The 68,883-nt window shown below is 40.7% G+C and overlaps 1 protein-coding gene and 1 pseudogene across 4 annotated transcripts; one reads left to right on the top strand and one right to left on the bottom strand.

Annotated features, from left to right (window-relative positions):
• Positions 1-8,865: 8,865 nt before the first annotated feature.
• On the top strand, positions 8,866-9,425 carry LOC106726922 (annotated as a pseudogene).
• Positions 9,426-16,997: 7,572 nt separating this feature from the next.
• On the bottom strand, positions 16,998-54,400 carry TTC8 (tetratricopeptide repeat domain 8). Of its 4 annotated transcripts, none has more exons than XM_014543668.1 (15): positions 48,184-48,408; positions 46,510-46,539; positions 39,965-40,085; positions 39,530-39,593; positions 39,263-39,422; positions 38,974-39,063; positions 36,809-36,853; positions 32,601-32,686; positions 28,390-28,477; positions 26,097-26,207; positions 22,575-22,714; positions 20,482-20,656; positions 20,079-20,201; positions 18,135-18,218; positions 16,998-17,604 (listed from the first exon to the last, which is right to left on the bottom strand). In XM_014543668.1, exons 1-15 carry the CDS (start codon positions 48,349-48,351, stop codon positions 17,488-17,490), a joined length of 1,602 nt encoding a protein of 533 aa, XP_014399154.1. In that variant the 5' UTR covers positions 48,352-48,408; the 3' UTR covers positions 16,998-17,487. The 4 variants fall into 4 exon arrangements, with proteins under 4 accessions (XP_014399154.1, XP_005871235.1, XP_005871236.1 ...); XM_005871173.2 differs by lacking the exon at positions 48,184-48,408 and adding an exon at positions 54,165-54,400 and having other exon boundaries at positions 17,001-17,604; XM_005871174.2 differs by lacking the exons at positions 46,510-46,539; positions 48,184-48,408 and adding an exon at positions 54,165-54,400 and having other exon boundaries at positions 17,001-17,604.
• Between the last annotated feature and the right edge of the window lie 14,483 nt (positions 54,401-68,883).

Below are 68,883 nucleotides of genomic sequence, written 5' to 3'. Positions count from 1 at the left end.
CCCTAACCACCTCTGCCTCAGCCCTGCCACCATGGCTTTGTCCGGTAGGTCTCCTGGAAGGTCTCCTGGTCTAATTAGCATATTACCCTTTTATTACTATAGATGGGAGCATGATGTAGGTAGACTAACCTGGGGAGCTAAAGATGATGATAGTAGGAGTGCTTAACATCAGGGTGAAGACCTGGCATTGAATCTGCTAGCTACAGGCACTTTTTAAAAGCCAGGTCATTAGATGGGTTTGGCAAACACTGTGTAAGATGAACTGGAGTATAAAGAAACTAGAGCCAGGGAGACTAATTAGGAGTTTTAAATATCCCAGATGTCACCAGGGTCTAAACAAAGACAGCATAATTAGCAATGACAAATGAGGGGCCAAGAGACATTGTAAAGAATCAAAAGGATTTCCCCCAGATTGACTATTGGGGGGGGGGGGGGGGGGTCAAAGAAATTGGTCAGTTTCCGCTGAGAGCCTTCTTCCAGATTGCAGACTGCTAACTTCTGGTTGTACCATCACAGGGCAGAAAGAGGATGGGAGAGCCCTGTGAGGCCTCCTTTATCCAATTCATCAAGGCTCCACCCTCACCCCCTAATCTTCTCTCAAAGACACCCTCCCAATACCATTACATTGGAGTTAGGTTTTGAACCTATGAACTGGGGGGACACAGACATTCTGTCCATTGCACTGGCCTTGACCTTCCCTTCCTCCCCTGGCTCCCACCTGTCCTTGGAGCCTAGTTCTTTAGCCATCTCACCCTTTCTGTGGTCTCATTCCCATCCTTCTGGCCAGACTTGATTTCTATTGTGCTCAACCAACAATCCTATTGGCTAAATAAACTAAAGAGACTTACAAAACAAGATTAAAAACAAAGATATTGGACTACTACTTGAAGCAGTGGAAATAAAGAGATAAACTTTCTTTCAAGTGTAGAGGAGCTTCAACCACACTTCCAATGGCTCCCCAGCAGAAATCTCTGTATTCGGAAGGAATGTGAAAAGAAAACAGCTGGAATGATAGTAAGATGCCAGCCCACCCCCAGCCCATCCTGCTCCAATAATCCCAATATGCCTGTGGTTTAAACCAGAGCAACACTCTCCAAATCATTGTGTAGAGTGGATATGGACATATGCCCAGGAAATCGCTGAGATTTAATTCAAAAGTCTTCGGAGGCCCCCGGAGATCAAGGTTGGGCTGTTACATAGCAGTTACAGGAGACAAATTGCTACAGAACACAGAGCAAAAACAATTTAAGGTCTTCATTGGTGCAGTCGGCCATGGAACATGTCCTTCAGGATTTAATAAATTTAGATTATCCAAATCAAATGGCGAGGACATTTGCAAAATCAAGTTACTAGATAGCACTTTTAAATGACTCATGTTACCAGGAAGCTCTATAGACCTAACGGTGACCTGCATTATCCCTGAAGGGTGTTCCGCCGGTCGGGAGGCTAAGCTCCTGGAAAACCGATCACACATTAAATATAAAATTTCGGTTTGTGGTGGCACCTCTGGGTGCGGGGGATGGTGGGGTAGAGGGAAGAAATTGCGTGAACATAATAAAAAAGCAGGTGGAGGTGGAAGAGGGCTATAACCTTTTGCCCTAGAATCTGACCACTTCTCCTCACCTCCTGGTCTCGGTTTCTGCAATGTTTCTCTAACTTGTCTCCTTATTTTCACTCTTATCCCTTACGGTCTATTCTCATCACAGCAGCCAGAATGATCCTTTTAGAACTTAAGGCCGATTATGCTCCTAATCCAAACTCTCCAATGATTCCTTGCCTCACTCAGATCAAAGCGGTCCTTGCAAGGCTTCCACTCAGACACACAGACACACACACCCTCCCGCCCCCACACACCTCTCCTGTGTACTCTCCCCCTCCTTCAACTCCAGCCATACTGGTCTGCATGCTGCTCTTTGCACAAGTCCTAGCGTGTTCTCACTTAGGGCCTTTGCTTGAGCTCTCCCCTCAGCAGGAACGCTCTCCCCCAAGACGCACACTTAGCTTACTCCCTTGACCTTGCCCAAGTCTGTGCTCAGATGTCACCTTCTCCATAAGACCCACCCCATCCTCTCTATTTAAAATTGCTGCTCCCCCTCCACTTCCCTGACCCCTCTTCTCATGTTGTATTTTCCCCTAGCATCTGTCTTTTCCTAGCACACTATATACAGAGTGGGGCAAAAGAGGTTTACAATTGTGAGAACATGAAACACTGAGTTCATTCTTACACACTATTTATTAATTATTGTATTATTTCTCTATGTTTGCTTACCTCTTGTTACATTTATTGACTATTGTCTGTCTCCCTGCTAGAACATAAGCCCCATAATCTCAAGGATATTTGTGTATTTTTTCACTACCATATCCCCACAGCCTAGAAGAGGACTTAGCATTTAGTAGATGCTCAGTAAGTTTCAAGTTTCTAAAATTCTAAGCCCCTGAGCAATACAAAGGTTTGGGTGCAGACAAAAATGTATGGAAGGAACTTGAAAGGCAGGATTCCTCCCTACCCGCAAACTATAAAAATACTTGAGGGGATTGAAGGATGATGATGAAAGCAGAGTCTGGTGGGTTCTGGAGAGTGAAATCTATGCCTTACCTCACAGACAGAGCCTCGGGGAGCCTCAGGACCCCCGAGAGAGGCTGCCTGCCTGCCGTACCCATGTAAAGAGGACCCACCCCTAGAGATAACACCCCGAGAGGGAACAGAGCAACGGAGAGAAGGGCAGGACCAAACACGGCCACATGGACAGAAAGGAGAGAAGTCTCAGTGTGGGCCCAGATATCCCCTCCCCACACTTGGCAGTATGTGGCCAACCCTCCCCCCAAAACCTTCACACAACCCCGGGGGAAGTGGAGTGATTCCTAAAAACTGTTTAATTCTTCCCACAACCCCACTGAGATAAAGGTAGAAATTATAACTAAGTTATGTAAAAATGAAATTCTACTTCCTGTATGCCAAAGTTCCAACCTGCCTCCTTTTATTTTATGTCAAAACAACCACTAACATTTTAAGAAACAGAATGAATTTTAAAGACATTTTGGTCAGGTGCTAGGCAGAGATGAACTTGGTCTCCAGGAGTCTGGGACAGGCACTTTGTATCCTCGGCTGACCTTGTGTTCGCTTCTGTAGGGAAATTAGAGGAGCCTCAGGCGACTGCACACAGCTAGTGATTGCCATGGCAACCAAAGGCCCAATCACCCAAGCTTTATTCCAAACTGCCTTATCAGGAGTGAACTGCAGACAGTCTCAGAAAATGAAAGATGAAAAATTCATATTCTCTCTCCTTCTCCTCCTTTCTCTTGTTTTGAAAGTGGCCCATCCTTTCTCTCCCTAAAATTATTCTGGATGCCTTTTCTTTCTTTCTCTGATTTGTGGTCTGATTCATGGATCCTCCTGCTTGATGATTGAGGGTTTGGATAGAATTAGCACAGAGCGGTTCCCTCGGGGGTCACCCCCCATGTCACACATTGGCAAGGCTGGCAGAATGGCGGTGTGTCCCAGAAGAGGCCACCCTGGGGCAGGCACATCTCTGGTCTGTTGAAGGGGATCCACGACCCTGTCAGTCTACTGTTGGGAGGGGACCTACACCAAGATAGAAAAGTTGTCATGTCAGGCTGTTTGTGGACTTAGAGCTGTGTTAATAAATAAATGATGGCTTCCTAACCTGATCTTTGTCAGGGTTTTTTTGTTGTTGTTGTTGTTGTTGCTGTTGTTTTTTCTCTGATCTATCACTTAAAGTAGAAGACAGTAAACATAAAATTATGTGGCATACAGTTCAGGTGATGGGTTCTCTGGTTGCTATGGCGATTATTCTGCTAGAGGTCAATATTTCCTCTAAACACACTTGTACCACCTAATTCCCTCCCAAAGGCCTTACCTCCAAATACCACCACGTCGGAGATTAGGTCTTCAACAAATGAATTGGAGGAGGGGGGGGGGGCGGGGAGCACAAACATTCAGTCCACAATGAAGGCCTTGCAGAACGGGCATTGGATGTGGCTCCCAACAGCTGTTTCCCCTGACTAGGGGGGAGGTAGGACCAGGCATTTCAGCATCCTGGGCAAGTTCCTCCTCTGAGACACTAAAGGGAAGGACTGAACACTGTGCTTAAAAATGTGGCTTAAAAATGCTGTGACTCCACCATCAGCTACTGCCTGGCTCCCGTGGGCGCTCCCAAACGGTGGCCCAATGAATGAATGAATATATGGGTTGGGTGCCTATGAAGAGAAAGAAATCCCCTGGCCTCTATGTGCTTCCTAGACCCTTTATCAAAGACACACTTTTGAAATGAAAGAAATCATCCAGGTGAGAAGCACAGCTATAGGCATCAAATTGTTTGAGTGGAAGATATTTCAATGTTTTTCCTTTTAGCAATTGTTTTTCACATAAGCCCAAAGGCAATACCATTTCCTGAATATCTGGTAAGGCTTATTGTTTCTTTTCTCTTGACCTTTCTACAGCGCCTACTGTGACCTGTGACTCTGGCTAGCAGCGGTTCTCAACCTGTGGGTCACGACCCCTTTGGTGGTCGAACGACCCTCTCACAAGGGGCGCCTAAGACCATCCTGCCTATCAGATATTTACATTACGATTCATAACAGTAGCAACATTTCAGTTATGAAGTAGCAACGAAAATAATTTTATGGTTGGGTCACAACATGAGGAACTGTATTTAAAGGGCCAGAAGGTTGAGAACCACTGGGCTAAGGAATCATCTTAGGTTAGTAGAGTTGAGTGTCATCTTCCCTGTACTTCATGATGATCTTGTCTGACACTCTGAGCATCATACAAACCCTGACATTTTTAACTCTGAGCCCCATGCCTAGTTATCTTATATCAACACTCCATGCTTTAGTTCACCCAGCTTGAAGCAATGCTATGTTATTTTCAGGTGCTTCCCCACATTTTTGGAGAAAATAACCATAAGGAATATGCCTAGATGTGGTATTTGAGTTATACTGATGGAGAGACACACAAGCTAACACAGTGCCTGGTACAGAGCCTGCCTTCTGTGAGGGTTTGTTGAGTGAATAAACAACTGCCGTCTAAATATTCTTCCCAAGACAAACCTTTCCCTCTGCCTGCTAACGTCCCTTCGCTTGCCAGTCACCCTGCCCTAGATTCTCGAGTCCATGTGTTCACCACAGACAAAGGCGTGGGCCCCGATTCTACACGAATTCTGCCATGAACATCACGGCCCTTATTCCTCCCCGCAGGCTGTTACTCCCAGGTGCACTTCAACACAAACAAGGTCCCTGGCTGGCAGTGTAGTCTTCCTCTGAGTCAGAGCTCTTTAACAAGAATACAAAACAGACGGGGAGGAGGAGGTTCATTTTTCCGGGCCCTGCAGGGTGTGCAGGCGGGGTTTTTTCTGATTGGCAGGCAACGTCAGACCCTTTTTTATAAGAACATCTGCCTTGTCATGGCCCACTTTGCCTACAGCAGCATTCTACCCTACACAGCCGACCAAGACTTTTACTCCCAAGATTACCTTAAAATCTTCTTTCAGGGAGTGCTGGTCCCAGTCAAGGGGACGGAAAGCGACAGACTTCATTCAGAAAATTAGTTCATTATCATTCATACTGTGGCAGTGGGTTGAATAGTGTCCTCCAAATAATCATGTCCACCTAGAACAGTGATGGCGAACCTTTTGAGCTCGGCATGTCAGCATTTTGAAAAACCCTAACGTAACTCTGGTGCCATGTCACATATAGAAATTTTTTGATCTTTGCAACCATAGTAAAACAAAGATTTATATTTTTGATATTTATTTTATATATTTAAATGCCATTTAACAAAGAAAAATCAACCAAAAAAATGAGTTCGCGTGTCACCTCTGACACACATATCATAGGTTTGCCATCACTGACCTAGAACCTCAGAATATGACCTTATTTGGAAATCGGGTCTTTGTGGGTGTAATCAATTAAAATGAGGTCATATTATTTGAGAGTGAGGTCATATCGTATTAGCCCAATGAATGGTGTTCTTAGAAGAAGACAAACACACCGGGAAGGAGGCCATATGACGACGAAGACAGAGACTGGAGGGATGCAGCTACAGGTCAAGGGATGCCAAGGATTGCCAGCCACCTAGGGAGAGAAAGGCCTTGAGAGGGAGCATAGCCCTGATGAGAGCTTGATTCTGGACCTTTCAACACTGCAGGACCCACCCTACCCCCGATTATATTAAGGTATGACAATATTGACTGGATTTTATACCATGATGTCATCGGTCATCAAAGGCTTAGATCATTATTAGGGGAAGGGGAAGAGAAGAGATCAAGCTCACACAGGCTCAATAGTAAAGCACTGAGCTAGATGTTTGATGTGTATACATCCAGAATTTTATGTAATACCCAAATCAAAACTCTGTGAGATGGTCTGTTAGTTAGGATGTTTTCAGGAATCTGACAAATTCAATAGATTAGAAAGGCAGTGAGGACACAGACAAATTGAATAATAAAATAAACAAAGTTGTTTGTACACTGGAGAGAAAGAGAAATCTGATATCTCATATAGAGAATATACATTTTATGTCCACAGAACACATACCAATCATTGTAAGGTAAGTCCCTCTGAGATTCTATAACTAGATGTCACTAGTCTCAAGAAGGACGGTGAAGAAAGAAATTGGTGACCACATAGGGAAATCTAAACAAGTGATAAAAGTAACAGAGGAGTATATTGAGAGATATAGAGACGAGGTGAGATTAAAGTTCTGGACATATAACATGTAAGATTGGAGGGTTTTGATTATGCAGGAAAAGGGTGGAAATATCAAATTAAATACAGACTTAAATTGTGTATGCCTCTTAATGTGAAGAATAACTACCAAAAGGACACAGGAAGAGGTTGTAACACTTCCAAATCAGTAGAGAGAAGCTAAGGGGAATGTTCTCTGAGTCTTCTCCAAGTCACCCGACTCCTCTGTACCCTTCAGCCCTAGTGCACATCACCAGGAAAGAACCTGGTTAGGGCTGCCCAGCCAAGGAATTTGCTACCCCTGGTTCCACTTGGCAGGAGGTGGGGGGAGGAAGGGGAGGAAGATGTTTAAACAGTGTCTGTGGTTAGGGAGCGGATACTTCCAAGAGAGATGATGTCTATTCCAAGTGGTACACTGATGCAGCTAATCTGAGACCGCATAGCTGTATAGATTATCTCTATATTCAAAACAAATACTAGAAGATTTTTTATTTCCCAAATGGTATCTATATAACAACTTTCAGGATCAAATTAACTTGCAATTTTAAAAAAAGCATATGATGTCCTCCACCATATATACACCTACACCCACCCACCCCCACACACACAGATACACAAAGTACACACCCCACAGAACCCCTAAGGTGCAATCTGTATGGCACCATGTGGGCAGAAATGGATGTGTGAGCAACACCAGCACAAAAAGTGTCTCCAAACACTTATTCTTCCCTCCCACAACCTCTCCAATACCATTGTGTTGAGTTTACAGCTTTGAAAATGTAATTACCACTTCTACTCATGGGAGAGTAGGTCCTGAGAATTTTAACAGGACATACTAGAAACAGATTGGGACCTCAATGAGCGGTGGATAAAATAAGCACAGCCACCATCTCTTGTCTCCTAGGAACCTAGAGACCAACCTGGGCTTAGGTCAACCTTTCCGTGAATCCCACTGTCATTGTCACATCCCTCCATCGGATTTAAAAATTAAACCGCGCCGAGTACAGCTCCAAGCAAGACCATAGTGAGAGCCCAGAAAAGCTATTTGAATAAACAAGATCTAGAATGTTCCCGTGTCGCTTCCCCAGCCACGCTCATGCCTTTGGGATTTCAGGAGCAGCCTCCCTGCCAAGGCGGCTGCTGTCATGATATGAGCTAGGGGTGCTGAGACGCTCCTCTTGTCCCCAGATATCTGCCTTGTACGTCTGCCATGATGCCTGCAAACCCATGTGAAATGACACGTATTTTATTAGAAGGAAGAAACATAAAACTGTCCACATTGGACAATGACTTGGTGGGATCTTGAGGGAAGAAGACCCAGAACCGGCAACTTTTGGAGAAGGGACCCCAAGGTCCAGGCAGGAGATGCCGCTGAGCCAGGCGGGGGAAGGCCTCTGAGCCTGAGCCCGGGGAAAGATGAGGGAGGAGGGGAGAGGAAGGCGCTAAACAAGGCAAACTTCACCCACTTAATTCTCCCACCTGGAGCTGAGGAATGGAAGGAGAGATGTGGACATTGCTGGGGAAACCACAGGACTTATACAGACCTTCGTCCCAGAACAGCTGCTTTTTGTAAAGATGTGAGGAATATACTACTTTTCTATGAAAACAATACAGACTTTAGGGGAGGGGAGGAGGGTACGAAGGGCTGGGGGGTACTAGATGGTGATGACGGAGACTTGACTTGGGGTGGTGAACACACAGTACAGTGTACAGATGATGTGTTGTTGTAGAATTGTGCACCTGAAACCTGTATAATTCTGTTAATCAGTGCCACCCCAGTAAATTCAATAAAAATAAGACAACAAATACAGATTTGCTTTGAGGTTCATTGCAAGATCCACATGGCTATTTTAAAAGGAGGAAAACCAGGAGACTTCACCATCAAATGTCGCGCTTACAGTGGACCTCTTGAACCGGACTCAGATTTTTTTGGCTCACTCCCCTCACCAGCCCTGGCTAGTGACGTCACTGTGCGCCTGGGAAAGCTGCTTGCTCATGAACCTCATGGATAAGAAGTGAAGAATCCGACCCAGGGACGCCCCTTCTTCCAGCCTCTGGCCACTCTCCTGTGTCTTATCCAGTCACCACCTTAAGCATCTTTGGGACCAGCCAACACACGGTTTGTTTGTTTTCTGCCTTAACTCCTTATTGCTGAACATCATGAGCTCCTAAATTCATCAGAATTATGCCCCCGACGTGGAGGCTCTGGTCAACCCCCTGGCCAACCTGCCTCTGTGGGCCTCCCACACCTACCTCTCTCTCTCGGCTTCTATTTCGACCTGGACGATGTGGCTCTGGAAGGGGGCGGGCACTGCTTCCACGAGTTGGTGGAGAAGAGCGAGGGCACTGAGCATCTCTTAAAGTTGCAAAACAAGTGCGGTGGCCACATTCTCTTCCCAAGATGAGTGGGCAAAACAGGATGCCATGGAAGCCGCCCTGGCCTTGGAGAGGAACCCGAACCAGGCCCCTTTGGAGCTGCATGCTCTGGGTTCTACCCGCACAGACACTCAGTTCTGTGACTTCCTGCAGAACCACTTCCGGGGCGAGGAGGTGAAACTCATCAAGAAGATGGGCTACACCGGACACCTCCGCAGGCTGGCCGGGCTGGGGGAGTATCTCCTCGAAAGGCTCACCCTCAAGCACGACTAGGAGCTTTTGGAGCCCAGAGGCATTTCAGAGGCCCCTGTGCATTCCCCAGGTGCCTGGCTTTCATCTGAGCCTCTTCTCTCTGAAACCCTCTCCCATGCATTGGACCAAATGAAACAATAGAGCTTTTTCAGCAAAAAAAGAAGGAGGAGGAGGAGGAGGAGGAGGAGGAGGAGGAGGAGGAGAAGCAGCAGCAGCCCTGTTCTGAGAAGTCAGTATTAAGAACATGTGTTCTTTCCTATCAAAGTTCTTCAGAATTTGTTTTCTGTTTAAAATCCTATCATGAGCTATGCAACCAAAATAGATCCTCTGGCCTGGCCGGTGTGGCTCAGCATTTGAGTGTCAACCCAGGAACCAAGAGGTGGCCAGTTCGATTCCTGGTCAGGGCACATGCTCACAAGTTGCGGCTCAATCCCCAGTGTGGGGCGTGCAGGAAGCAGCCGATCAATGATTCTTTCTCATCATTGATGTTTCTATCTCTCTTTCCCTCCCTCTTCCTCTCTGAAGTCAATAAAAATATATTTTTAAAAAATAAACCCTCTGTACACTTGTAAGTTTAGATAGGTCAGAATTCAGGATTCAGGGCACGTAACACAGCCGGTTCAGGTCAGAGCCGGTGGGGATCTTCTGCTTCCTTTGGAACCAGAACATCCTCCACGTTACCCAGTGAAATGTACCTGGGACAGGCTTGGTACTGCTTGAAGTGACTGTGTTTCCAATCACACTTCTCCCTCACCTGGAAAGTTTAAGACATTTAGTTTGGCCTTTCATTTAGTCTCTGTATCATTGACAGGCTGCCTGGTCGGGTAAGTGGAGATGTACTGCTGTCATGGGGAACAGAAGATGTGTTTACCTCCCCAATCTGTCTCTCACCAGCTGTGTGGCTGTGATGGATCCTGTTATCGCCCTGAATTTTGCTTTTCTCGTCTGTAAGGTGGGGATACAGATTGCTAGACTGCTGGGCCCACAGGGCTGCTGAGAGAATGAATCAGAGGAGATCAGGGAAGCACCTTGTGACCAGTACAAGTCATGGAACTAACTGTCAGGACCCTTCTGATGGGGCACATAGCATCATTTGTGAACCACTTGTTCTCTGTGGCATTTCAGTGTTTATCTAACCTGTGAGTAGCAACCACCTCATCTACTTTTGCTAGTTTATCTGTTCTTACGTACCTGGAAAAAGATAGCACACCAAGATGCAGATTTTACTACCTGGGTAACCTTGTGCAGGTGATGTAATCTTTCTGAGGTCATCACCAGAACAGTGGGAATCCTAATAGTTAACTTGTGGGGTTTCAAAGATTACAAGCAGTAGGCGCTTGATACATCATAATTACTTATTATTACACTGTTCTCACTCCCCACCTCTTGTTCTTCAGTTTTTCATAAGGGCCTCAAAAGATGGCCTGGATCCTTCACTTTAAAGCCCTCTGTCTTGAGGAACCTGGGACACTTCCCACTGGCACTGTACTGTTCACCTCCACTCAAGCTGTAAAGGTAGCCGCTTTAGCACAGTGGTTCTCCACCTTCTGGCCCTTTGAATACAGTTCCTCATGTTATGACCCAACCATAAAATTATTTTTGTTGCTACTTCATAACTGTAATGTTGCTACTGTTATGAATCGTAATGTAAATATCTGATAGGCAGGATGGTCTTAGGCGACCCCTGTGAAAGGGTCGTTCGACCGCCAAAGGGGTCACGACCCACAGGTTGAGCAGATATGGGCTATTTAGGTTACCTATTGCTTTTGAGGGAGCTTCAATAGTTGGTGCCTTTTGAGGACTTCAGAGGTGAAAGTGCTCTTAGAAACCATCTAGCAAAGTGGTTCTCATCACAGCTTCCCCTTAGACATGAATTCCAATGCAACAAATCTTAACGTGGAGAAAACTGTGTAAGTATTCATGTTCTTCTTTCCCCCAAATTCCTGTGAAATAGAGAAATATTACATAATGAGTAGCCCTGCATTTGTAAAAAGACAACAATCTTGTTAAGAAAACTATTTGTTGCAAACCATAATTAACGAGGCACCATCTGTGACATCCAGTGTTCTTTGCATGAGCTGTGACAATCCAGGCACATTTTCGGCTTTTTTTAGCGCAGATGGGAAAGAGAAAAGGGTGTAACCAAGCAGAAGCGTGGCCTGAACTATCTGATCGGATGCATATGCTATGCTGTTGAGAAATTATTATTTATTATCTAGTGTAAATACACTCATTTTCCTAGAAAACTTTACTTGCAAACTATATTCAACTTTATATTCTCCCACTGACCCTAAACATTGCCTTCAGAATGATTCTTACAAAATACCTGCTTCCTCTTCCGTCCTCAGGGAAAGCTTAAACTCCTGAACTTGGGATTCAAAACCTACATTTCAGTCCTTCCTGAGCCTCCAGATTTAGCTGTCATGGCCAGCCCTCTCTAGCTGCTGTTGTCCAGTGCCCATCCCGCCAAATTCATACTCTAAAGGCCCCCAAATATGTTGACCCAGGAGCCTTGCCTGGAATGCCTCTCCATAGCCCATCTCTCCTCGCAGGTTGTCAAAATCACACTGCTCTTCCAAGGTAAGACACTTCACCCGGTAATTTCTCTCATCCGCTCTCAATGCTTTTTCTTTAAACATCTGTCGCGCTCCTACACTTTTATAGCACTTAAACAGTGTCTGTAAAAATAGCATGGCGCTTCAGTTACCTGGGATATTTGTATTTGCTTAAATCAAGTCTATAAACCTGTAGTTTATACTCTACATACAGTGAAACTGACTTTTTTGTAAGAATGTAGGATTCTATGAGATTTTTGTTTAAAAAAAGTGTCATTGAAGTATAATTGACATACAATAAACTGAATATATTTCAAGTGTAAAATGGGATAAGATTGGCATATGTATACACTGATGCGGCCACTACCATAACTGAGATAACGAACATATCCGTCACCCCAAAGTTTCCCCATGCACCTTTGTGAGTCTTCCCTCCCACTCCTCTCTGAGGCCTCCTGTTCCCAGGCAACCACTGGTCTGCTTTCTGTCAATACAGATTAGTTTGCATTTTCTAGAAATTTATGTAAATGGAATAATACCGCATGTACTTTTTGTTTGGCTACTTTCATTCAGCGTGATTCTTTTAATATTCACTCATGTTGTGCATATGTCAATAGTTCATTCCTTTTTGTTGTTTTGTATGTATGGAAATGCTGCAGCTTATGTAGTAGTATTCCTTCACCTATTGATATGGATATCTGGATTGTTTCCACTTGGGAGCTATTACAAATAAAGTTGCTATACATATTCAGGCCCAAGTCTTTTTATGAATGTATGCTTTTATTTCTCTTGGGTACATACACAGGAATGGCATGGCTGGATCAAATGGGAGGTGTAGAGTTTAATGTTTTAAGAAACTGCAAACCATCTTCCAATGTGGTTGTACCAATTTACATTCCCACCACCAGTATGGTATATAGTTCTACTTGCTCCACGTGCTAACCAACAGTTGATATGGTATATCTTTTTAAATGTAGCCATTCTAACTTGATTTTAATTTGCATTTCCTTAATGACTAATTTTGTTGAGAATCTTTTCATGTGCTTATTTGCCATCGATATAGCTTCTTTAGTGAAGTGTCAAAATTTGTTATTTGCCCATTTTTATTTTTCCTTATTGAGTTTTGGGAGTTCTTTATATATTCTGAATGTAAATTCTTTATCAGATATAAGATTTGCAAGTATTTTCTCCCAGCCTATGGTTTGTCTTTCCATTCTCCTAACAAGGTCTTTCAAGTTGTAAAAGTTTTGAATTTTCATGAAGTCCAATTGTTTAATCTTTCTTTCTTTTCTTTTTAGTATGCTTTTGGTGCTACATCTAAAAAAAAAACATGTAACCCAAACTGACAAAGAATTTCTCTTATGTTTTCTTCTAAAAGTTTGTACTTACAAGTTATACATTGAGGTCTGTCATACATTTAAGTTAACTTTTGTATACAGTGCAAGGTCTGATCAGATTTGGAGAGGCTGCTGATGAATACTTTTACTTTGAATTTAAAATGGCTCTGAAATATTCAAGTGACAATTTCAGTTGGAAATCAATATCTGGAGTCAAAAGATGGGACCCAAAACACAGACTGGGGACCCTTAGCCTGTGTGTGGTAGTTGAAGGTTGTTTGAGAGAATGAGCATACTGAGGAATAAGAGAAAAAGTGAGAATTTAAAAGGGTGGAAAATGGAACCCTAACAACAAAATTTAAAGAACAAGCAAAAGAAAAGGAATTAAGCTATTGGGCAATTTGGAGTCTTTCATGAGATTGAGGGGTGCTCTGAAAAGTGGGAGAACCCAGAAAAGTGATGGCACTAAAGAAGTCAAAGGAGAAGAAAACTTCAAGAGAGTGAACCATGCAAATGCTGAGAAAGGTCAAGTGAGAGAAAGACTAAAAATGAACCACTGAGACATCCCATGTTCATGAACACACTTAATATTAAGATGGCAAAATTCCCCCAATAGATCTACACATTCAATAGAATCTGCTAATGGGTATGAGGCTTCTTTGGGGATGGTGAAATGGTTTTAAATTAATTATAGTGATGGCTGCTCAGCTGCGAATATATTAAGAATCACTGAATGGTACTAAAGAGAATGGTATGGTATATAAATAATATATTTTAAAAGGGGGTATTTTTTTAAAAAGCACCGCTGGATTTGCTCAATGGGAGTTATTAGTGACCTTAATGAGAGCAGTTTCCATAATGATGGGAGTACTAGAAAGGGGGAAGCTTTAGAAGGCCTGTTAGTCAGAGAGAGGGAGGGAGAGAGAGAATCTCATAGAGCAGGTGTGGGTCAGGTGTTTGGGGGGGGGGGGAGCAGTGACAGTGTGAAGTTCTAGAGCCCACTGAACTTGAGTTTCAAACACTGGGTGAGGGTCTATCTTGTCTCTGATTTAAAAAGGGAAAAAATTGCCCTAGCTGGTTTGGCTCAGTGAATAGAGTGTTAGCCTGGGGACTGAAGGGTCTCAGGTTCGATTCCGTCCAAGGGCACATGCCCAGGTTGCTGGTTTGATCCCCAGTAGGGGGCGTGCAGGTCTCCCTTTCTCTTCCTCTCTGAAATCAATAAAAATATATTGTTTAAAAAAAGGGGAAAAGTTTCTTCCTAAAATCTGTCTAGGTGTGGCCTTTTCTTCCCTAAGATAATGTGGTTGCTTTCTCCAGGAGTTTCCATCATTGACATCTTACCAACCAATTACTCCTGATTAGTCAGGATTCAGGTAAGGGAAAGGATCACACTGCAAAGAATGTTATAGTCCCGTGATTATAAATTAATCTTTATTTAATCTTTATTCTTTAATCTCAAGAATATGGCTTTAATATCAAGGAAGCAAAATGCCAGCATCTCTGAAAAATGTTGTATTTGCCAGCCAAAAAATAGGACTAATGCCATCTACATGGAAGAATATAAAACTGCAGTTATTTTCAAATTACTAAATAAATCTCCCCCACACCCCACTTATATCTGAGCCTAGATAACCATTTTGGAACTCTAGAACATATCCAAGGACCATTCCAATTAACCTATTTCCTAGAATTTATAACCATTTAGTTATGGCCTTTTACCTGAACTCAATTTCTGGGTTCATTATAGTCCAAGGTTTGAGTCCACAGTATTTCTAAAATCTTTGTGTGTGTTTTTTCTGAATGCTTAAACTCAGTCCCAACTGAAATCTCTTGATAAGAAATCCTTCATGTTAATAAAGAATTGGTGGTGGAAACTACATTAAAAGGATAGTGACGTGTCATCTTTATCAATTTTCCTATCTCTGAGCCATACATTATATCCTGATGGGTGCTCTGATCCTGGGATCGGAAATGTAACAACAATTAGTACCAGAGGGGACTGGTTCAGATGTGATACATTTGCAAAGGAAGAACTTCTAACCTCAGCAATTATTCAGTGTGGGCAGCCTTCTTGCCATATCTCATTATCATCAGTCGGAAGCTCAATGATGTTAATTTTGGTTGAACAGTTTGCATATGGATTGAATACCTTTTTAGCCATGACTGAAGACAATTGTTAACCTTCCTTCTACAGGAATGTTGGCACAGAAGCCAGAAATGACGCAGTTCAGAAATAATTTTGTTACAGAGATGTATATAGCTCCTGACGCAGTGTTATGTCACCATTCTGCCCTCAGCCACCCTGACTCACCCTTTGCATTGGTGTTCACATTGAATTAACATAAAGCCAGGACAAAAATATCTCTATGTCACCTTAGGACAGTGGTTCTCAACCTTCCTAATGCCACGACCCTTTAATACAGTTCCTCATGTTGTGGTGACCCCCAATTTCATTGTTACAAATTGAACATAATTAAAGCATAGTGATTAATCACAAAAACAATATGTAATTATATATGTGTTTTCCGATGGTCTTAGGCGACCCCTGTGAAAGGGTCATTTGACCCCCAAAGGGGTCGAGACCCACAGGTTGAGAACCGCTGCCTTAGGAATACTGACTCATTTACTTTTTGTTGTGTGACTATTCCCTTATTATTCACTTTTACTAATGCATATAACATTCATTTTAAATGATCGTAGCTTTATTTACAAGAGAAACACTGTGAAGTGATTTAACAGAGTGGGTAGGAGCAGACACTCGGGGGCCACCATGCCTGTATTTACATCTCAGCTCTGCCACTGGTAACTGTTTAACCTTGGGCAAGTGGCCTGACTTCTCTGTGCCTCATTTTTCTCACAAGTAAAATGGGAATAGCAGCACCTCACAGGACTGCAGTGGGAATCAGATGAATTAATCACATCAAGTGCTTAGAACAGTGCTGAGCGCACACACATCCTTAGTGTTAGCCACTGTGATTAGCTCTTATCTTACATTAACTGAGAAAACGGTTCACATTATAAAATGTCAATCTAAATACTAAGTGCAGTACTAGGGCTGGAGGAAATTCCTATGAGCTAAAGCAGCACTTGCATGCCCTGCAGAAGGAAAGGTTAAAGCCTAAAGCTCAGGGTCAGGACCGTGGGTCTGTCATGGCTGTACCACCGGTCACTGGGCAACTCCAGACCCTAGGACATACCTTCCTTTATCTGCACCTCGAAGACACTCTCCACGTATTCTCGGAGGTTACTTCCAGCCTCTGACAATCTAGAATGCCTTAAATTCACATGGTTTTGTTCTGTCAGCTAAGTTGTACTATTTACACAAATCTGAAGAGAAACGAATAGGCATCTGTAAAATAGTGTTCATGAAGTTAAGAAGTGAAAAATAACATGGACAGATTCCAAAGTCCAAAATGCAGATTTGAGTGTCCCTGTCCCCTTGACACACGACCTTGAACAAACACCTTAAGGAGAGTTCCTCTAATACAGTTCGGGGCCTGTCCAGGATTTACAACACACAGAACTGGGACCTGGCCTGACCTTCCCGGGGCTGAGCACAGGTGGACTCCTGGCCTGTGACCCCATTCCTAATCCTGAGGTTCTGACACTAACAATGTGATAGCCCAAAATAGCTTCTCAGGAACAAAACCGACTTGGTGGTGCATCATTTCAAATAAAATTAAAATGATGACTTGATTTCTAAGATTACGGACTTCTGAAAGACGTTTTTATCTGAGCTCCCTGAAATAAAATCTCATGAAAAATAACAGAATGATGGTGTTTTACACACTGATTTATTTTAAAGCATAATACATAGGAAAATGTAGAGTCTCTCACAACGTATCTGATAAATACTTTAAATATATCTCTAATTAGAGTAAATATACACATTTTTAGCCATAAAAGTGCAAGTTTCAGACCTCTTTAGCTACATGATAGCTAATGGCAAGCTTAAGAACAGTAAAAATGTGCATTTATAAAACTTTGAGGAAATTCATGAAAATGGTTTATAAACATTATAAATAAACATCAACTATATAATGTGGGAGAAGGCTTCATGATCTACTTACAAATGCTGAAATCCTGTCTTTTGTAATATTACAAAGTTATTATAAAAGTTTTAATTTACATTCTTGTTTAAACTCCCTCATGTCATCCTCACTAATATCAAGCACAGGTTTGTATCACATATGTAAATAAACACACCTCTTTTTCCCTCATACAATGCCCCATCATAAAAATACACTTGGTCTAAGGAGCAATCAGAGCATAGCAAAGTGCTGCTTTAACTGTTTAATTAAGTGCTGGGTGTCCACATGATCCGGAAATGCGGCCTCAGACTTCCGAGCAGCAACATAGCTTCTCTGTAGATCTCCAATCTGCAAGAAAGACCAGAATAAGACCACAGAATAAAACTCCCAACAAATGAGCAAGGGAGTCAAAACAAGACATACTATCTGCACACTGTCCAAACTCAAATGGTTCCCAAGGGTAAACTGCTTGATTATGCTATTTGGAATTTAGAATTCTTTCACCTAGATAACAATTCTGACTTGAAAAAATATGAGAAAAAGAAAATAACCAATTATATAAATAATTTCCTTGCTGTAAATGCCAATTACTGAATCCTTCCCAAACCCAGCAGCTCCTTAATGAGTATATTTTTAATGACTAAATGTCATATCTTAAAACGTAAAATAATTCTTCTGCAATCCATAATGGTATTAAGTTTAGGCAATATTCGGTGATAACGTTCTTTAAAGTTTATTACACGGTCCCTTAAAGGAAGACATATGTGTATATAATAATTGTGTTTAAAAAATCATTTCTTTCCGGAAGTTATGGTTAGAATGCCCTTATTTATCTGTATGATTTTTTTAAAAACCAAATTGCTATAGAAAGAGAATACCTTATCAGAGATTGTTGCAAAATTAAAATGCGGCTCATACATGTGGGGTGCTAAAGATGACGCAGTTTGCAACAGCGCTCTTGCCTGTGTAAAGAAAAGAAAAGAAAAACCAAAGGTATCTGAGCAGATGTCAGCACTATATTTGTGGGGTTTTTTTGGTAAAGAATCCTTTACCCAAGATAGGACCTTTAATAAACATGATGTGATAAATACAGATGACATTCCTCATGTAATACAACTTACTAATATACTAACTATGTATATTTTCCAAAACTAGATTAATACTAAAATGTTTCAAAATATGGTGAAAATAAGGGAACTGAAAACTTAAGTAGATTTAGTTATTTGAGAACCGCTGTTCCTGTAAAGTTTATATTTCAATATGACAACTCAAAATATAATCCTCTCAATGCTAAAAAAAAAAAAAAAGTCTTGTTAATCCAGTGTGTGTTGCTGTTGACTGGTTTAGTGGGCTCTTAATGATCTGTTCTCTAATACAACAAACACAACCAAATGCCACAGCAAATTTCAAAGCTCCACGCTCTGTGCTGGGTGGCAGTGAGCATGCCTTTCCTATTCTGCTGCCAGTGCCTGAGGGTCTCCTTGACACCAAGTGTGAGACGGCCCTTCTAAGGAGGGGATGAAGCTGAGACCTCAGTGACAAAAAGAAAAGTCACTGCAGGATCTGCAAGAACTTTCCGAAGGTCCTAAAGTAAGGACAGTCCCTGCGTGTCTGCAGAGCAGCAGGCAGCTAACGTGTCCAGAAGTCAGTACGAAAGGTGTACAGCAGTCCTCCCTCATCCACGGGGAAACGCTCCAAGACCCCAGCGAATGCCTGAAACCAGGGATGGTACCAAACCCTGTACATTCTATGTTTTTCTTACACATACACACCGATGATAAAGTTTAATTTGTAAATTAGGCACAATAAGAGGTTAACAACAATAGTAAAATAGAACAATTATGACAATATACGTGATATAAATGTTCTCTCTCTCTCTCTCTCTCTCTCTCTCCCCCCCCCCCCCTTCCTCTCTCTCTCATAACCAATCTGATAACTGAGACAGCTACTAAGTGGCTGATGTGCAGCGCGGATGCACTGGACAGAGGGATGATTCCCGTCCTGGACAGGATGGAGAGGGTTCGCACTCAGGATAATGCTCTATTTAAAACTCCTAAGTTGTTATTCCTGGAATTTCCCATGTAACATTTTAGGACCATGGCTGAGCGTGAGTAACTGAAACCGAAGAAAGCGAAACCATGGGAAAGGGGGGACTGCGGCAGCGGCAAAAGGTGTCGTCTGAGAGGGAGCCAGAGGCCACAAGCCACGGGGCCTCCTAGGCCAAGGGTTGAAGTCCAGGTTTTACTTCAAGTGAAAAGAGAAAGCCTCTGCAGGATGCTAAGCGAAGTAGTAATAAAATAGTCTTGTTTGTTTCTTCAAAATCCCCGAGGCTGTCCTGAGGAGGATGTCTTAGAGGGCACACTTACTTGCTGACTTGGAAACAAAAAGACCAGCAAGGAGACTCTTGCATTGGTCCAGGCAGGAGGTGAGAGCAGGTGGGAGAGGGTGGTAGGGGGAGGAAGGTGGCCGGGTTCAGGACGGGACTTGGAGGTAGGCCTGACAAGGGCTTGTCGACCACGCTGGGGACATGGGGTGGCAGGAGAGGCAGTCCGAACAGGAGGTTTCCAGGTACCTCCTAGGATTCTGGCTTAAGCAGCTCCCTGGTGGGTGGGGATTGTGAATGGTGCAACATTTCCCTACAACAGGGAAGACTGGGGGGTGCAGGTCTGTCCTGATAAACCAGGTGCTCTGTTTCGGAGACAAGTGACTCATGCCAGGTCACATCACTAACGCGTGACAGGCTAGGATTCAAACCCAGGCTCCCTGTTAAGTTACAGCCTGTGGAGACAGCAGCCTGTCCACTGTGCACGCAGGGCGCTGACCTGTTCCACGTGGCCCTTCCGCATCTCCAGCACGGCCAGGTTGTTGTAGGCCTCGGCGTGGTGGTTGTTGTTGACCAGAGCCAGCCTGAGGCACTGGTGGGCCAGATTCGTGTCTCCTACTCCCTGCAAAAGAAACACACATTTCCGCACACGCCGATCCACACGCTTCCTCCTGCCACCTCCTCCTGTCCGGGCAGCAAGTGCCAATCATGGGAGTCAAGTGGGGAATTGTATGTGAGAGGATTTATCCCGGGAATACAAAATGAGTATGGTGACCCTTAGAAACCTCTACATTGCTACCTAAGACTGTTGCCAAGCCTGGATTCACAATTCCTGAAAATGCCTTCAGACTGACTTGCACTACCTTTTCTATGACAGAAGTGATGTGAGAGGAACAACATACCACAGCTATATGTCCCAGGTTGTACCAGACATCAGCTGCCTCTTCTTCGTTTTCAGCCAGAGAAAGGGCACGTTCGAATGAGGTCAGCGTCATGTCGTACTGCTGGGCATAGAAGCAGCAGAGCCCCAGGTTGTTGAAGAGCTGGCAGTTATAAACGCCCATCTGCAGGAGGCGCCTTTTTGAGAAGAGAAGACATATTTGGGTGTCAGACCAACTTTACAAATGTTCAGACACATGTATTTTTTACAAAGTTAGAAATGAATTTATTTTATAATTTTAACACCCCCAAATAGAAATAGAAAGTATTGCAGTTGATGAAAAAAATGTTAAAGCAAATACAAAAGCATGCCTTTTTTAATAGTACCAGTTATGGGAAAGGTGTCCAGAGGCAAGGTCAGACACAACTTATGTAAGTTTTTTCCCTCCAAAAAGCTTGGTCAGAGAATCAAAATAAGACATAAATAGTCACGAAAAGTAAAACCCACACATTTTGCTTCAAAACGCTTTCGTACCCGTAGCTAAGCTCCTAAACCTCCTGATCTAATTTGAGGATGTTTAGCATTTACTTCCACGTTTTCAGCTGAGTGGGTCCTGTTTTTGGTGATAAGTATTTTGTGGTTTAGCTGCATCTACCGACCTCCAATGGGCTCCCACCAAGGAAGACAGACCGCTACAGCTCAAGAAGCCCATTTGCTTCTACGCATCATTAATCCCACAGGACAAAGGACAAGAGTTCAGATAAGCAAATGAAATCCAGCCCAGCTGCCCTGAGGAACCCATGACCCGCTTGGGGGCAGGGGAACAGTCAGCTGCGTGACTCAAGACAGCATTGACATGATCACTTATATGTATCTGGGAAGAACTCTTGTCAGGTGCCAGCTACCTCCTTGTATTACCTAAGGGCTGAAGAGGAAATCAAAATTTAAAAATTAATCCAGAAACAAGCTGTAGGATAAAATAAGTCTGTACTCAAAAGAGAACCAGAGAACAGAATTCATTTAGACTGAAAAATTTGTTGGACAAAAGTTGACAATACTTCACAAAACACGGGATGCTGTTTCAGGTCCCCATTGGGGCTCAGAACCTGGGGCCTGCTTCTCTTTGCAAATATCACCCCCATCTCAGCTTCAAGGTCATTATAGTACACACTAGAGGCCCGGTGCATAAAATTCATCGGGGGGGGGGGGGTCCCTCAGCCCGGCCTGCACCCTCTCCAATCTGGGACCCCCTCAGGGAATGTCCAACTGCCGGTTGGGATCGGGCCTAAACCGGCAGTCGGATATCCCTCTAGCAATCTGGGACTGCTGGCTCCTAACCGCTTATGTGCCTGCCTCCTTGATCAGCCCTAACCACTCTGCCTGCCTGCCTGCCTGATGCCCCTAACTGCTCCCCTGCCTGCCTGATCACCCCTAATCACTCTGCCTGCCTGCCTGCTGCCCCAACTGCTCCCCTGCCTGCCTGATCACCCCTAACCACTCTGCCTGCCTGCCTGATCACCCTAATCGCCTCTGCCTGCCTGCCTGATCGGCCCTAACTGCCCTCCCCTGCCATCCTGTTCACCCATAACTTCCCTCCCCTGCCGGCCTGGTCACCCCTAACTGCCCTCCCCTGCCAGCCTGATCGCCCCTAATGGCCTCTGCCTCTGCCTCAGCCCCCGCCACCGTGGCTTTGTCTGGAAGTACGTCCGAAAGGATGTCCAGAAGATGTCCCATCTAATTAGCGTGTTACCTTTTTATTAGTACAGATTAGTATAGATAATGGCATTAATGAAGGCAGAGATGGTGAGAGGGAGGTGCTTCCAGCAGCCATTAAACTGTTACTGGTCAATGACAAAATGGCTAATTCGAACAATGCCATAGGGTTAAACACTCAAGTGATTATTGGGGTGTGTTTCTACAAGGTGCCAAATATCTGTGCATTTCCAAATTTTTAGAGGTCACTTTTAATGCTCATAAAACACCTGGGTGTTTGAGTTTCTAGTCTCATACAGACATGGCTTATACACTATTTCTTTACATTTGCATTCCCTCTTTATTTCTGTCTCGCCAATATTCCACAGGAAAGGAGTGTCACGAACTGAAGGCAAAGCTCACCTGTAGAAGCGGAGGGCGACTTCTGGTTGATCGGAATAAAAGTGGTTGCTCCCAATGCATGCAATGGCCTCCATGTGAGTGTTGTCCTGTTTCAAAACTTCTTTGTAGTATTCGGAGGCCGATGAGATATTGTTCATTTCCTATTCTCCAGCAAGACAGAAGAGCAATAATTGACTGATATTGCCAAGATGTTACTTTCTGACTGGTTTACATTTTCTCATTCAGTAAGTATTTATTAAGAACCTACCAGACTGTTCTAGGCCCTGGGAACACAATATAAACCAAAATGATAAAGTTACTATCCTCAAGGAGACTGCATCTGGTAGGGAAGACCAACAAATGAACACACATGTGATGTGATGTTGGGCAAGGACCGGGATGGAGAGAAAGACAGAGCAGGGTGAGGAGACGGAGGCTGCTGCTTCAGAAGGGGCCGCGGAGGGGTGCCGTGTGCACAGGCCTGGGTGAAGTGAGGGCTGAGACCTGAGCACATCTGCTGTACATACAAAACATCTCCACCGGCACGTGCAGTGTAGGCTGCGATGCTAGGACAAACTTCACTAGTGAACGCTAAAGCCATTGTCACATAAGAGAAAAAGGACACGCTGGAAATCTTTGTGCAGTAAACTGTGCACCCAGGGAAACGAACTGTAAATCCAAAGGGAACGCTGCATCCGACCAGCTCACGTCTGTGCTTAGTCCTGATCACCCTACGGGGCATGGCACTGTCCCCACGAGGACGCTTTCCTCTCGACATCTTCCTTCCTCTGAGTGCGAAGTGAAACTCTCCCTTCCTCACAAAGCCCTCCCCTGTGCACCCATAACAGGATATGTTCCTCCAACTCCTGGCCAACGCGAAGCAGGGCAAGGAAGAAGGTAGCTCGTTAAAGGATCTGTGCCCTATCGCAGCCATGGCAACAGTGACTACCACAGAGGCGTGGAGGGAACTCTGATCAGCAACCACAGGCTAGAGGTGCCAATGTTCTCTCGGTTTCTCTGCCAGCACTTCCTGCCTAAGGAAGACCGGCAGAAGGACTGGGATGTGAGAAGACAGAGCATGAAGGTGCAAGAGCATCGGACAGTCAACCCTATATATGAATGCCACTGGGTTCACAGCCCAATTTATTACCCTTCCTTCCCAAGCTTCTTGGTCAAAATTCTGTTCAATGTGGAGTCACACACGTAAAGATACAGAGATAAGAATTTTTATTGAGTGATCAAAGTTCTCTATTTACACTAGAGGCCCGGTGCACAAAATTCATGCATGGGGGAGTGGGGTGTAGATCCCTCAGCCCAGCCTGCACCCTCTCGCAATCCGGGATCCCTCAGAGGATGTCTGACTGCTGGTTTAGGCCTGACCCCGCAGGCCTGCTGGCTCCTAACTGCTCACCTGCCTGCCTGCCTGATCGCCCCTAACCACTCGCCTGCCTGCCTGATCACCCCTAACCACTCTGCCTGCCTGCATGACTGCCCCTAACTGCTCACCTGCCTGCCTGATCGCCCCTAACCACCTCTGCCTCAGCCCCCTGAGACTTCATCTGGAAGGACGTCCAGAATGATGTCTGGAAGTTCGTTTGGCTGTCCGGTCTAATTAGCATATTATGCTTTTATTATTATAGATGTTTATCAAAACTATATTTCAAAAAGAAAAACAACCTTCCCAGACAATTCAAAAATACTACTGTTTTTCTTTTTTAAAGTGATGCATGTTCATTACAGAAAATCTGGAAAATATTGAAATTGTAAAACCAAAAATGAAAATCATTCATATACTACTACCCAGATATAGAAACTATTACTATTTTTCCACTCTTTTTCTAATAAAATAATTTTTAAAATATCATAACTAGCATTTCAAGGCATTTAAAAGAGAACAGAGATGCTTCTATTAAATACTATATTGGAAGTCCTAAACAATAAGATATTTTTTAGTTTGATAAAATAATTGAAATAAGAAATGAAACCATTTGTAGCTGATGATTATTTTATTACTTAGAAATTTTAAGAGAACCTGTGGATAAGGAATTAAAATTTAAAGAGTATTTAGCCAGGTTGCTAGTATCAAATCTACTTTTAAAAATTAATGCATTCCTACTAACCAGAAATAATCAAACAGAAAATACAATCGAAAAGAGGATTCCATTCATAGTTATATGCAGGAATTCATCTGTGCAGAAAAAGTTAACATAGCAGGTCTGAAACTGTTATTCCTAGAAAGATCGGTTTACAAAGTTGACCCCTGGGTGGCATCTCAGAACTTTGCTAGTTCCCTAGACTGATATAAAACTTTCCCAAATGATAAGAATGGCTCACCTCACCTACACTGTACAAACAATATCGTTTTTGCTGAACACGTGTTTGACTTTTGGGAGTCTGGGATTTGGGTACGTGATAGGCAGAGGGTGCCTATATGACCCACCCCTTGAAATAACCTTGTATACCAAGTCTCCAATGTGCTTCCATGATAGACACCGCTTGGCACACGTGGTCATAGCCTGTGGCTGAAAGAACAGGTGTGTCCTGTGTGAGTCCACGGGGGGTAGGGGGGTGGGGGGGGACTCTTGGAAGCTCGTGCCTGCTGTCCTCTGAACTCTGCCCCAGGTGCCTCTTCCCTTTGCTTCAGATCTTTCTAATAAATCACCCAACTTCAGGGTGGTTTTGGAGATCCCCCAACAAAACATTTTTATGAGATAATTACAAAATATGTTGCAAAAAAAAGAGAGATCAAAATAAAAGGAGACATATTGAGAGTGGGAGGAGAGGCAGCCCACCCCACCCCCTCATTCTTGTATTCAACTCAAGTCCAATCACTATCCCTGCACAGTTATTTTTAATGGTTCTTGACAAGTCAGTCCTAAAATCAATATGGGAGAGCAAAGGGCCAAGAATAACTAACTGTGAAGAAGAACAGGTACAGGGAGTTATTGTAAAGCTAAAGTAATTAGGCAGTAGGGAGGATACCTCAATGGGGCTTTTCATGGAATTTGTCAACATGATGCTAAAATTTATAAAAAATAAGCCAAGTCCAAAATAGCCAAAACATTCCTGATAATGATGAATAAAGTGCCCTACGAAATAGCAAGTTTTATAAAACCACAGTAATTAAGATGGTATAATATTGGCATAAGGTTAGACAAACAGACCAATAGGACAGAACAGAAGGCCCCAAATCATGTCTACCATATATAGAAAAAAAATTATACTTGACATTATAGGCCTTAGGAAAAGGTCCATAAATGTACAATAAATGTACTGGGACCACTAGCAATCTATAGAAACTAACTTAAATCCCTATTTCATACTATTCTCTATACATTTATGTATGTTTGAAATACTGCTTAAGAAAAAGTCAGCTTTACTAAATGCATACACTAAAATCTCTTACTCTGTTGGTAAACTACAGGCCAGCAGTCCTAGTTTTATAAATTGTTCTCCTTGCTAGGCCCCCACAGGACAATGGGCTTACTTAAGAAGCATATAACCTCAATTTTACATCAACTTTTTGAATACTATGAACCTCACCTCATAGATCCTGGCAATTCCACAAAGTAGGGTTACTTCTCCTGGAAACTTATCTAAGCCTTGTTTGAAAAGGTTTAAAGCAGTCACAGGTTGATCCAATGAGGTGTAAACCTAAAACCAAGACACAGTTCAGTAAAAGTACTGGTTCTTAAAATAATATAGTATTTGTTATGACAAATGGTTACATAATTGCTTAGTAACAAATTATCTCCTAGAGATTACAGTAAAAATTGTGTAGGATTTCCAATAATGATGTTATCATTTTATCTCCACATGCTGTATATGAAGCATTCATTCATTTATTCCTTCAACAAATGCTTATTGTGAGCTTATTATTGTCACAAAGACGGAGCAGTGAGTAGACAAAGATCAGCGGAAACTCTTTTTAGGATAGAAGACATGAATATGTCTACAGGTTGGCCAAAAGAATCAATTATGAGACTGAAGTTGAAGACACTGGAGAAAGAAGGGAACAGGCACTGAGAAAGAGCAGCAGGGGAGACCTTGTGGAGACGGTGGTTTTGGAAAAGGACCCTCAGAAATAGAGGGGAAACAAATTTGTGAGGAGTGTGGTCAGGACGTTGAGAGAGTTGGCACTTGATGGCTTTCATTTAATTAGCAATCAGGATATTAGCATGAATAACCCACATAGAGAATTTAAAAGGAATCTCTAAATTAGAGAATTATTTTATGTATAGAAACATAAGATTATGGCTTTTTTCCTTCATGAGCATGGGTCCTCTATTTCTTCCTCCACAGCTAGTTTGTGCTTTGAAGAGGCCCAAATAGATACACAGGAAACTGTTTACAGTGTTTATTACCAAAATATAAGACTAGCGAGAAAGTATGGGTGAAAAATTTTTCAACTTTACCTTATATATTTTTTGACTTCTTTTTAAAATATAATAAATTATATAATTTAATATGCTAAGTAATATAAAATATTGACTAATTATTTTTAAATTAACCATCTAGGATTGTAAGAAATAATTCTGTTCCTAAAATCTGCTGATCCCTATTACTTAACAATCATTCCTTCATATATTAAAAAAATAAGTAAATTTTACCTGTATACTGTCATGCAGACAATGGATTTAAACAAATTAATTTATGGAAAAATAAGTCAAACCATATAGTTAACATAGTTAAAATTAAAAGTACATTTTTTAACCATGTGGCAAGTGGTTATCAACAAGAAAGTAGTCAAATAGTATGACCTGAATTTTAATTTCAAGCTGTCAGAAAAGTTTAAGTCTACTGTAATTCTTAGTAACTTCTTTAAGAGTTGAAGTTTAATATATAAGGTGCAGTAGATTTAGGTACCAGACAGTTCAATCGTGTTTGGAACCACTGTACACGCACTAAGATTAGCACACTAAGTTCATAACACAGCTTTCATTTGTTTTCTTTCAATATGCTAACGTTTAATACCTATTTACGACGTAGTAGCACTTCCATGTATATCTCATCCTCTTTTCAACCTCCTTCACCACACTTTTCAATTGAAAAAACACTTAGAGGTACGGCACGATGACATCATAGCCACCAATTCATCAAATGTTTCATTTAAAGTAGCCTTGGTGAGGGTCAAGAAGTAACTTTACCCCAATACTGAAAATTCTAGGTGTGCCCTCACTTCGGCTGTGGCTGTGGGTGGCACGATGAGGCAGGGAGTAGGCTCCGGAATCACAAAGTCCTGGGCCTGAATACTAGCTCTCAACAGCCAGGTGACCCTGAAATCTCACTGACCCTCCCCGATCTCCTTTTCCTTAAGAGCAGAAAGGAAATATTGAAACCTACCTTGTGGAGTTGCTCTAGGGGTTAAATTAAATGTGTATGGAACAGACCTGATACAATTCCTTACACTGAGTAGGTGGTCCATACAGGGAAAATATTGTTTTTGTTATTACGGCAGAGCCAAGAAGTAAAGGACCTATATAAGAACAACCCCTGTTTTGCACAGTCTGCTTAGGTGGGAGACAGTGTGTTGTAAATAAAAAGGTGGGGGGGGGCCCTCTATGGAGCCTGCACCCATAGGAGTGGTAAGCCCGTGATATTTTCTTGTGCTCTAATGGGCAATCTTTCAAATCTTTTTTATGGCCATCAATTTCTCCCAAAATGGTTCTTCTCTATATGGTCTCACACTTTCCCTTGCTAAAAAGAAAAATAAGTTAAGTCTGAACATATTAGCTTGCCAAAATATTCCTGAAGAACCTAGCAACTCTCCCCATGTGCTGGCCAGAATTTACACAGTTCTGAGGAGGCAGATTCCACTCAGATTAGGAATACTTACCTTTGCCAAGTAGAGAAATGTATCTACCATTTCCTGCTGCTTCAGAGCTGATTTAAATTGCTTTTCTGCTTCACGATACATTCCTAACCTAAGAAAAGCCATTAAAAAATTAGGCATGCATCTTAAAAATAAATACTCTAATATGCATTCATATCCTAAGGTTTTGGATAGAGACAAATTACATCTATAAGAGTAAGCACGTAAAAAGAAGGTAATGCCCCCCCACATACATTAACATTAACATGTAGTTTGTATAGTTTAGTAAAACATTGTCTAGTTCCCATATTCACTGTCTATCTAACCCTCAAATGCTGTGTAGTCTGCTGCAGTCTAGTCACAGCAGGACCAAGAGCTGCTGGTGAGCCAGGTCATACGGGTTCACCGCCCAGAGAGCTTATGATCAGCGGGACATATGGCAAGTGACCTGGATAAATGCTTAGAGTCTCTATTTTACTGGAAGAGCTAAAGGATGCCCTTTCTTAGAAAACATCATTTGCTCTGAGACAAAAATCCAAATTTTAAAACCATTTTTAAACAATGTTGATGTAAGTAGTAAATGCCACTTGAGTTGATAGCTATACCATTTTGTCATTCTAGAAACATTTTCTTTTCCTCTTTTGGTGTCTGGTGTCGACTGTCCTAGCCTACCACTGTGAGATTTGTTCCTTGTTTAACTGTAACTGTCCTGGTGTCAGCACCCACCCCTTCTGCCCGGGGAACATTTCGTTACCACTAACTCAATCATTACAGCATACTCAGCCTGTCTTTAATAGGTTTGTTGGGCTTTCTTATAACTACTCCCCCCATACCCCGAGCCTTCTAGGAGCTACTTAGGCACTTTAATATTGCTTTTATTTTGTGAAATAAAGTCAGGACTACACACAGTATGTTCCACTGTGCTGCTTTCACTTAAAGGCTAGAAAAGATAGCTTTGATCTCTTTCCTAACCTAAGCCTCAAGCATTGGTGTGGCTATACCCTAATAGCTATTAGAAGACACAGGATTAAAGGGGTTAAAAGTGACCCCCCCCCCAAAAAAAAAACTGGCCTAAAGTTAGAGAATATATGATACAACAGAAGCCCCCACCTCTTCAGAGATCTCACAACTTTTACAAGGAGTAGTTATTAAAATTTTACCAAAGACGCTAAAAGTTCTGGCAAACAGCATACTTATATACATAACTTGAACTAAACGTGCAAGTCTGAAACATGTGGCTGAAGTTCATCACTGACTTCCATGAACACCTCATTATCCACAAGAGTCTGTATATTTTTATCTAGTAAGTTGTCTCTTTCCAAAAATGATTGAAAAGGGATTACAGCAAAAAGACACATATAAACAAAAATAAGAAAACAGAAATAGCTTTTTAAAAAAAAAAAAAAGCAAGGAGATGGAAGCATAAAACAATTTTTTAAAAAAAAGCAATCAGAGACATTGAGATACCCAGAAACCAAAGAAAAAGAAGTCTTTTATTACTGCATCCTTAAGAGCTCATTTCTTCCAGTACTATCAAAAGGAATGTACCACCTGGGTTCTTGTGCAAAGGAAATGGCGTGGGCCATGTACACAGCAAGTGTAATGAAAACATCAGTCAGATTCATGAACACAGGCCAATATCAGAGTCAGAGTCCAGAGATAATCCCCACCAACTGCCAACGTTTTCTCAGCAATTTAATTCAATAATCATCAAGCACTGACTGCATGCACATTTCATGATGGTAAGGAGACGCAAAGGTGAAGGTAACAACCATGTCCCAAAGGCACCAATAAAGACTGAAATAAAACACGCTCACAGGTAAACTTAGTTAGTATCATGGCAATGAGAACAAAAGGTGCTTGGAGAGCTCAGAGGAGGAGCGAACCAATGTAGTTTCAGGGAGGAAGCAACAGACAAGATTTTGACCGATAGGGTGAAGTAAGGGTGAGGGGACATTTCAGACAGAAGCAAATTACCAGAATAAGCACACAGGCAGGAGAGTGCAGAGCATGGTGCGGAGATGCCAAGTTGTCCTGGCTTAGCTGAAAAGGACGACACAATAAGGAATAGGAGAGGCGGGCAAACGTGCAGCCTGAGACAAGACCTTGGATACCACCCCTAAAACCCAGACTTCATTCTAAAGGTAACGAAAGTTAGCCAGAGAAGCCAACAAGAGCTGTGCTTTCACAACATTACATGGACAGTTGGAAAGACTGATGGAGGCCAAAAAAAATACACACACACACACACACACACACACTGAGTGGCCAGATTATTATGACCACCCCATCAGTACAATGAAGTGAATTAGTTATGCAAATAATAATAAAACCTTGAGAGTATTTGCTTAGGAAGTTTTCAATATTCAGTATTTTTGCAAGTGTCAATGAAGTACTGATGGGGTGGTCATAATAATCTGGCTGGTCATAATAATCTGGCCACTCAGTGAGTGTGTGTGTGTGTGTGTGTGTGTGTGTGTGTGTGTGTGTGTATACAGACAATTCAGGTAAGAAGCTAATGTAATAATTCAAGCAAATGCACTAAATGCCAGAATGAGGGCAGGGGTGGGACTGGATAGTAAGGGAGCAACTGTGAAAGCTACTGCAGAGAAAGGACCAGAAGAACTAACTGGTCAGGAGTAAAAAGACGGAAGTCAGTTTGGGGCTACATGGCCTGGTAATCCATCCATCCTTGGCCTCCCCAGTTGAAATTAGGAGATTTCTCTAGGTTCCCACTGCACCTGCGCCTGCTTCTATCACAGTGGGATCCGGGCTTACTGTTGTTTACTGTCCTCTCTCCCCACTGGCCTGTAAGAAACTATCATTTAAAGGAAGAAACTATCTAACGGGAGAGTAAATGAATGAGTGAATGTTACAGCCATAATAAAGATAAGAACCTATTAAGGAACAGAGAACGATAATATGAAAAAGTACACTCATTTAAATGCCATCCTAAATGGATGGCAGAAGGAATCTGAGTTGTGCTTATCTTTAATTATTAAAGATTTCTAAAGGTCTTGCTCAGAAGCTCAAGATTTCAAGTTTGTCTTCAGGAAATATATTCCTAAGTTTAATGTTACAATGATCTAAAATTACCTTTTAACAGAAAATACTTCCTCAGTCTAACAACAGGAAAAAATACTTTAGAGTTCTATGTGAACTATCTAAACAGAAAGCAGTTTTAAAAGAAAAAGTAGCCCTTGGGTTCCATTTATGTAGTTCCTTTTCCTCACAGTATCTGCCTGAAAACTAAAGAATTGAAGGATGGTCACAGTAACCAGTTTACCTTGTTTCATTTTGTTTTTTAAAAAAATATATATAGATATAGATATAGATATAGATATAGATATAGATATAGATATTATATATATATATCTATATATCTATATATATAGATAGATAGATAGATAGATAGATAGATATACACACACACACATTAGAGGCCTAGTACACGAAATTCGTGCACTGGGGTGGGGGGGTGGGGCGGGATGGTCCCTCAGCCCGGCCTGCACCCTTTTGCAGTCCGGGAGCCCTCAGGGGATGTCCAACTGACGGCTTAGGCCCGCTCCCCACCACGGGGAGCGGGTCTAAGCCGTCAGTCGGACATCCTTAGTGCTGCCGCAGAGGCGGGAGAGGCTCCCGCCACCACCACTGCACTCGCCAGCAGTGAGCCTGACTTCAGGGCTTCTGGCTGAGTGGTGCTCCCCCTGTGGGAGCACACTGACCACCAGGGGGCAGCTCCTGCTTTGAGCATCTGCCCCCTGGTGGTCAGTGCGCATCATAGCGACCAGTTGTTCCGCTGTTTGGTCGATTTGCATATTAGCCTTTTATTATATAGGATGTTTATTTCAGGGAGGAAAGGAGAGGGAAAGAGAGATAAAAACATCAATGATGAGAGAGAATCATCAATCAGCTGCCTCCTGCATGCCCCACACCAGGGATCGAGCCGCAACCCAGGCATGTGCTCTGACCAGGAATAGAATGGGTGACCTCTTGGTTCATAGGTTCATGCTCAACCACTGAGCCATCCTTGCTGGGCTAAAATTATATTATTCTAAAGGTGTCAGTTCTTTGTGCCACCCTGTGATTGCTCAGTAAGTGCTTTCTCAAGTAAGCCAAAGATATTTCTTCATGAGAAAAATCTATCTATCATCCCCAACCCCCAAAATTAGCAGGTTTGAGACTCTAAAATATGTTGCCACTTCTAAGCCCTTCCCAAATAATCCAAATTTTACCTGTAGTAACATTTTCCAATCTGCACTTTCCACCACCAGTCTTTGTACTGAGAATGCTCTGTGGAAAGGGCAGCCAGATCCAAGGCCTTGGAAAACAAGTCATTTTAGGTTAGGATTTTTCTCTTCTAACAATAAACAGAAACAATAAATAATGAAATCAACCATATAATTTGCATCAATCAAAGCATGCATTAGAAATCAGACAGCAACTCAAGTTGCTCATGTTTCCAGATGGCCCCAGGAATTTTCCCCAAATAATCAGTTCCAGACCAGAGGGCTGACAGCAGATGACAAGTAAACACTGCTTAAAGGGAAGCAGATGTACAACATATTTGAATACAATTTTAATATACAAGGCACAAAAGTGGTATTTCAAAAATCCATACGTTTCCACCCTCTCCCCACCATTTATTGACTGTCTAATGATCCAAAATGCCTCCCAATTCAGTGTCAGTGAGGCCTTCAGGGTGTTAGCCCAGTCCAACTGCAGACTCTACTTTAATAGAGACACCGAGAAACAGAAAAAGATAAAGGAAGCAGGTAGAAAGGGGTTTGGAAAACAGGATCATGGAGAAGCTGGGGTACTGGGGTAATGACCATCTTCAAAAACCTCCATTCCATTATTCTGACATCACTTCACATTCCAATAACTCCAAAGGTCAGACTTCCCTTTGCTGCAGACTGAAAAAAATCCTCCTAGTTGCTTTCATATTTTACATGTGTTTCTCCCATCTCTCTTGTGTATTCTAGCTTGTTCCTTCTCGTGTTTATTCAAGATTTGGCAAAGAATGACTAAACAGGAATGAGAATTTTATGTAGAGGAAGTGGAAACCATTTGGATAAGAGAAAAGCAAATCAATCTTTACACAGATTTGAAGCTCATAGAAATTTGAAGCTCATGCAAAGATTTGGTGAATAAAAACTCAGGTTATTAGTTAAAAGAGAATTCTGATTTTTTTAAAGTAATACTTATTATTCTTTCTCTCAAGGTTGAAAAACTTTTATTCTTTAAACAGTGTTAGTGTAATGATGGCCAACACTTCAGTTAAAGGAACTTGGGTTTTCAGTTCTGTTATCTCAGAATATATCCCTTATTATTGTCCATTTCTTAATATTAACCTTTTTCTGAAATAAATGTCAGAAATATTCCTTGGCTCTCCTACTGCAAAACTAAGAACATTTCTTTGTGTTTCCCATCTTCTCTTGCTCCAGGGGAAACTTTTAAATATGCAAACTATTTTTTTTTAAAGTGGTGTCCCCATGCTGGGGTTCTAATAGACTTGAAAAATCAACACCTCTACTTGAAAGCCATAGATATTCAAAAACAAGACACATATAACTTTCATATGCTTATTTTTCTTTTTTCCCCAAGTCAGAAATAAAAATGGAAGCAAAAAAATGATGGGAAAAGTGTAACTTCAATTAGCATTATCCCTGGAAATACTAGAAAAACATGTTTTCAATCAGCTAAATTCAGGGGTGTACTGTAAATATCTGCATATATTAATTTTAACAATCTTTATAAGATCTCTTCCAGCAAATAGATCAGATTCACTCTCATGTTTAATCTAATGACTTCTGTTTTCAGAAAAATGTCCTTCTAACTTTTTTACATTTTCTAACTTTCCAAGACAGGATTCGGTGCTTATTCCAGGCGACTGATTTACTCTCACATACGGCCCTGAAACAAGTCCTCCTAAGTAGGATCTCCATGTTTGTGCTCACCCAATTAAGGAAATTAATATGAATTATTGATATAGACTAAAATAATAAAGATATACATTTAAATTATCATTCTTCATATGAAGACGGAGGCTGCACTAGACAAAACCATTGGTGACCATTTCAAAAGGGCCCCAAGTCCCCTGAGGACAGGCACCCCTTCTTACACATCTCTCTTGCTGTGCTAAGAGGCCCTGAAGAATTATTTAACTAATTCTATTCTTTATTTCTAATTTATGTTGAAAATAACTTAAGCACCAAACAAATTACAGTAATAAGATTCATATTAACAATTTTAAATTTTAAAGTGGTGACAGAAAATCTATAGTATTTCTTTAAAGTCCCAATTATTTATTTATTTTTAATTACAGTTTATATTCAATATTTTTTTGTCTTAGTTTCAAGTTTATAGCATAGTGGTTAGACAATCACATATACTTTACAAAGTGCTCCTCCCATATTTCTAGTACCCACCTGGCACCATATATAGTTATTGCAATATCACTGACTATATTCCCTATGCTGCACTTTACATCCCCATGACTATTTTGTAATACCAATTTGTACTTCTCAAATCCTTCCAACTTTTTCACCCAGTCCCCTAAACCCCCTCCCCTCTGGCAATCATCAGTCTAATGTTCCAATTTTTAAAAATAAATGACTATATATATTTAAGGATCTTTGAATAATTTAACCACTACAGAATCTCAATATCAAAGGCTTAGAAGATCATAAATAAAAGCCATAAATGTACAGAAGTCCATATGCAGAGTCTTCAGCAGAGCTACACATCCTAATGGTTGTTGAAATGTCCAACTGAGCACCCCAATTGATTTCCTAATAATGCCCCAACCACTAATGTTAAAAAAAAAAAAAAGCCAAAGCCGGTTTGGCTCAGTGGATAGAGCGTCGGCCTGCGGACTGGAAGGTCCCAGGTTCAATTCTGGTCAAGGGCATGTACCTGGGTTGCGGGCACATCCCCAGTGGGGGATGTGCAGGAGGCAGCTGATCGATGTTTCTCTCTCATCGATGTTTCTAACTCTCTATCTCTCTCCCTTCCTCTCTGTAAAAAATCAATAAAATATATTAAAAAATAAAAAAATAAAAAAGAGTCATCCTTTCACTATTGTTACAGTTGTGACAACTTCAGGATGATGAAATTAAAGAGCATTTGGAAATAAAGATTCCTGAATCACCAACTTTATTTTGTCAATGCTGTCAAATTGCCCCAAAAAGGAAGGGGAGGTAGGGGAGATGTTAAGAACTCCAAGGCAGAAAAACAGTTTCCATAGGACAACTTTACTTTTCCTTAACACTGAAATACCACTTCATAATATTCTCTAAAGTTATCTACAGTATTCTCCATATCTGTCTATAGACAAATACAGAATCACCAACCCACATGCCATTCTAGATTTGTTAATATTGGCTTCCCCGACAAATGGAAAAAGTATTAAGAATTCAAAGACAGAAATACAGTTTTCCATAGAAGATCAACTTGATTTTTCTTGACATTTAAATACCATTTTACAGTATTTATCTAATATTCTCTAAATTTGTGTGAAATAATTTATTTACAAAGAAATCTGGAGGCCACCCAAGTAACCAGTATAAAAGCACCTCTGATTTCTTCAGCATGTTGAAAAACAGAATTCCCTTTTTTCCCCAGCTAAGTTGCAAAACATTCATTAAAAAAAAAAAAAAAAGAATGCTTCTGGTTCATTATTTAAATTCTTCTTCCATTCAGAAAATAACATTTGAGGGAAAATCTAAAATGACATTTTAGCCCTAGCTGGCTCGGCTCAGTGGGTAGAGCATCCGCCTGTGGACTGAAGGGTCCCAGGTTCAATTCCAGGCAAGGGCACATGCCCGGGTTGCGGGCTCGATCCCCAGTTGGGGGTGTGCAGGAAGCAGCCGATCAATGATTCTCTCTCATCATTGTTGTTTCTCTCTCTCACTCTCCCTCCCTCTCTGAAAGCAATAAAAATATATTTTAAAAAATAATAAAATAAAATGACATTTTAATGGAACAAACTGATTCAGAACAGAATTATAATGTGGCAAGCCCATACCAGTGGAAAATAGATACAGGGATTCTGTCTTTCTCAGTACTCCTAGCACACATCATAGTATCAATGCATAGGCACTCAATAATTACTGGTTCAAAGAATAGCCCAATCAAGTAACAAATCATAAGTAAACTAGTGAATAAAAGGGGAAACAGAGGAACCAACAATTTGTGGTTTTACTAAATAAAAACAAAACAAATTGCTTAATTGCACATTCTATAAAGTAGTGTATATGTATTGGGAGTTACCAGATGAAAACTCCATCCAGTGGGTTTGAAAATATTAGTAGTTCTCCAATCTTTAATAATTCTATCTGTTTATAAGGTAAGAAAGGTAGGAAACAGAACATTTCAGAATTTAAATCCCCAAAGTCAGAAAACTTAAAATAAAAGAAAAAAGCATGAATTCAAAACTTACAGTCTTCACATCATTTTCATGATGAAAGATATACTCAAACAAAGCCTACGAAGAAAAAAATGCCAAAAATACATTAGATTTTATTTTAACAAAAGCACTCTATTATTATATCAAAACTCAGACAGTTTTGACAACAGCTGGATTGAACCAGAATAAGAAGGTACTCTAAAGTGCCTGGGATTTATAAATAATGTGTCAATCTATCATTTGTCACAATTACCCATTTCAAAATATGGCTATTTACAACTAACTCCTGTCTTTTACAGAGTACAAACTGGAAAGCTCAAATAACTGAACATTTTTTTCATATTGTACATACTATTTTATTAGAAAGAGATAAATGGGGGGAAAGACACTAAGACTGCCAAAAAAAACCAGATTCACCCCATTTTGGCACACTTAACATATATTACACAGTGATTATGATATTAATAATAACACTTTAGACATCGGAAAACCTAGACATTTCTTCTGAAACAGAGTAGAGTTTAAGGGTAAAGTGTGGGGGGGGGAGGGCGGGGGGAGTCTGCTTATTATTCAGATGACTCTAATGGGCAACCAGGGCTGGGAGCCATTATTTTGATCCTTCACCCAACTCATGTGGATAAATAAGCATTTACTGGATTATCTGTTGGTAGGACTACATCTGTCCATAATAACATTATTTGCACTTGCAAAGAGGCTGGGACCCCTGGAAGATATCAAGGTTATTAACAGAGAAGACTTGGAAACAACAAAAAAAATCAGGACAATGTCTTTCTTTAAAAATATATACGTAACCTTCCATTTGTTCTATTATGCAGAAAAACAAAAAAGTTCAGAGTGCAGTTGGTGTTACCACTGCCATGAAAAAGATGGCACAACACCTGAGACAGTGCCAGGGAGTCGAGTCACACAGACACCCCAAGCAATATGCCAACATTAGAAATGAGTTGTGAGGAGTCAAGCAAGTTGGGGACCAAAGACTGAAGAACCTGGCATGTTGTACTAGAAATGTACAAAATCTAGTTCAGTCTAAATCTAGTAACACAGACAGGTCTGTCCTGGAAGCATCACAAGTTAACTGTGGGAAATGCCTCCACTGACTGAACTTCGTGGTTAGGAAACAGCACTGGTGTCGACTAGCCATCCAGCCACCTCAAGTAAATGGCCTGAAAAGGCAGGGAACCAGCTATTCCATCCGGGCTGCTCTTAACACTCCACTCTCACAACAAAAAGAGAAATGAGAAAAGCTTCGTGATTCTGCTATGAAGCTGGCGGGACTGCAAATAAGCACTTAGGAAAATATCATCAGCACTATGCTAATCTGAGTCCCTTTCTACCTACTAGCATTTCTCTTCCTGGTTTAAACTCCAAGTCTGTATAGCTCGTATCCATTTCGGTTTCCTAGCGTGTTTGATATTTAGCAAATATGTTAAATGCCATTAGAATTGAGATTAGGAATGAGCTCAGGACTCATGTACAGAATTCACAGAGATTACAGTTAAAACCTGAGCTAGGCTTAAACCAGTTTCCAGAAGATAAGTGCTTCTAGCTCTGAATTATTCCACGCTCACCTCCAAGTATTTTTATACTGGAAAGGTCATGGGCTTTCTCCCTCTCCCTCCCTCCTTACCTCCCTCCCTCTCGCTCCCTCTTTAATGTAAAGGAGCATTTAATCTTTGAGTAGTTAGAATTACTAATGTACTTGGCTTGCCACTGTCTGGCTTGAGTAATCCTTATTGAGACGCCTGATTAAATACTAATTAGAAGGAGTACATTTTTTTAATCTTCTTTTTGACAGTCCTAAAATCCTCAAGGATAGAAAATCATTTTTCTGAGAATTGGCCAAGCTGCAAAAGAAAAAAAAAATACACACACATAGAGATGACCTCCTTAGCTTCACTCCCTGAAGATGCTGCTGCGTATCTGCTTTCCTTGCTCTAAGTTACTGTTCTTTATAAGGAAAAAAAAGAATTTCCTAGAATAACAGTACACTGTATATGCTTTATTTCTGACTGACTTTCCTTAACTCCAGACTAAGAGGAATTTTACATATATAGTAATTAAACATACCCATTTCAATAAAAACATGGCCTTTCCTTCACAAATTTGTATCCAGTTCCTACAATGTTATTACGATAATACTTCTAATATAACTTCCTAACATAATTTGAAGTACATACCTTTGCCAATTTAGGTTTCTGGGCATATTTTGTTAAATTCAGTCTAGACAGATTTATAAAAGGGCCATCCGGACTTGTAAGCATGGAAGCCTATGGAGAAAATGATAAAACAAGAAATAGAAAACCTTCTCTGGAAACACAAATTAAAACTTATGCAGAAAAATTATAAAGGCAACATAATTAAAAAGAATCGCCTTTAAAAACCTTCCATATAATTCTCCACTACAACAACAGTGCAAAGCGATGTCACATAATGTTACTTGGGCAGTGCCAGGCTCTGACAGCTCACCGTGCCCAGCCTGACGAATCTTCCGGACGAGCTGGTGACAGGGCGAGCCGTGTAGGCAGTTCTGGGTGTTCGAATGGCCTGCTCCATGGTGCCCGGCCTGCCACTCTGTGTGCTGGGTCTAAGGAAACCTGTAATGGGTCTTCCCGCTTGAGTGATTGGCCTGTGACGGTTGTACATGGTTCAAATACAAAGAAGATCAATAAAGGAAGAGTCTCTAACAGTCTGGACAATATTTAGTGGCAGAGGGTATGAAACAGAAACACATACCTGATGGCTGGACTAGGCCCTCCTGTCTGATTAGTTCCAGGGAGTTTCAAGGATGTTCCAGGGCCTATGAGGTGAGACAGTGAATTCAACTTATGTATTACTTATTAAATTGTAAAGACTATCAGCTAATGAATTTTCAGAAATGTGCTGGTGCAAAAGACATTCATAACAGGAAATATATTTTAGGGAAATGTGTTTGAAACTAATATTTGTTGAGTGTCTATCAGGTTACTTATGTTATCATATTTAATCTTCACACTAAGTCTGTCAGGTAAGTAGTACTAACCCACTCATCAAAGGCTTACAGCAGTGATTTTCAACTGGTGTGCCGTAAGAATTTTTTAAACATGCTATACCTGACTACGTATTTTGTAAACACAAGATTTCCTCCTCCTAATGGCATTTCATTTACTTAACTGAAAAACCAACACTTACGTGGAACTTGAGCAATAGCATTTTCGTCCAGTATCATTTCCGCAATGCCTTCCTGATCTACATCGATTTCATCGATGTATACCATTTCAGTTAGTGCTCGTGCTTTCAAAATCCAAGCTGCCTACAAAGCATGGATAAAATAAGCACATATTAAACAGCATTAGAAGTACTGCAAAGCTTGCAGAAGCCAGCCATCCTTTATTATTATCTAACTAGAGGCCCAATGCACAAAATTCGTGCAAGGCGTTCGGCTCTCGCAGCTGCAGCAGCTTGCCTCGGCCCTCATAGCCCCAGCTTTGTCCAGAAGGTCATCTGGAAGGACGTTAGGTCTAATTAGCATATTATGCTTTTACTATTATAGACTAGAGGCCTGGTGCACAGCATTAGTGCACTGGTCGGGGGAGATCCCTCAGCCCAGCCTGTGCCCTCTTGCAGTCCGGGACCCCTCGGGGGATGTCTGCCTGCTGGCTTAGGGGGAGCGGGCCTAAGCCGGCAGGCGGACATCCCCCGAGGGGGCCTTAGCGCTGCTGCTGCAGAGGCGGGAGAGGCTCCCACCATAGCCGCTGAGATCACCAGCCATGAGCCCAGCTTCTGGCTGAGCAGTGCTCCCCCTGTGGGAGCACACTGACCACCAGGTGGCAGCTCCTGCATTGAGTGTCTACCCCCTGGTGGTCAGTGTGTATCATAGTGACCGGTCATTCCGCCATTCGGTTGATTTGCATATTAGCCTTTTATTATATAGGATTTTTTATTAAGCATGTTTACCACTTAATGCATTGTACTAATTTAAAAGGCCATATCAAGGGTCTAAGAAGGAAAGGTCATTATTTATCATGAAACAACCAATACATCAATTACTTAATAAATAAAAGTGTGATAATTAGCTTGTGAGCCTTCTAACATGCCTTTTTATAGATAAGATTTTCAGAGAAAATTTTACTAGAATAATAATTTGAGAACAAATGGGTGAAGATACACCCACCGTGCTCTTTCTGCCCTCCTCCTTCAGGACCAAGTCCTTCACGATGACTTCCCTTATAGTTCAACTCTAAACCTACTTCCCTCTCGTCTGTCTCACGGAGCATTCTCTTCAAGCTTCTATTATTATGTACTTACCATATTTGACAAATGCTATAATTATTTGGGAATAAGTTTAGCCCTCCGTTCCCTAGAAAATGAGCTTTTTTCTTTGTTAATTTTTTAATTTTCAATAACATCTTTGGTGTTTTTTTTACACAATAAGTATTCCAAAAATGTTGAATTAACTAAGATCAACTTCTCCCAATAATTAATCAACACAATCTTGGTTGCTATGTGATCTAGCCAGTAGAAAACCTGCTAGAAAGTGGGGCTGGGGAAAAGAAAAAAGTAATTAAGGAATCTAGAAAATATCAGCTTTGCTTTACCTTAAAAATTAGATATAAAGATGTGCACAATTCTATGTCTTGTTAAACACTTAAAACTACTTTATGAGGAGCAGAGAACAACAAAGTTTGGTGTCTGTCCTATGGACAATATGGAGAGAAGGCAAGTCTTGCAGTCGCAGCATAGAGCTGACTTATAGTCTAGAGCAGTGGTTCTCAACCTTCCTAATGCCGCGACCCTTTAATACAGTTCCTCATGTTGTGGTGACCCCCAACCATAAAATTATTTTCGTTGCTACTTCATAACTGTAATTTTGCTACTGTTATGAATCGTAATGTAAATATCTGATATGCAGGATGTATTTTCATTGTTACAAATTGAACATAATTAAAGCATAGTGATTAATCACAAAAACAGTATGTAATTATATATGTGTTTTCCGAAGGTCTTAGGCGACCCCTGTGAAAGGGTCGTTTGACCCCCAAAGGGGTCGGGACCCACAGGTTGAGAACCGCTGGTCTAGAGGAAGTAGCAGCAAGGGAAACTTGGGCGGTTTAGAGCTCACCATACCTGCTGAGTGAAGGCAAAGGGACTCAGAGTGGAACACATGAAGGCACTAAGAGGTCCAAAGGGTCCTCACAAGGAACCCAAGAGGCATGCAGTGAGTCAGTCCACATCTATGGAGTACCTCCTAAATAGAGCATTGGGCTAGGTTCTGAGAAGGAAGCATGAGAATACAATTTGGATCTTAACTTCCCTGAACACATCACCTATTAGAATAGAAGGCAAGGCAAAGCAGTGCAAGTGGTATGGAAACTAGTTTTATAGGAATTAGAAAGTTGTGATTTCTTTGTAGGCTAAAGTAATTGGAATGTATATATTTTAAAAATTTAAAGAAAAGATTTTTTTTAAATCTTCATAGCATTGGGCTAGGTTCTGAGAAGGAAGCATGAGAATAAAACTTGGATCCTAACTTCCCTGAACACATCACCTATTGGAATATAAGGCAAGGCAAAGCAGTGCAAGTGGTATGGAAAATCGTTTTACAGGAATTAGAAAGTTGTGATTTCTTTGTAGACTAAAGTAATTGGAATGCATATATTTTAAAATTTTAAATAAAAGATTTTTTAAAAAAATCTTCAAGCTTTCATTTTAATGGGAATAAAGAAGACTATCTTCATGATATATTTAGGCTCCTAAGGTGATGGCTTCCATTTTTCAGGGCAATCTTTGCTCAGCACCCTCTGGTGGACAGGAAGAAGGACTGCACATTTTCTGTTGGAACAGTAAAGCAGGAGGTGGGCTTTGCTGGTTCAGTGGTTCATTCCAGTACTTAACTCAGGAGCACCTACAGCTTGCCAGGTCCTGGGAACAGAGATAAGTAGGCCTAGTTCTAGCACATGAGAACTGCAGTGTTATGGGGAAAGTGTAATAACAACATTCTGGAGCTATTTGGGGGGGGGAGAAAGGCACCCAGCTGCCTTGAGGTAGAGGGAATAGTAGAGAAGAGTTTGGCCCAGTGGCCAAGACTAGAAAGCTTATGCCAGGTAAAGCAAACAACAGGACAGAAACGGGCTAGTTTGGCAGCTCTGAGAGAGTTGAGTATGGTTGGAGAATCAGGTCCAATTGAGGCAGCAGTCAGAGAAGAAGCCGGAGAAAATGGCAGAAGCAGATAAGCCCTGTATGCCACAGTGAGGTATATGAATTTTTATCCTGATGATGAGGAGCTAATGAAACTTCAAAACCAAGATATGGAGTCCTCATTAAGTGGCATTTCTAAAAGCCAAGTTTTTATCATTATAGTATCATTTATATACTAGAGGCCGGGTGCACAAAACTTTTGCGTGGGGCGGGGGGGGGTTCCTCAGCCCAGCCTGCACCCTCTCCAATCCGGGACCCCTCGGGTAATGTCCACAGGGATCAGGTCTAAACTGGCAGTCAGATATCCCTCTCGCAATCTGGGACCGCTGGCTCCTAACTGCTCACCTGCCTGCCTGATCACTCCTAACCACTCTGCCCGCCTGCCTGATCACCCCTAACCACCTCTGCCTCAGCCCCCGCCATCATGGCTTTGTCTAGAAGGAGGACCAGACAACCAGAAGATGTCCGGTTGACCTGGTCTAATTAGCATATTACCCTTTTATTAGTATAGATTTGGGTATTAATTATCCATGCACATATTTTTAAATTCTTTTCATGTCCAGACTTTATCTCATAGTTCACGCCATCATGGTTCTTGACATCTATCTTCCTACTAACCTCTCAAGTATTAAGGAGGTGCAAATTTTCTTATATTAGGCTAAGCAAAACATAGGAAAATAAATCTACTATTCCCTCCCTACACAAATGAATAAATAATTCAGAAGCCAAATAAGAACACTTTTTAAAATTTTATTACATAAGAATTCACCTTTTCAAAAAAGTAGAGCTCCAATTTCTAAAATCTAATTTTTAAGTAGAATGATGTGAATTTTTTATATTTAAAGCTCTATAATAAAATCTACTTAAACTGTTATTAAATTTTAAATTTCACCAGTATTTGAGGATATTAATCTTCCTGACTTTCTTTCTATCCTAACAAAAAATGACCTTGAAACTCACATATCACTGCTGGATTAAACATCAGATTGTATTCAAAGAACTGCTCTTGGCAATGTGAACAATTCTTGAGATTTTAATAAAAAAACAGCAGATGGGGCTTTGGCTTTAAACAAATTTTTTAAAATTTATTTTGGAAAAAAGCCAAGTATGTTTTACAGCTCCAAAATCCTCTGCCTGTTTAAATTATTTGTTAAGCTCAAAACTAATCAGTGATTACAATAAAATGCATAATAAAGCACAATCTATGATCCCAAACTGCCCCTTGAATCTGAATAATAATATAAATTAGCTTTATCAGATATGTTTAACTTGTTGAAAAATGACAGGGTCAGGCAATTTATGTAAATAATTTGAATACCTATGCATTGCAAGTCCTGTGAAGTCCACAAAAAATAATAGATGTTTAAGGAAGTTTTTTTAAAGAAGAAAAGCATAGATTCTCCCAATCTAACTGAGTGATTATCTCATCAATATTTTCCTTTTTTATCTGTGAAACATAACCCCATCTCATCCACCTACTGAGTTAGACTACAGGACACTATTCTGGAGGCGAATACCTGTTGGCTAATATCAGGAAAATACTGACTTGTTCTCCCTTCTTGTGAGGTTAAACCAAGTTTAGTTATAAAAATAAACATTTCAAAAGGCAAAATTATACTGAGGGCAACATATTTAAATTGTTCAGTTCCTCTTAATACAGAATGCAAGGCCAGTAGTTAAAAGCATGTACGAAACAATTTTGCTAGGTTATTATTAAGAACAGTCTGTCTAACCTGATTGTGACAACATAAAAATCAGTAACATCTGACACTGTCTAGGCCAGTAATGGCGAACCTATCACACGCGTGTCAGAGGTGACACGTGAACTCATTTTTTTGGTTGATTTTTCTTTGTTAAATGGCATTTAAATATATAAAATAAATATAAAAAATATAAGCCTTTTTTTTTACTATGGTTGCAAATATCAAAAAATTTCTATATGTGACACGGCACCCTGAGCAAAGTTAGGGTTTTTCAAAATGCTGACACGTCGAGCTCAAAAGGTTTGCCATCACTGGTCTAGGCTATGAAGGTGAAAATCTAAGCACAGAATATTGAATTATTATTGCAAAGCCTTATTTATTTTGAAGTTGTAAAACTGTGCTAAAGAAGAGAGAAGCAAAAAGTGTAAATAGTGAGCTCAAAAGAATCCTGTCAGCCTTGCCCGCTTTTTATTCTTTTAGCTCACTATCCGCTGGATAATTAGGTCTACAGTAACATAATAGGAAAGTAATACTAAACACAGATCTTTCATGAAGTCCCTGTGCTAGTTTGAAACTTTCCAATGCCATTTATAGTTTTAAAACCATGCCAACCATGCAAATTATTGATGTTTTAATTTTAATCAAAATCTTCCAAAATTAGTGAAAACAAAAAAGCACACTACTGCCCTGACTGGTTTGGCACAGTGGATAGAGCGTCGGCCTACGGACTGAAAGGTCCCAGGTTCGATTCCGGTCAAGGGCATGTACCTTGGTTGCAGGCACATCCCCTGATCGATGTTTCTAACTCTCTATCTCTCTCCCTTCCTCTCTGTAAAAAATCAATAAAATATATATTTTTTTAAAAAAGCACACTACTTACTCTATTTATAATTTAGGTCCTTCTTAAATGACTTGTACATAGTATGCAAAAAATAGTTTTGGTTATAAACATTTCAAAGACAAATGGCACACTTTTAAAGAACAGAGTACTACATTTTAACCTATTTATGGTGTCTCTTTAACACTCACAGGTCTCTTATAAGAGTACTTTGTATATTGCTTTCTTCTAAAAAAATTTGATGATTATCCATATGGGCCCTATATAAGGTTCAAATTACTTATTTACCTGAAAAACACTTAAAATTCTCTCTCATTTGGGAGGGCAAACACCTGGCAATATTTAAGCTCTCTGATTTACAGCTCTTTCCTCCCTTCTCCTTATTCTCACACTTTCTGGAAACCCACTTGGACTAAAAGCTTCACCGGCCAGGTGCTCCCCTAACTAGACCCCCTCTCTCCCTCACTTGCTGTAACTTACTCAGTTAACACGTCCCTCTGACCACCCCCTTCCTCTAACCAAGTCGATTTGGTAGAGGTGGCTGTCTGGCCAGGGTCCCTTCCTTCCTTCTTCACTGTGACAAGCACCTCTGTCCATAACCAAGACCTTCTGAAGCAGAGTCGGGCTATTCTACTCAAGACATGTCCTACCCATCACAGTCTTTTCAGACACCTGTGGCTCTGCTAACTTCTTGCTCCCTTTCTAAGGTCCTGGTTCCCCTTGCTTCCTGTATTGTTATCCTTCTGGTCAATATTGGTTATTTCTATTTAAGCACCAGGGCTTACTGAATAGACTCTATGAGTTCCATAAGGCTACCCACCCACAGACACAAAAGCATTAGGAATATAATAGTTACATAAGAAGGTACAGAATGCCTAGATACGGCTAATTTTATAACACGACAGGTAGATAGGCAGCAAATTTTCTAGTCTATAGCAACAACTAAGCGATAATAATTAAAGTATTCTCTAAACTAAGGGCTGCAGCTAAGCCTTTACCTGAGATACCGGCAATTCAGGACCTGGTTCCTGGGAAGCATTAAGAAGGTAGCAAACAGTTTTTTTTAATTTAAATTCTTTATTGTTGGTAGTAAACACTTTAAAGAAATACAGTTTCTAAAATAAAAAGTCTTACTGACTAACCAAGTATTTGTAGATGAATTCAAACTCACTCAATAAAAATCAAAATATTAACTTTAATTTTTCTACATAAGTGCTCTCAGGAGTTCTGTAAAACTAACAAAACTAATATACTCTGAAGAGTACTAAATTCTCTATGATCAGAAAATTCTAAGTACTCTAACCTCATTTAGAGCACAGAGAAGATATCTGAACTGCTCATTTAATGAAGACACAACAGCTTCCCAAATTAAAAATAATTTGACAATTGTACCAAGGAAACATTTCTTTATATGGTGGTTAAAATATCAGACTTAATTCACTTTGGGAGGAGAAGGAAAATCTACATACTCTAAACCAGCGGTTCTCAACCTGTGGGTCGCGACCCCTTTGGGGTCGAACGACCCTTTCACAGGGGTCGCATAAGACCATCGGAAAACACATATATAATTACATACTGTTTTTGTGATTAATCACTATGCTTTAATTATGTTCAATTTGTAACAATGAAATTGGGGGTCACCACAATATGAGGAACTGTATTAAAGGGTCGCGGCATTAGGAAGGTTGAGGACCACTGCTTTAAATCCTCTAGTTCACATAAATACAATGGGATTGGTGGTTGAAGATAAAAAATTAATTCTAACTGTAATGTGCTCTGAGAAAATTTTATAAATAGACTATGTAATGTATATCAGTGCCAGGTGCTGATACCTCAGGTTATTTTCTGTCCAAATTAAATAGAAATCCATTGGTAAAAAATCAGACTTCTAAACAAATTTATTTATAAAACATCTACACTTACATGTCTTTATCAATAGCTTCTGTCGAATACCTGAGTGTGTTTTATTGAGGAATCTACTAAGAAACAGAAATAGGATCTTTGCTTGCCTTGCTTTCTACAGCTCTAAAATCCAAAAAAGAATACCCTACATATTTATTTAAGAATTACTATGTGTTCAGGCAATGTGTAAACCTTCTGGTCACCATGCGAGGATAAGCAATTTCTTTAGCATGGCACACGGTAGGAACATGGGAGACAAAGGCCAAGCGAGGCTGGAAAGTGAGGGCCCTAGAGGGTGGGCTTTAGAGAATATTTATCAATCAGCTGAACCAAACACAAAACAGCAGCTAAGAATGCATAGCAACGGGAGGTTTTCGATTCCACTGTGCACAAGAAAGATCTAGGAAAAGTACAGATTTCCCACAGTCCATACTTAAAGAAACACACTGACTGATATACAGGAAATGAAATGACAGAAGTAACCCCTTTCTATTCTTTTTTTCTGGTTATTTGTATACATGTCTGTTGACCCATTATTTCACGAGTTTCGTAACAACCATCTGAGAGAGGCAGGTATCCATTTTACAGATAATAAAACAAATTCAGAGATGCCCTGTAATTTGCTCAAGGTTATACAAAGAGCCACAGCTCTTTCTTGCCAGTGCATCTTGGAGATGAAAAAAAAAAATGAGTTGGAAATAATAAAGCAGGATTGAAGGGTAAAGTGTAGGAAAAACATAAGTTCCATATACAAAGGGGGAAAAGCTTACCAGAGGTGATTGTAGACAATGCTTGAAACGGAAAAGAAAACAACTAAAGAAGATGCTTGTTATTCTGCCAAGGGCAGGAAGATCCCCCAGTGGCCAAACTGAAACCGGCAGCTGAGCCTCAGAGCGCTCTGTTCCCGGATGAAGGCCTCTGCGCTCGCTCTGCCTCATTCCACTGTCCCTCAGGAATACATTTACAGTTTACCGTACAGCTAAAAAGCATGTAGGAAAATGATGTGAAATGAGAAGGTGAGAGAAGAAAATTAGAGGCCTAGAGGATGAGAAGATGTGGAGGCAGGTGAGGTTGTATGAATGGAATATGGAGACAAGGCCTAAAGGAGAGGGAGGCAGAGAACACATTCATTTCACAACATTCTCCCGGCATCCCTGGCACTCGGCTAGGCACTGAAAACATTCTATGGGGGGAAAGCACATAATCCAGTGAATTACAATACAATATGGTAAATGCTATATTCAAGCTATGGACCAATTATAGATGACTTAGTTGGAGAGGAGAAAAGAATACATGAGAGATAAGGAAGTCAGAGAAAAGGGAGAGAGATTATTCTGGAAATTACTGAGTGCCAATGATTTTATAAACTACATTCAACATCATTTTATCATCAATTCACCGGACAGTTCTCACAGATGCTTTCCATATTACCAACAATCCTTTGAGAAAAACATAGATGACAGAATCCTACATGCAAATATCTCTAGCTGCATAGAGACAATAGCAGCTAACATTTTTGATCACTTACCATGTCTTCATGAACTTAACCCTCACAACAACCCTTTGAGATAGGTACATTATCTTCCCCATTTTACAGATGAGAAAACTCTGAGGTCAAGGTGTACAGGCAGAATCTGAACCTAGACCAGGGGTGGGCAAACTTTTTGACTCAAGGGCCACAATGGGTTCTTAAACTGGACCGGAGGGCCGGAACAAAAGCATGGATGGAGTGTTTGTGTGAACTAATATAAATTCAAAGTAAACATCATTACATAAAAGGGTACGGTCTTTTTTTTTTTTAGTTTTATTCATTTCAAACGGCCGGGTCCAGCCTGCGGGCCGTAGTTTGCCCACGGCTGACCTAGACATTCGGGGCCAACAGCTGGTACTTTGCTGAGAATGTGAGATCGTAGCAAGGCTGGACAGCAGACTACTGTAGGGTGTGGGGAGACCAAGGCCAGGTAGGGCTGGCCTGGAGGTCCATCAGGAGCAGCAGGACTATGACAAGAAAAGACTCAGGATGTCGTAATTTAGAGAGAAGGCAGAACTTTTTAAAAATCACTGAGACATCTTTGGATCTCTCTCTACTATAGTTTTGTGATTTCAATTAATCCGCCCCTACAGGGAACCACAAGTTAGGTTCGCTTGGTCTAGCAAATAATTTCCATGGATATCCACACAGTTGAGTCAGAAGACCTGGGCTTGGTCCTCAGGAGCCACTTAGCTGCATGACCTTGAGCAAGTCATGCAACCTCCATTACCTAGTCCTCCTCTCATAGTGGAGTAATAGTGCCCACTTTATAGCATAAAACTTTGCACTTCTAAGAAAAGTTAATAATTTTTGGAATTCTTTCATATGTATTATCATTGTCAATGAAGTGTAAGGTGGTAGCACCTTTGACAGGAGTTATCAATCACACAGAATTTCTCTGTAAAAACATCTACATAATGAACGAAAAAGCACCAAACTCTCTATTACTTCCCTTGTCAGAACTCAGAAGGAACCCCCAGTTAGGCGCACAAATTAAAACTTCTCTTTGGATCCCCTTCAAAGTGAGCAAGAGGCCATGGACAGCAGAGTGGCACCGCCTACAACCAGCAAATACTCATTAGCATCAACTTCACTTCACGTCAGTTTGTCTCCTCCCTTCCTCCCTGGAGTAAGGCTTTCTCTTAGGTTGCTGTTATTACTTCAGGGAGTTAAGTCTCCAGATAATTCTGAATGTGACTTCCCAATGGCCACCAATACTCACTCCAGCTAATGAATCTACTCTTCTGAGTTATTATTCAGAATTTAACAATAACAGGAAGGGGGGGAAATGTAAGGGAACAGAGAAATGGACAGATTTCAGAAGGTTAGGGAGATTGAGTGACCAAGTAGCCAAGTGGAAATGTAATATGTATAATTCACCAGGAATACAAAATCAGAAAAAGAACTGCTCCACAGGGTACAGAATCAAAAGACTAAGTGTGGCTAAGTCTCCATGGCCCCAAAGAGGAAATAAATTAGATAATCATCCAGAAGGATGCTTTTTGGCTTGGATCTCTAGATCATTGTCTCAACCAGCGACTAACAGATAAGTCACTGGGGAGCCCTGATTCCCTATCTTTCATCTAAGCCAGTGGCTCTTAGCCTTTTCTCCACCTTCAAACCATTTACAGTATTAACCCCTTCCTCTCTGTAACATCTCTCACTACAAGCAGAGATCGGGGGTGGGGAAGGAGAATGTGAATGACCCCTATTCTGATATACGGCTTCCAGAATCATTAATTTTAATAATTTGGAAATCTATCAGAAATCTACCCCATTGTCATTAAAAAAAAAACAGTGCCCCAAAAAACCTCCCTGTTTTATGAACTGTTTAAATATAATGGAGCTAAAATATCAGAACTGGGTTTCAAGCCATGAATCTGACATATGGAACACAAAGAACAGTAATCAGATTAAGCAACTAATCAGGATGACCCACATCCTGTAAAGCAACCTTTCCCTCGGGGTCAGACCGGTGTGTGGAAGGCGTTTCTCCCTTTCATATCTTATCACTTTTAACCACTTCTTCAGTCAGGATTTAAAGAACACTTTGGAAAAACACAACACCTCTCTATGAATCTTATCAAACAGGGAAACTATGCTCTTTATTCTTAACTGATCAGAACCTTAATTAGTGCGCGTTTCTCCCTTTCATATCTTATCACTTTTAACCACTACTTCAGTCAGGAATTAAAGAACACTTTGAAAAAAGACAACACCTCTCTATGAATTTTATCAAACGGGGAAACTATGCTAAATTAACCAATTATCCTTCTCTCTTTATTCTTAACTGATCAGAACCTTCATGCTCACAGACCCTGCCCTGTGTCTCACCATTCTGCTCCTGGGAAAAGCAGTTCAGAATCCACCTTCCTCATGAACCTTTTCCCTTTATCAACCACCATGTTAATATACTCAACCTACCCTTCAGTTCTTCTGGATCCATATAAAAATGTATTACTCTAAGGAAACATGCTATTCCATAGTATATCATACCTCTCTGGCCAACCAGACTACCTCAATTTTGACAAGAATAAAAATTAAATAAAACCCAAATGTCCTAATAAAAACCACAAGGCACTAATTAAATATTTTTGATGGAAGTATGCCAAAAGGATATCTCTTAAAGGAGAAGTAAATGTAAAATAGTCTCAAAGATAGGCTTCATCCAAAAAGGCTGATGTATCAAGACTGAAATGTTATCTTTTTTGAAGTTCCTTGGACAAGCTTATACAAAGATTAACAAGTAACAGATCATTTTAGAGAGGTTCTCCTCATCTGGGAGAAAAACAAGCAAAAATAAAAAGTGGAGAACAACAACATCAAAAGCAAAAGCTATTTTGTTTTAGAAAAAAGTAAGAGCAAAAATAAATCCATTTGGCACTCCGAAGAAATATTGTCATTTCCTTGCTCTTCTATGTATCCCAGCACTGCTTCAAAGTCACTCATTTGTACCAAAATCAGTTTGGTGGCACAGGATAAATACCAGTGAGGATAATTACTATTAGAAACACTCTCCTGGAGGGATCCAGGAAGAATTTTCTGGATTAATTAACAAGAAATGACTTAAGTTATGTCCATAATGCAAATACACTCATTTGAAAATATAAATGTACCAATGGTCCTGAGAATTAAGGATGAGGGGCGCCCGGCCTGCGGGGCTCAGTGGTTGAGCATCGACCTATGAACCAGGAGGTTACGGTTTGATTCCCAGTCAGGGCACAGGCCCAGGTTGCGGGATCGATCCCCCGTGTGGGGCCGGCAGGATTCAGCCAATCAATGATTCTCTCTTATCACTGATGTTTCCATTTCTCTCTCCCTCTCCCTTCCTCTCTTGAAATAAAAAATACATTTTTTTAAAAAGAAGAAGTGGGAGAGGAGGGAGGTCATTTAAAACAATAAAAAGGATGAAGGGCAAGGGTTGGGGGTGACGGTCATCAGGCAACTAGGATGATCTTCACAAACATAAATAATGCCATCAAAATGCAACCATGCATATGATTAATGCACTTGTTCAGCAAATACACGACAGCCCCTGGGTGCCAGACTTTGTGAATACCTTACAGATATGCCATCCTGGACTCATTCTAAGGAAAGGAAAGAGAATTTGTCAAGTTTTTACTCAAAGGAACCTCCTTAAGCTTCCTAAAGCTCTTCCTTAATTGCATCAGTACTCTTAACATAAATATTTACTTTTTTTAATTAAGAAAAAAGCAGGATGTCTTCAAGCTTGGGAAAAGCAGACTGGGAAATATGTCCAAATTGAAATAACAATTGGGCCCAAACTACCTAAACTGGTACTAAGAAAAGCACACAGTCCAAAAGTATGGTGTTTAAAGGTTGGCTCAAAGAATAAGTAACATGAATGAACGCTGTAAACTTTTCAGCAGCCCTATCCCGATATCAATCAAAAATATAAATCTTTGTTTTACTATGGTTGCAAATTTCAAAAAATTTCTATATGTGACACGGCACCAGAGTTAAGTTAGGGTTTTTCAAAATGCTGACACGCCGAGCTCAAAAGGTTCGCCATCACTGCCCTATGCCATATGGGGGCCTATGGGATCATGGTAAGTTTTTGTGTTGTTTTTTTAACAGCATTTGTGGTACTACTGTCCCAAGAAGCACACTTGGAAAAATACTTGCCCGAAGAAACACAATCCTATTAACCAACACAAGCAGAACCTAGCTTGGCATCTCCACTACCGTGGATTGTTCTAGGGGAGATGCACAGTCTATCTGAAGGCCAAAATGTTCACCTCAACAGGTTATCCTCCATCCATTTGCTGGGACCTATGGCAGAGCCTGGTGACAGTGTTCACGCTCATGCCTGGGCTTATGCATCGCCCCTCATTTTTTTTTTTCTCACTAGAGGAAAAGCTGGGAAACACGAACTCTGTTTTGCATTTACTAGAAGCACTGACAAACTGCCACAGCTCTGCTCCTATCCTCCCTTTTTCTCCTTTTTGCCTCTTCCAGGAACTACCTGTCAACCAGACCTGCACCTCTCACATGCATTAAGCATATGACCTATTCATCCGCTTTACTGAATATTACACTTTAAGAGAAGTTAAACTATCGCTGTAGTTTATTTAAAATCTCTTTTCATCAATGCCACCATTTAGAGGGACATTTCCGTCCCTTCCCCAGTCTCTCTCTCCTAATAATAAATGTATCCTTTCCCCCTCCTAGGTTCCTCTAACTTGTCTTATTGGCCTCAAGCTGCACTCATGCCCCCAAATCAAAGGCTCCTCACTCTTGAATAACAGTTTAAGGTGAAGTGGAAGGATCACACATTTGATCCAAAAGAAAAAAGGCAGCTATGGCAACAGGAGGTAGAAAGTTTGCAGATCGTTAAGTTTATATGTAATTGTTTTAGAAATGAACAACGCACATGCAGCGAGCTTAAGAGCCCACCCATATGCAAGTAAAAGTCAGGGACTTAAGGGTTCTTTCTGGGACGCTTGAAGGAAGTAAAGGCACCGCCAACGTTTGAGCCGGGGGTTGGTTATCCTAGCACAGCAACCGCGGGTCGCTCCGGGCCTCGGGTACGCAGCGGGCAGGCGCCCGCCGGACACGGCTCCCGGGGTCTGTGCTCACCACACAGTCAACCTGCCTCTGGGCCTTCCTCCCCGGAGCCCCCACCCGGAGGCCTGCGCACCCCCGGGACCCTCTGCCTCGTCCCCAGGATCCGCAGGGCCGATGGGGTCTGGCGGGTACCTGGTCGTAAGGGGACTTCTCCAGCATCTGCGTGCACAGATCGGCGCAGAGCTGGAACTTCCTGCGCCTAAAATAGCTCCAGGCCAGGAACAGCGGTTCCATCTCTGGGGCCATGGCTGCCGAGGGCTGCCCGGGAAGGACCGCGGCCGGACCCGGGGAGGGCAGGACCCAGGAGCCGGCAGCGTCCAGCTCTGCCCGGCGACAGGGGCCTAGTCAGAGAGGAGCCCGCATTGCGCCTGTAAACAGGAGAAAGAAAAACACAGCAAACGGAACTCAGCTGCGGGCTTGCCCATACGCTAGGGCTTGCTAAACGTGGTGCAAGACAAATGTGTACTTTTAAAGACTACATGTTTCATTAATTTCGAGAAGGCAGCGTAACTAAATTAAGAGGCGGTACTTAGACACCTCCGACTGGGGTCCTCAACCTCCCTCTAGACGCACCGTTGCCTAGCAGCCGAACGCTCTTCTTACGCTGCCAATCACAGAGTAGACCCTCCAACAGGTCACCGTCTTACTCTTTCTCCTTCACCTATTTTTATCCCAATCAATTGCCCTTCCGACTCTAGAAACACCAGCTTGCAAACCGCTTTTTCAATACCATCCTGCCCATTCGAACCCAAAGCCCTACCTAAAATCTTAAAACTCTCCAGTCTGTTTCTCGAAGTCCTTCTCACCAAATCCCAAAGTCCAAATTGAAAGGAACATTGAAGATTGCTTAGTTCAATACTTTCATTTTTTTACAGATGAGAAACTGAGATAGGCTGAGGAAAGAGAAATATTTTTACGGTATGTCTCATGGAGTTAGGGATCTGGGCTGTAATCTGTGTGGCTACCCACAGGCTGTTATTACTGTTTGTTAATTTGATGCTGCACAGGGATTCTGAGTTATAAATTATTCATTTTTACCAAACAAGATAATGTGTGCAAAAAATTAAAAACGAGCTTTTGAAACACCATCTTCAAGCACTTGCTGTTGGTCAAACGTTTACTTGTGCAGAGAATTTCTTCAGGCACAGTTCTGCCTTTGCTCTAGAGATCAACACACATGACAAATATCTTTAATGGTTATGAAAGGAGAAGTGTGACTGGGTTAAATCCAGGTGGACTTCATTATGGAAGACTAGGGGATCTTTATTCTTTGCCTCCTTCCTACCGCAGTGGGAGAGGCAAGAGAGGAAAATTAACTCAATACTGAATAACTTTCTGATCAGGTCTCAATCTCCTTTATAGATAAGAAACAAACTGCCAACAGTGCAGATATTTATATATTTCATAGATGTAAAAATTAAACTTACCTTTCTGAGAAAAGGGTTGTCATTTTTTGTTTGTTTGTTTTTTTACTCCTCTACTAGCAGTCTTTCTTGAATTTTTGCATCTTGGAGGCAATTAATTTCAGGATTATGATTATTATAATTACGTATTAAAATGAGTGCATTGCTTTTCCCCGGGAGTGCCTCTAGAAATGTAATCTGTTCTAATGCAGCAGCTTATTGTTTAGGGCCACACATGCTGGCATTTGGCAATTAGGCTCAATATTTCACAGGGTCTTTTCACTAATATTCTTTTTCTCTTCCAAGATCTCACTTTAGATACAATATTCTATTTAGTGATCATGTCTCCTTTGGCTCCTATGGTCAGTGACAGTTTCTCAGACTTTCTTTGTTGAGGAGTGCCAGTCAAGTATTTCGTAGGATGTCATGGAAGCTTCTAAAAATACGATGCCCAAAGTCCATCCCCAGATATTCAGTAAATGGTTTGAGGTAGGGCTGAGGAATCAGTATTTTTTTAAGTTTCTCAGGTCATTTTAATGGGAAACCAGGGTTGAACAACCACTGTGTTGAGTTCAAAATGGCCTTGTATATATTGAGAGTATTGCCAACTTTCTAGAGAGAAATAGATTTTTGAAAGTAGGATACGAAAAGTATTTTAAATATATAAAATATATATTTAATATGGGACAAAATAGAAGCATTAAAATATCTTAGGAGCATATAATTCATCTTAGCTTCTTTCAGAAGGTTATTCTTTCTCTTTCAGAAAAGTCAAATGGATGAGAAAAATTATAGAATACTTAGCAAATTGCAGAATGTTGTGTCCAAATGTAGCATAAAATGTACCTTTAAAGGTAATAAACATGTTATTTTTAAATCATGTACATGTATGTATGTTAATTTTATGAATGTGTATTTTTATCATTTCTAATAATGCAGAAATCATTTTAATATCATGCCATTAATAAGAAAAATTGCTGTTGTAACAGTTCTTGGTGAAGGGGGTAGATAAGAATTACTGGGGCCATTTTCTTACTGGAGAAAACGAAGCATAGCAAAACAACATAATTCCTTTGAAAGGGTCAGTTTCACAATCAGAGCTAGATCTCAGTTCACCGATCCTTATCTTTAGCTCTCTAGCAACTGAATATCGCTTTAGGTTAATTGGGCTTGAAATCAGATACTGGAGATCATGTAACTTTAAATGTCAAAAGTTAAATTTTCTTAAATGTTAAATTGGAGTTATTCAGGCCATGAAAACTTAACCCAAAAGAAAAGCAAAAGTATAAAATAAGATATTCTCTTGGTCAACTATTATTTGTGTAGGCCCCATGCTTGGTGATAAGAATGCAGAGATGAACAAGACAGGTGCCCCACCCTAAGGTTATTTATGTACAGAGTGGAGCAAAATAGGTTGACAGTTGTTCATATGGAAAATAATACAATAATTTATAAATAATAATACAAGAATAAACTCTGGGCTTGGCCTACTCTCAACTGTTAATCTACTTTTGCCCCACCCTGTATAAAGAGTAGTCAGTGGAAAGAGCATTGAACTTCAGTTCAGACTGACTGTGTTTTCTCAGGCAAATTAGCTATTGCATGGTGATTAAGAAGTGGGCTCCAAAGCCAGATTTCCTATATTTGAACCCTTATCACCAGAAAGGGACCAGGCTGAGGCAAGTCTGCCCCAGCACAGTTTGGCAGCATTCTTGACTTCGTTCAGGAAAGAATTCAAGACACGAATCCAGGTGATTTTGAAAAAGGACACTTATTAAAACTTGGGACAGTAATTCTTATCTACCCCCTTCACCAGGAACTGTTACAACTACTATTTTTCCTATTAATGTTTCCTATTAAAGTCTAAACCCTAAAGGCAGGGCTTAGACTAGAAGAACCAACAGTAACAGGAGTGAGCCTAGGCTGGGCTGTTTTGGCTCACTGAAAACTTAGGCAAGCCCTGGCTGGCCAGCCCTAGGCCTGCGTGTTATGCCCAGATTTCAGGATCCCCAAAAGACCACCAGGGAGCCAGCCGAGTCCGATGCAAAAGCAAAAGAGTCTTTATTCGAGCTAGCTCGAGCTCCCCGTCCACCACACTCGCCGACGCAGCGGCAGGAGGCAGAGAGAGAGAGAGCTCTGTGTGGAGAGGGGTTTTATAGGGGGGTTGGAGTAAGGGGAGGAGAGAGGACTGTGGGCCCTGCCAATTGGCCAGGTGCAAGTCGGTGTCTTGTTACACAGGATGTGGTTGTGTCTATGGCGCACATTTCCCTTGATTATCATTGGTTAGTTTAAAGAAATCCTAGGTGTGGCTAGCAGAGGCTTGGGCTTCCAGGAAGAAGCTCCTTGCTGAGCACATGGCTAATGGCTGCTGCCCAAAAATGGAGGAGCTGGGGCAAGATGGAGGGCGTAGCCCTTGCCCTTTCACTGTGCATTGAAAGGTTTCGGTCCAATTTTCCCAACGGAAAAAAGATCCTCGGGTGAGGTTAACAAAAAAACAAAACTAACAAACAAAAAAAACAACTTAGGCAACAGGAGGGCTCTTGAGCTTAGGAGAAAGTAAATTGCACACATGAGGAAAGGGAGGAGCGGGTGTGGTCCAGGGAGGCGGTTGTGTACTTAAAGGCCACCACAGTCTCTCCCCACTGCATATAAAACGGGGGACGATGGTGATGATGATATGGGAACAACGACGATGGTAGTGGCTATTTATGGGCTGGTTGTGGAGATCAAATCAACTTGATTCAAGTAAGGTGTAATTACATTGTTTTTTCAAAGGAACATAGAAATGCTTTGAGGTGGGAACCAAACAATGTATGCCACCAGGGATCTCCTCAATTTTCTGTCAGACAACATTTATTTCATGCTAGAGCAGTGGTTCCCAACTTTTTTGGCCACGCCCCACCTAAGCAACTCTAAAACCCTGATGCCCCCTCTGTGGCATACAATTCTTGTTATTCAAAAAAGTGAACTCCTATTCACATGGAGGAAGCCTAAAAGGCCATTGACTTGGTCTAAGCAAGCTTCCAAAGAACATGGCATCCATGAAAGAGAAAAATAAAAGAATGAAAGGACAGTTGAAGTACTGAGGAAGAAATCACTAAGAAATTGTTTAAAAAAAATAATAATATGAAGTGATCTGAAAAATAGCAAATAAAGTTTCAAAACATAATAGAGAACTGAAATGCATAAATATGTCACAATATATATTTATATACAGTATAAGAGACCCCTAGAACCATAAGAAATGCAAAAAATTCACTGTTAACTCATTCTCGAATTGCCCCCCTTAAAAATCAAATTGCCCCTCCTGTGGGACGTGTGCCCCACGTTGGGAACCACTGTGCTAGAGATAGAGCACTTTGAGGCAATATCAAAGAAATTGAAGGTTGGTTACATTTTTCCAGTTTCTTGCCGAGGTATTTAATATCTATTGATACTGCTATGTATGCAAACGTGCTTTTAAATGCATGCTATGGTGCAAGGGACACAGTAAATAATGCATATAAACAGTAAGTTCAATAGAACCTATCCGGGTGAATAGGTACAGTAGAGGCACAGGACGGGGCGATTGTGCCCTTGCACGGGGTGGTTGGTAAAGAGCTCTGCAGTCAGCAGCTCAGGAAAAGCTTCACAGCAGCATGAAATCCCGTGGCCAGGAAAGTGGGCGAGGAAGGAAAGAAGAGGCAAAGGCGGGCTGAGGACAGGTCATCAAGAGTGGGGAGCACCATGCAGTGGAGTTTACATAGTCAATGAAAAGCCATCAGAGAAGTTTTACCAGGATAAAAACAACTCGAATAACTAGGAGCGAAGTCAGGGAGGTCACTTCAGATACTATTGCAAGAGTCAAGGTGCAAAATGCTGGGAGTGATGCAGATGGACAGAAGTGGACCAAATATATTAAAGAAATAGAATGGCCCCGGCTGGTGTGGCTCAATTGGTTGGAGCATCGTCCCATACACCAAAAGGTTGTGGGTTCGATTCCCAGTCAGAGCACATAACTAGGTTGTGGGTTTGATCCCCAGTCGGGGCACGTATGAGAGGCAACAGATTGATGTTTCTCTCTCACATGGATTCCTCTCTCTCTCTCTCTCTTTCTCTCTCTCTCTCTCCTTCTCTCTCCATCCCTCCCTTCTTCTCTCTCTAAAATGAATAAAAACATATCCTGAGATTTAGAATTTAAAAATAAATAGAATCAATAGGACTTGGACACTGATTGGATATGTGGAGGGTATTTGGCTAAGAAAAGAGAGAAAGCTAGACTGTCTCCGAGGTTTTCAGGTTGTGAGTGTATGTTATGGAGAAGGAGAAGGAATGAGTTGAGGGGAAAAAAGAGATTAAATTCAATTGGGGTATAATGATTTCAATGTTTTGGGACAGCCAGATGAAGATGTTCTGTTGATAACTGGACATAGATACATAAAAGGAGGTCAGCGGTAGAGATAAAATTTGACTCATGTACTTATACAACTTTTCAATGGAGAGGATGCGATTACCCCATTGAGAGTTTGCTTAGAAACTTATAGTCAATTTGGTGAACAGAATACGAGGTTTGGCTATTGGAAGAGCAGAGCCAAAATTTTTATTACTTGCCAATTGCTGATCATTGGTTTTCTAGGAAATTTGTCATGTAAGAAAGCTCTTGTGTGTGTGTTTTTATATTTATTTTGTATTCTTCAATTTATTGGACACTGATTTAGTCATTGGAATGCTACCTTCATTACATGCTAAATTCTAGCATACATGGTATACTGTTTCTGGGTTGTGTATTCAGGGCCACTGCTGTGAAGGTCCATATTTATGTAGGCATAACACATTTTAATTACTGTAACTCTATTTACAAATATTCACATTTTTTTCAGGTTTTCAAATTCATGTGAGCCCTTATTCACAGAAAAACTATTGTATGCTACAAAGTTAGTCACAATCCACTATTACTGGCTTCAAATACTTGAACAATAATTTTCCCTAACCTGGTGGGAAATATTCTGTTAACAGTCTGCTACTATTATAGTAAACTCCAAAGCAAAAACACTATAAAACTAGTGACATCCCTGAAAATAAATGAAATGCTCCTCAATTTATGCACATGGGCTGCATTACACCCACCTCAAATCACTGGCCATCTCCCAGGACCCCTTGCCCTCCTGTGGCTCTCCAATGAAGTTGCCACCTGCTGCTTTGGCAAAGGTCTTAAGAAAGTAGAAATACAGTTCTTAAACATTCCCTTTTGTTCTAACTTTGCTTGTTTCATTCTGAATTTCACAGGCAATTACACACCCACTAAGGTGAGCCATCTCGAATGTCCTTGGAAATATTTATCAAGTCCCTCTGATGCATATTATACAGGACAGCCTACACAGTTTGAAACGAAGCCCATAAAGAGAGGTTGATTACATTCAGCTGCTTTTCCCATCAAGCTTCTTGTACTCTGAAAATCAGATTCTGGAGACTGAAAATGAATTAATTTTTCACAATTGAAGTGAGCTTAGAACTCTGTTGGTATACATTTTATTTATGTGACAACCACTTCTGGCTGCATCTTATCCACATGCAATTGAAAGTGATATGAAAGAGTGCCTTATTTTCTATTCATTGGGAAGGAGTCATGAAGATTCTTTTAAAATCTTTTTTAAAAAATAGACCTAGAGTCCTTTTTAAGCTAAAACAATGACATGTTGATCAAACCAAAATCAAATGGCATAAGGAATCTGGGTATACATATTTAAAATGCAAAATAAAATTACTGATTTTTATAATGCAATATACACTATATTCATACATTCCTGCCTTCTACTCTGATCTGCCACAAGGACACATATACATGTATGAGAAGAAGGCAATGACTAAGAAAGTAGCTTTTCAAATATATATATATTTTTATTGATTTCAGAGAGGAAGGTGGAGGAAGAGGGAGAGATGGAAACATCAATGATAAGAATCATTGATCGGCTGCCTTCTGCACCATCGGGGATCGAGCCTACAACCTGGGCATGTGCCCTGACCAGGAATCAAACCGTGATCTCCTGGTTCATAGGTCAATGCTCAACCACTGAGCCACCATGGCCGGGCAAGAAAGTATCTTTGATTTGGCTAGGTTACTGCTCTTTAAAAAAAAAAAAAATTAAGTTCTGGAATATTCTAACACCACCATCCAAACTCCTCACTAAGTCCTAAATGTCCCACAGATTCTAGCTCCTGGCTACCTTTCTGACCATATCTCACCCCCTAGTCTAACTTGGTTGTTTCACTTGGGGGACACTGGCCTCCTTGCTGGTTCTTGACTGGGTTAGCAGGGCAATCTTGTGCTTGCTGTTTGCTGACAGCCACACTCTTCCCTAGACAGCCACCTGCTTCTCTCTGTGACTTCTCTCACGTCATAAAGGTCCCTACTGAAATGTCACTTCACCAAAGAGGACCTCTTACACAACACCCCCATCTCACTTCCCTACCACATTTTTCTTCATAGTACCTACCACAACATGACATAGTTCATAAGTGTGGACCATAAGATTACCTTCTCTCTCTACCACTAACTCCTCTTCCCCAGAATGCAAGCACCAAAAGTAGACACTTTGCTGCATCCCAGATGCCTATTCTAGGCACATAATATGTGCTCAAAAACTGTTTGCTGAATAAATGGAATAGAGTAGAGAAGCCAAAAATGGCTGCGGATATGTGATAAATTAGCATATGATGAACATGGTATTTCTAAACAGTGAGGAAAAGATAGCCTTTTCAACAGATTGAAGGGGACAGCTAGCTTTCTGTTGGAGAAAAAAATATTGAGTCAACCTCACCAGTATACAAAAATAAAGATCTCCTGGAACAAATTGCAACAGTAAAAGAACAAAAGTTAAGAAGCCTAAAGTTGCTGTTTTTTGTTTGTTTGTTTGTTTGTTTATCTTGGACTGATCTTTGCCAAACAGTTACAAAAACCCCAAAATCATCATTGAAAAGACTGACTTATTTGACTACATAACAAATTTTAAACTCCTATAAAACAAAATAAACTAGGAATAAAGTAAATAAATAAACAAATAATAACCTAAATATTGTAAAATACATGATAGACAAAAGGTAAACATATAAGAAGTTACTCTATCTCCCTATTAATCAAAGAAATAAAAATTAAAGTAATAGCTTTTTTTCACTTGGCAGGTTAGAAAAAATCAGAAAGATGAAAACGGTGCTGAAGAAACCAACCCTCTCGTCCACTGCAGGTTTATTGGGAATTCTGACAACGTTTTTGGAAAGTAACCTGAAGTTTAAAATACAAAACCCCTTTGACTCAGTGATGTCACTTTTGGAATTTTATCCTTTAGAAAAGAAACACACTTCTAACATTTCTTTAATTTTTATAAGAAGTATTTATGTATTGTTTTTATAATGTTAACTTAAAAAAAGATCATGCCCTAGCTGGTTTGGCTTAGTGGATAGAGCGTCGGCCTGTGGACTGAAGGGTCCTGGGTTCAAGGGCACGTGCCCGGGTTGCAGGGTTGATCCCCAGTAGGGGGTGTGCAGGAGGCAGCTTATCAGTGATTCTCTCTCATCATTGATGTTTCTATCTCTCTCTCCCTCTCCCGTTCTCTCTGAAATCAATTAAAAAAAATATAAAAATTCAGTGTCAGTCTCCCAACGCCACCCTCATGTGAACCCCTATTCTTTTTAATTCCCAGGATGTCCTCCTTTGTCCTTTACAAGTTATCTACCTATCAATTATTTGGCCCAACATAAATTACTTCTCTCTAAATGTTTACTTATTCCTGCCAAATATACTTGTGGTCTTAAAAACCAAAGTTCTTAACACTAGCTCACAAGGCCCGACATGATCTACCCCCTCACCCACTCCATCTCTCTGGCCTGGTCTAATGTCACTTTACATTGGCTCAGTTTACCCAAGTGACACAGGCTTCTGTTCCTGGAGCAGATTAAACATAGTCCATCTCAAGTTATTTGCACTTATTCTTTCCTCTACCAAGAATGCTCTTTCCCCAGGCGTCCATGTAAATTGATTCCTCGTTTCCCTCATGTCCCACATCAAATGTTTACCTTATAGAGTGGTCATCCCTCACCACCAGGACTAGCTACATAATTTATTGGGCCCAGAGCAAAATGAAAATGCAGGGCCCCTAGTTATTAATAATTTCAAGACATCAACAGGAGAGCCTTAAGCCAATCATGGGACTCTTCCAAGCAGGGGGCCCTGTGAGACTGCCTGTCACACACTCACGAAGCCAGACTGGCTGAGAATGTCACATAAAATAGCAACTTCAACCTATATTTCTTACCTCCTTTTAAAAAAATAACAACATATTTTTATTTATTTCATAAAGGAAGGGAGAGGGAGAGAGAGAGAGAAACATCAATGATGAGAGAGAATCATTGATTGGTTGCTTCCTGCACACCCCCCACTGGGGATGGAGTGAACCCCTCAAATACCCCTCATGAATAGCAAGCCTTGAAAGTTTATATGTACCAAACTCAGATTAATTATCAATTTATTTGACAATGCTTATTAATCAAATTTTATAGTAAAATTTATGATTAATTCCCCACAATATACTACTGAATTCATTGTAATTTAGAGAAACCTGGTAGAAAGTACCTTACAAATAGATATCATTTGCCTCTGGATATGATGTACTGAAATGGACACCACATTGCTTTCGGTATTACTGCCCCCCAAAAGTATAATCTAAATCTAGTAGTGAAAAAACATCAGACAAGCCAACTGAGAAATATTCTACAAAATAAATGATCTGCATTCGTCAAAATACCAAGATGATAGAAGATAAAAACGATTCAGAAACTTTTCCAGGTTAAAGAGACATGGAAACTAAATGCAACATGATGATTGAAGATTTAAAAGTTTTTCCTATAAAGGATATTAATTGGACAAAGGCAAGATTTTAATAAGATCTGTAGATTAAATAATGGTATTGTATCAATGGTAATTTTATGATTTTGATAATTATTCTGCAATTATGTAAAAGAATGTAATTTTAAACAGAAAATACACACGAAAAAGGGGGGAATCATGTCTACAACTTACTCTTAACACATTAACACATATACATGCATATATGTGTGTGTGCATGTAAATATATACATACACATATATTTACATACACACGAAAGGAGAGAGAGAATTATAAAGGAAGTGTTATAAATGTTTATTCCATGTTATAATATTACATGTAATATTCAGGGAATCAAGGGTATGGATAAAAATTACAACATACAAGAATTATTTTTATCATTTCTGTCCATCTAAAATTATTTCAAAGTTAAAATAAAAAGTTGGAAGAAAACAAAAACTTCATATCAGAATAAAATAACCATTGTATCCAAGGTGGGATCCAGTCTAAAACAAATTGATACTTTAGAAAGTATACAATTGCCTTTCTATATCTGAAAGAATACTACTCTCACATTACAAATGTAAAGATATTGCTTAGAGATAGTGTTTCATTTGTTGCCTAAAATGCTTTCCCAGTAAAGTCTGTGACTTTAAAATATACATGACATTTTACTACAGTCCTGTCCTTTATGTCTTAGCTTTATCTTCTTTTATCTCCAATTATCATAGCTCCTTTTTTGAGAACTGTACTATATACAACTAGACTATATTTGCTTCTCTAGGAAATGTCCTCCTCCATCAAAATCAGCTTAAAACTAATCTTTCCATAAATACTTTTCATCCAAGTTTATTTTTTTACACAACTATGACAAATCTACTTTTGTTTCTTATCTTTCCTACATCCATTTTTTTTTATGCAATAGGTGTTAGTGACCAAGAATTCAATAAAGTCTCTTTTGATAAGATCATGTTTACTCTATAATCCAGTGGTTCTCAACCTTGGCTGCACATTAGAATCACCTGGGAATCTTTTTAAAATCCTGATTTCTGGGCCTCATCCTCCGGAAATTCTGTTTCTTTGTTACTAATGTTGTGGCCCCACCCCATAACAAAGAAACAGAATTTCCGGAGGATGAGGCCCAGAAATCAGGATTTTAAAAAGATTCCCAGGTGATTCTAATGTGCAGCCAAGGTTGAGAACCACTGCTATAATCTATCATTTTTTAGGTACGGTATTTAGTTGGGTTAAAAATATGTATATATATTTATATATTATTCACTTGTTTATTTTTTCATTTGTTTTTAAAAATACATCTTTTTCTTGTTTTCTTTTTTCCAGTGTACATTCTTCAAAGCACAGACTTAGAGTTCATTTTCCCTGATTACGCCTCCATAGTACCAAGCCCAATCAATGATTCACACGTGGGTGCTGAATTTATGTTTAGGAATGATTAGGATTGTGTTTAGGAATTATTTTTCTTTCTGTGGCATGCTTTCGAATAGTAGAATTTTTAGTGATAGACTGGAAGGCATTAGAAACCTGAGAACTTGGAACAAGTCGACAATAATAACAGGATAATCGCTATTACAGTTAATAACAATGTCTTTCAGTATCTGTGCCAGGATCCACAGTTACCTCCCTGTTTGAGCACAATTGTTTCTGGTCCTGAAGGTATTCTGTTAAAAGCTTATTGAGCAAAAATTTCTCATGTCTTCTTTTATTAGATTGATGTCAAGATATGCTTTTTACTTCTTGCTTATAACTAGTCATACCACTGCTACATTGAGAATGGCAGAACTCTTGGTCTATAGCAACTCCATCCAAACCACTGCACTAAGAGACCAAACTAGCATGGTTCTAGCAGCTTCAGGCCATGTCCCGAGACTGACCCCAGTCCCCCTTAAAATGCCTGCCTGGGAATCAGCTCAACAAGGCCAGGACAATTTATTATTTGTTCCAGCCAAAACCAGGTGTTAGGCTTTTGAACTCCTTAAAGCAGATATGTCGGAAAGCTTGCAGTTAATTATAAATCCTTTTTTCTGCCCTTTGAGATGTAAATCTACTGCCCCTAACTGTTTCTTCAAGGACTTGAGAGCTGTCTCTTTGAAATACTCGCTCACTCTCTGTCCCTGTATCTGCATAAATAATTTCCCAAAATTCAACATGATAATTGCTAAGTGGAGGACAAGGGTCTAACTTCAGTGGCTGCTTTGCTTCAACTTGCACCACTGCCTCCTGTGGTAAAGATAGAAGTTTATTTCCTCCCCATAAGTTCCAATGAACAAACCCGGGTGTCCTGGTCACAGGGGCTGATGCCCCTGAACACCAACAGTGCCTTTTCCTTCCCACACCGAGCCTGGAAAAGGTCTCCAACCCTTTGTTTCAGGGAAGTTGAATTCAGCTTACTCTGGACCCTCTTCCCTATTGCAACATAGTATGACTGAGTAAAATATGTCCTTTCCAGCTTAGCCTTTGACAATATTATGTTGCATTACCTGCTTAACTCAATATTCTCAGTTGCTGCAGAAACGAATGTTACACGTGGATCACAATTTGGTAGCCTGTCTACTCAGGGAAAAAGCACGTGAAGCGCTGCAGGTTGGATGTCTGTTGGGAGAGATGTTCCACAGGTCTTCCCTGTTGCTGCACATCTTCTTTGCAGAGGCACTGACTGCCTTTGTTCCTATCTTTTCTAGGATGTTTGTGTAGCGAACAACCTCGGAGGATAAAGACAGCATCTTCTTCTGGATAAAAGGGAGGTTTGCTCATGGTCCAGTATAATCAAGAAGATGTCTCCCTTCAGGGCCCTCAGGTGAGGCTTCCCGCCCATTACAAAAGATTCGGGTGCCCTGACCCTGGTGGAGATTCCTCTCCTGTAATGCAGCTCATTGTGTATACAGTTACTCTCTGGCCCTCTTTGCATTATCCTGTGGGAATTGGGGCTCAGGGAGCCAGTGGCCCAAAGATCACAGAAGCTAGATGATGCAACCTGGAAATGTGGGCATTAACTCCCAGTGTTGACCAATGGGAATGAGGAAACAGGAGGGAGCTGCATAAATAAATTCCCCCTCCTTTCTCCTTCCTCCATCCTGGAGCTGCTCTAGGCCACAATTGGTCTTTGCCGTCTACTACCTCAATCTAGATGACAAGCCTGGTTTCTCTAGTTTCCATAAAAAAAAATGACCTAACATTTCATGAGTTTAGAAACTTTACGATTTGAGAGGTTTTCAAGAGAGTTGCATGGAAAAACTGCAGCTTTGCCATATTTCTGACTTGCTTCCTCCCTCATCTTCCTGGTGCAACAAATTCTTTCTCAATCTTCATGCAGAACAGTTCTGTCCACATTTGGCTCCTCTGGGATCTTATTTTCTATATACCAAGCACCCATTTGGGCAACCCCTTCCCCCCAAAGAAATGTAGTTCCCTTCCCATGAGGAATTCTGAGAAAAAAAATTTATCTCGTTATATGTATATATATATTTTTTAAATATATTTTATTGATTTTTTACAGAGAGGAAGGGAGAGGGATAGAGAGTTAGAAACATTGATGAGAGAGAAACATCGACCAGCTGCCTCCTGCACATCTCCTACTGGGGGTGTGCCCGCAACCAACGTACATGCCCTTGACCGGAATCGAACCCGGGACCTTTCAGTCCGCAGGCCGACGCTCTACCCACTGAGCCAAACCGGTTTCGGCGTTATATGTATATTTTTAAAGAACTTAGAAAACATACCAAGAAGTGTGTAAAATTACCCATCATATTGCAAAACTGTTAACATTGGCATCTTTGTTCCAGTCTTTAATATGTTTCATAATTAGGCTCATTTTGTACATCCATTTTTTATCCTGATTTTTTAAAAATGTTTTATATTCTGTTATGGAAAATTTCCAATGAGCCAAAATTTATTCGAAAACCTAATTTTCAATGATTTTATAATATTTTCATATGCTCTGAGTCAATTTAAAGTTTCCATATGGTTGGATAGCTTGATAAGTGATAGCTTGTGCCATGATAAATATTTTGGCACATAAATCTTGATCTGCATTTTAAATTATTTTATTAGCAGGTAACTAGATGATAAATTAGTGAGTCAGAGGATGACAATTCAAGGCTCAAGATGCCTATTGCTAAATTGTTTCTAGAAAAGTTTCTTGGAAAGGGGATGATATGATGAGACATGATTTTTACAGATAACTCAGATTGCAAAATCTATGGAAAAGATGAGAACTTGAATTGAACTATGGCAATTGGGATTGGGAGAGTCTGGATGTAGAGATGCAGGTGACATTTAGGGATATTTCTAATATAGAGTCAAGGAGTTGGTAACTGGATATTGGGAGGTGCGAAACAGTAAGGAACGAAAGACAACTGCCTAGCTTTCCAACCTGCCTAACTAGGGAAAGTTAGTTAGTTAGTTAGTTAGTTAATAGACAAACTAAGATCTGTAACTTGGCTTGTGATTTCTTTGTTTGGCCTGCCTGGCATCTGGGGCTAGCTTTAGAATTTTTTTTTCAGAGGAGGGTCTTTGGGTGGCAATCTGGTTAGAAGTTGTGTCCGAAAGCTGCATTTATTTAGCAGACACCCG

The sequence above is a fragment of the Myotis brandtii genome, unplaced genomic scaffold, assembly GCF_000412655.1.
Source record: "Myotis brandtii unplaced genomic scaffold, ASM41265v1 scaffold332, whole genome shotgun sequence".
NCBI classification, from domain to species: domain Eukaryota; kingdom Metazoa; phylum Chordata; class Mammalia; order Chiroptera; family Vespertilionidae; genus Myotis; species Myotis brandtii.
This window is presented reverse-complemented; position numbering and strand designations above follow the sequence as displayed.

What these genes read in the sequence shown, in the direction of transcription:
- TTC8 (XM_014543668.1), bottom strand. Translation starts at nt 48,351, where the DNA reads ATGAGGCAGAGCGAGCGCAGAGGCCTTCATCCGGGAACAGAGCGCTCT. An exon ending in GGAAGGGCCACGTGGAACAG is followed by an intron (nt 18,219 to 20,078) that starts GTCAGCGCCCTG and finishes TTCTTTACACAG; the next exon opens with GCAAGAGCGCTGTTGCAAAC. An exon ending in TTGCAACAATCTCTGATAAG is followed by an intron (nt 17,605 to 18,134) that starts GTATTCTCTTTC and finishes TCTTTCTTGCAG; the next exon opens with ATTGGAGATCTACAGAGAAG.